Below are 71,365 nucleotides of genomic sequence, written 5' to 3'. Positions count from 1 at the left end.
TATGTCCCAAATCCAACAGCCCCCCGTTAACCCTTTGTCGGCCAACCTGAGCCCATACCCACTCCCTTGGAGATCGACCACAAAAGTCAGCCAAGTCAGCCACTGACTAAGTGCGAATCTGTGGCGCAATCAGTTGACCACAAGTCGGCTCTCTGGCATAGTTTCTGAATTTATTTCACCAGTTTCCGCGGCAAGAGTCTGGCTTTGAGTCCGAGTCCGATTCCTCGGGTCGGAGTCCCGACCCCAAAAGTCGGTTCACGACCACGTCTTTGAGGACCACTGATGCTGATGATGATGATGGCGGTGCCGCCGCTGCCGAAGTTGAAGTTGCAGCTTCAGCAGCCCCAAAAGCCTCGGCTTTTTTTTTACTTTGGCTGCCGTTAAAGAAGGCGAGTAGGTGGATCGTACGTTTGCTTACTAACTGCCGTGGTCAAAATGTTTATCAACTTTAATATTAAATTGTATGCCCCGGCCAAGGCGGGCGAGACCCCGAAAATGCAGGGACGGAACTGGAGTCTAAACTTATAAATGTGTTGAAAGAGAAATTTAACAATATTCAAATTAATTATAATTAATAACATATTAACATATAATTATATGTTATCAATAAAAATTATAAATTTTCAAATTTTATAAACGATCTAAAGAGATCTTACAAAAAACTCTATTACTCAGAAATATTTGTTTTAAAGTGATGAGAATTTTTATCTTATTTTTAAAAATAATTACTTAAGTTTCAAATTGGAAAATAATGTTTTTTCAGGAATTTATTTGCTTTCCTTATTAACTAAAACGTTACAAACGGAGCATAGATAAATCCAGTAATTATTGTAAATATTTAAAAATATAAGTTGGAAATAAAATAAATACAAATTCTTGGCACGAATCCGCTCCTGACCCCTTCATCGCACTCTGACCGGTCATGGGCGACCCGAAAGAGGAGGGGTGTAGTGCGGCGGAGGGTTGGTGGGGATGGATGGGGGTTGTCCCTCCATAAAGCACGCCGCTGCCTACCGAGCAATCAGATGTGTTGTGCCCCAGCCCGTTTGCCATGGCCTGTCCAGCCCTCAGTCGCAGGCCCAACTTCGGAGCAGCTCCGGGTCCAAGTCACAGCCGGTCAGCAGCCGGCCAGCCCCTCCCCTATCCCCTTAAACCTCCCCCCAAGGAACGCCTCCACTCCGCTGAAGAACACTGAAAAAAAATCTGTAATTTATATTTTTATGTTTTACAATAACATGATAATATTAAGGTGGAATATATATGTATATTATATCATAATATATACGATATTTACTGTTCTTAAAAACATATCTAATTATAATATCTAAAGAAGGTGTACTATCTTCATTTCAAATTGCAACTATGGCCGGATCTTTTCCTGTTCCCTAAGTTTAAACTTTCGGCTACAGTACACCCAGAAAAATGATGGACAACATTTTAGGTCATGCATAGCCTAAAACATTTTAAATGGACTAAAAGTTCATTTTTAGGTCATGTACTGCCTAAAAATTTTAATTTTTGGTATATTTGCCCTACTATTTAGGTCCCGTATAGCCTAATATTTTAGGTCATCGTAGGCCTTAAAATTAATGCATTTTACCTAAAAAAATTTGCACGGAACTCTGATACCGTTCTAGCGACGCTATAATTCCCAACCAGTTATAGCGCGGCTTGCATGGTAACCCACTTCGATCGTTGAATAAAACAGCGATTTCACTGCTGAACAGTGAAGCCTCTTCGCTCGTTTTTGTGTGTTGGAATAATGACGACTTCTTGAAGACTAAGCCGACATTGACCCTATTTACTTTATAATATGAAACATTTTTCAGTACAGATTTTTAGGCCAAAGAAAGCCTAAAATTTTGGATAGGGGTTTTCTCATATTTTAAGGCAGCGTATTACCTAAAATCTAGGCCAAAAATTACCCCATTTTAGGCCATTAATGGCCTAACATTTTAGGTCATACAATCCTAAATTTTAGGCCATTCAAGGACTTAGCTCCAGTTTTAGGCCAATTTTACCTTAGTTCTAGGCCATTTTTTGACATTTTAGGTCATTTTTTTTCTGGGTGTACACAATAAATAAATAAATCTTTTCTTCAACATATTCACATATTTTTAAAAATTTTTGTTAATTTATTTTAATGATTTGAAGTAGTAAAATTACAATTTTAAGATTTATTTGGTTAGTGGTACATTTTTCTCACTGTGTATCCAACCACCGAGCCGCTCGAATCGACTGGTTGCTCCGCGTGCAGCTTTCGTGCTTCAGATGGCCGGCGGCTAAATTTGTCGCACGTTGAGTATTTTTAAACCATGAGAAAATCCTTTGGCGCTAATAGCCCGAATTCCTTGTGCTTAACATAAAAATCGCCTCTTGTACCCACTACATCATGCAATATGGTCTTGAAATTAGTTGGGAATTGGCCAGGAGGATTTTCGGGGGAGGGTTGAGAGGGCTAGGAGCAAAAGAGAAAAAGGCAAGGGAATTACGATTTCTGCATATGTAAGTGGAGGGGATTTTATTGGCCTTTGTTGCTATTCCCATAATCATGTGAAAATGGCCGCAACGGTTCTTCTAGCAGCGGGTCGAAATCTATTCAGACAATTCTTTTGCCGCGGGCTTCATTCATATTTATGCAGGAGATCAATGGATTTATATACCATATTTCGCATCGTTGGATCATCATGGGAATTGGGTTTCATTCACATCTAAATAGATTTTCGTTGTTTTATGAATGAAAACTAGATTTTAAGGTTATTCTGTGATAGATTTGTAGTTTAAGCTTTTGTTACAAAAATAACCAATTAAAAAAGAAAAGAACACATTTGTGTTTTGTGGGAAAAAAAAATCCGTAAAATTGTGTAGGTCAATATTATAATACAGAATTATTTAAAAATATAATAAATGTAATGATTTGGTTTTAGAATTAATCACGGCATTCTTAACATTACAAAATGAGTACTTCTATCAACCTTTTCAAATAAAATGTATTTTTCACAAAGTTCAATTGCAATACTAATATATGTTTCAGGTTTACACCTCGAACAACTTTTCCCCTAATAAATCAAAAGATCCCAAAACCACTTAGGACGAAATTTGGCAAATTTTCAACGCTCTTCAATCAATCGGTGGATAATTACCATATCATAATGATCTCGCATCTCAGCCGATTGCGATTGCGACACCGCCCCGCGCATCGCTTATATTGTTGTTAACAAATTAACGTAGAAAGCTCAACGAACCCAATGAACACGCAGCGGGTAAGCGGCACCCACCCAAAATAAAAACAAAAACAGAATAAACCCAGGTCGAAATCCAACTAAAAAAAACACCGACACTGTCGATTGCTCGATGGGATGGATGACGAGGCATCGATGAGGCCTGATGGCTTTGACTTTGATGCCCAGGGACACCCCGGTGAGCCAGGGACTCTCCTCCGCTCGACTCGGCTGGGATGCATCTCATCTCCAGTGGAGTGGATGAGGCCCAGCTGAATCCCAGCCAGAAACAGGGAGATCACACTGGGAAAAAGGATATTTGAAATTTAAAATAGAAGACAAAACAATATTTGGGATCACACTTAATAATAAAATATAAATACAAAACAATATTATTTGTAAAATTTTATTCATTTTATTTCTAATCCAGTTCCATATTTAAGAATTTAAACCATTAGTTATACTTTTTTCTATATTCTTTGATATATGATTAGTTTCAGAAAAGAAAAACTCATTCTATACCAACAAGCTTGCTAAGACTTATACTTTATATGATAAGATAATATGGAATTACATTTTCGACAGGCTGAAGACGTTTTATAATATTAGGTTCCGTATTTATTTAAAAACCTTTCAAAAAATAGCTAACCAATAATATCAGCTTTTAATTAAAACAAGAAAGGAAGCTAGCTTCGGCCAGCCGAAGGTTATATACCCTTGCAGATCATTCCAATTTTCTAATATTTCTCATTAATTTTCCGATCGTTCCTATGGCAGCTATATGATATAGTCGTCCGATTTTGATCAAATTAAAATTGAAATTCGAAAATATTTAAAAAGAGTCATATCCTAGAGTAGAAGATAATACAATAAAAACCAAAGAAGCTAGAATTTATTTCCTATTACTTTTCCATTAATTTTCCGATCGTTCCTATGGCAGCTATATGATATAGTCGTCCGATTTTGATTAAATTAAAATTGAAATTCGGAAATATTTAAAAAGTGTCATATCCTAGAGTAGAAGATAATACAATAAAATCCAAAGAAGCTAGAATTTATTTCCTATTACTTTTCCATTAATTTTCCGATCGTTCCTATGGCAGCTATATGATATAGTAGTCCGATTTTTTAAATAATTAATTCGAAATTCAGATATATTTAAAAAATAACATCCCCAAAAGTAGAAGGTAATATTTCAAAAAACACCGAAGCTAGAATTTTTTAAAGTTTTTTTTTTCCGATTGTTCCTATGGGAGCTATAAGATATAGTTGTCCGATCCGGTCGGCTCCGACATATATACTACCTGCAATAGAAAGAAGACTTTTGGGAAAGTTTCATCCCGGTAGCTCAAAAACTGAGAGACTAGTTTGCGTAGAAACAGACAGACGGACAGACGGACAGACGGACAGACGGACGGACAGACGGACAGACGGACAGACGGACAGACGGACAGACGGACAGACGGACATGGCTAGATCGACTCGTCTTGTGATGCTGATCAAGAATATATATACTTTATGGGGTCGGAAACGTCTCCTTCACTGCGTTGCAAACTTCTGACTGAAATCATAATACCCTCTGCAAGGGTATAAAAACTACATTAAATATTTAATGAAGTTCTATAGCATTCATAACCCTTTTTTCGTTCAGTGCCAGATCCCGCCCTGGAGTGCATGTCAGAGGCATGTAAACGTGTAGAAACATAATTTGTAGGCACGTTCACTGGCAAACGCCAACGCCAATAAGATTCAGGTTGAAGTTCAGGGAGGAGGTGCGGGACATACATATGTAAATGTCGGGGCGTTAAATCGGGGCATAGACGAAGAAGAAGAAGCAGAACCCAAACTATCCCCAAAAACCCCGCAATGCCCACCGAATCGTTTATGAATATGAAATATCGCTTGGTCCAAGACTATTGTTCGGAACTCGGAAGATCTTCTGGCCATGTGAACCCACCGTAGGATGTAGGTGTTCTCCCTCCTGAACAAATCCCGCCGATTTCCAACTCCCTGAAAAGATTCACATTCTTATGATTAATGATCGTAACTGCGACGGCGGCAAGGAATTTCAACATAACTACTTTGTGCTCGGATACAAATCGTTATTACACATTAAATGTTCCCAGTGAGTGGTTAATCAACAGCCAGTGACGGCGGCCGAGGGGGGTGGCTGGTGGAAGGGGGGCTGGTTTCAGGGTCAGGGTTTGTCTGGGTAAGGTTTTTTTTCCCATTTTTTTTATTTTGGTTTTTTTGGTTGCGCGGGTGTACGCTTTTGAACTGCTGAACTGCCAGCGTGTAAATCAATTGAAAATAATTTGTTACTTTTAATAATAAGTGAAAGAAGCTGTGCGCATGCCTGTGACGAGGGGTTAAGCTGAGAGGGGCACCGCCCCAGAGGGTTAAGCGGGGTAGAAACGATCTCCCCGGCGAGCGTGGGCCCGAAGCGAAGCTCACGTATTGAGTACTTGGGAACCTGCCTCGGCTTGTAATTGATCATGTGTTTTGTCCGTTTCCCTTGGCGATCCGATTCCGATCCGTGTTGTTTGCGTGCGAGACCCAAACAAATAAACAAATAAACATTCAGACCTGGCCGAGACTGTTGACTGTTGTGCCATAATCGATGAAATCAATCGATCAACGCTGGGAGCAGATCAACAGGAGCGTAGGCTTGGGGGCTCTGAAAGGGAAACCGTTTTCTGTATTTTCTAGAAATATTGAGAACAATAAACTACAAGTATGGGAAATATTATTATACATATAAATAAAATGTATATTCTTTAAATATAATAATAAAATAAAATTCCATATTTACATAAACATGTACACCTTTTACCTACTTCCATGCCCATACCTTTGTTTTCACTTTTCGCAATCGAATTTGTCTGAGCCACTTGAGAATGAATGATGGGAGGACATAACGAACCGAGAGCTCTATCTAGTTAGGTGGTCCATGACAGTGCTGCCATCACTCAGCTTGAAAAACCGGACAGAAAAGCCAAAAAAAACAGGGAAAAAGAGGACAAAAAAATTTAAAAAAGGTCAAAAAAAGGACAAAAGTAAATGTGCCTCCATTTTTCTGTTTTTACCAATGGGTGATATATTTACTTAATATAAATGGATTTTATATTAAATTCAATTATGTAATGTTCTATTGCGCCCGACTCACAACCTTCTTCGTTTGATCATTTTACCATCAATTTTTGTGCGTATACGTAATAATCTAAAATTATTAAAATAATAAAAGCATTTCAAGTAACTATATTGGTAATACAAAAAAATTCAATGTCTGCGTCAAACCCGAATAAGAGTCGTTCAAATATGAAATTTTTTTCTGACAAAAAGGCTGAGAGTAAAAATTGAGAACTTTTTAAAGTGTTTTCCTCTTTTTTTTGCTACAGAAAAAATCTTACTATAAAGAAAGTCCATCGACTGCATTACATCTCTTTGATAATTTGTAAAAAGAAAATCTTTTAAAAGTGCCGAACTGTAAGAATAATGGTTAAAACGGCGTTTTAGCATATAAAAGCAGGTTTATACACTTTCGACTAGCAAAAAGAACACTCAAAACCTTATCTTTGAAAAAAGGACAGATTTCCGGATAGGGGATGTTTGAATTTTTTTCCGGATAAAGTCGTTAAAAAAAGGACAGATCTGTCCGGAAAGAGGACAAAATGGCAGCACTGGTCCATGAGTCAATCGCCGAGATTCGGTTTAGTCATTTTCCCGGCTCAAATAAATAAGAGCTTTGAGCGCCACATGTCGTCGATTCCTTGTAATCCCGAAATGGGAATGGGAATGCATACATTCCCAGGGCCCGCAGAAGATCCTGCTTGGATGGGGAGCCTCTTATAATGTCTTATTTATATCGGATTATGGCCATCACACCATTGGCCTGTTTGTGTGGCCACCTTTAGAGGTCTCACATCACACAAAGCCAGCGGGCGCATTAAAATGTCAAAGAACGGAGAATGAAATAATAAAAAATAAAACAGACAGCGGACAACAAGTGAAAACGCAGCCATAACAAACAAAAGAGTTGTCAAGACCAAGGAAGATGGTCGCGATGGTCCACTAACTAACTTGATACCGAGGTGTTTCCACTTTTATCTGTGGTTTTTTCCCTGGTAATTCAATTAAGTTCCCATTGGGAGGAGGTGGAGGAGCCCGATCTCTCTATCGAATGGACTTCCAGGGACCTCCCTGCCCGTGAGCTGTCTGTCTATAAAATTGATCGCTCTCTTAGCCCGGCTAACTTTTTTTTCGGGGCTAACAAATTTCCCAAACTGATTTGTGCCCGGCGATAAATTCAGCAACCTAATTGACAGCACAGTCCCCTGTCTCCGGGGTTCTTCTCCGCCTCAAGGGTTCTCCGGTTTCGTTTTTCAGTTCTAGGTGTCAATTAATGCACTGGCTGAAGGAGATTGAGCCAGGTCGATAAGGAGGAAAACTCGGAGCAGAGAAATAGCCGCTGCCTCTGGCGATTAAATTGTAAGAGACAACACACTGGGAAAAAAGTAAATTAAATAAAAAAACCTGTATAATTCTTTAAAATCTAAAAGGTTTGACTAAAGGATTATGATTTACTTAGTTTAAACTGATATTATGTAACAGCATTCCAATAATAATTCTAGAATTGAACACAAGCTAATTTTTAAAGTACAACACCCATTTTTGATTCAGGATATTTCATGAAGATCGATTATAAAATCTTGAAGTATCAGTTGGTTTCTAATGAGTACCTCATTAAATTTTCTCTCAGTGCCATAGCCCAGACAGTTTCCTTTGTTATGGTCAGTTAAGATTTGTTCAGGCCTAAGTAAGTTATATTTAAAACACCTTCTTAGGCAAAACAAAAGTGTCAAAATAGCCGATCGATAGTGGCGACGACCATAAAAACGAACACCCAGTGTGTTCTAAATTGAACTCGACTACTCGAGTGCTCGTCGTTGGTTCTTAGTCGAGTGTCTGGGTATCTCCCCACCAATTTTAGTGTCGTCGCCCGTCTACGGAGTAGAAGTAGGCTTGTCAGCCGAGTTTTTTCCCCTAAGTAACTACGCGTGTAGTGCAATTAGGCTGCGACATTGTGACACATGCGACTACTGTGCGCCACAGTCAACAGAACTATCTGCAACTATCAAGTGTTTTTCTTATATGGCAGAGACATGGCTGAAAGGGGGTTAGAATAATAGGGGCCTTTGAAGAGGGCTGATTGGAGTATGATGTGGAATATTTGTGTCCTATGAAGTGGTTTTGTAGAAGTACTTTTCATGCAAGTACTCATGAAATATTTTGATAAGAAGCGAATGAGTAATGTTTTTTCTTTTAACTCTTAATATTTATTATTCAATTATAATTTCAAAAACATTAGAAAGGGAAATGATTAATGTTCCCCTTGATATCAACATTTATTGAATTTATATTTTTTCAACATTAGCTGTGGGTATTCTCTATTAATATGTGCTATCTGAAGTGGAGAGAGTCTCTGATAAATACAAGTGACATTTTTGTAAGCTATGATTTATCTTTATTATAAGAATATATTATATTTTTTATGGATATTTTTTAAAGGTTAGAGTTCTTTAAATGAAAAGGGAATAGGAAATCGATTATGCCCGTTGAGTTACTATGACTTTTATCTTAAATAAAATACAAACTTAACTTCTAGAAAAAGGCCTATCCTATTCACATCCTCCATATTATTCCCTAAAAGCATTCAAATCGCAGTATATGGTGAAGTGGCAATACGATGTCTATGGCTATGGGCCAAAAGGCGTTGCGATGTCGGCATATCAAAAACCACTTCCAAAGCTGACAATCTAGACAATGTACAATTACGAGAGACAAGTTTGGTTTTGTCTGCGTTTTCTATTTTTCCTATACACACACATAACTATATATAATTTTTGGGCTTGGCTCACTTGACAACTCTTGTATGGTTTCTCAAGTTATGTTACTGCGGTAATGCTGTCATCATCATCTATGAGTGTTTCTGTCAACGGCCATTTTAACCGTGTCCTCGATTCGATTCGATACCAAATTGATTTGCAACGTTTTAATTGAACACCTCAGCAGTTTACCAGCTCACAACTTTATTTCTGGGTTACTGGGTGGTCCCATCCATCCAACAAGGCCAAGTGCGAACGTGTCCTGGACAAAGGGCTGTCAATGTCCCGATCCTGATCCCGATCCCGATCCTTTTCCCCCGGGCAGCTCATTAAAATTGCATGCTCGGTAGGAGCAGAAAAATAGGAGGAGACTGCCCCTGTGGCAGTAAATGGCTCACTTTTGGCAGGCGACTTTCCAGCACGTCCTGCCACTAGAATTTACAATGGCTGGGCATCCACAGGACATCCACAGGATACGAGCTACATGCCACCCTAGTTGCGGAACCGATGCGTTTAATTGTAGCCAAAAAAGAGAGAAAAAGGACACACAACCCCATGCGGACACATATCAATCTGGTCGGGATAACTCGACGTCCCGCTGGGACTTTCACAAAATATTTTGGTTGTACGCAGTGCAATTATGGACAAGGTGTGTCGAAATGCCCGGACACCTAAATTTTCGGGACCCCAGGACTGCCTGCGGCGAAGTGTTGCAAAACACGGAACACAAGTCCTACGGTTGACCACCCGACCAAGTTGCAGAGATAAGACTAAGGTTAGGGTTTGGCCAAAGTCAGCAGGATATGTCCAAGGGGGCGCGCCCAGGATACTTGTCAAGAATAGATGCTGCGCAAAAAAGGGCCTCTATGTAGACATCAATTGGCGAATACGTTTGCACTTTTCGGCCACGAAGACAAAGCAAAATCAAAGCCATGACAATGAGAGGGCCAACATCAATTGTACATGGCCATAAGGCTTCAGAGTATGTCATCAAGGTGGAGAAAATGGTAAATGGAAGATGGTAATGGAAATGAAAATGGAAATCGAGCAGCAAATGAGGCAGATGTAGACCCAGACCCAGACCCTTCATGCGGGCTCGGGTTCTCCAGGGGTGACCAAAACGACCTCAGGCCTCAATTAAAGACAATCCTATGGTCGATTTTGAGACAAAGATCACAATCTAAAATTGACAGTTCCCAGTAAGAAGCGTGCTAGAAGAAATGGAGTTGCCAATAGAAAGAACTGGAAATGAAAACCCCCATTAAAGAAAATCTACCTTACCTTTTGCAAGACATTTGGCACGTTCCCGAATTTCAAAAGAAGCCACAATGAAAACTAAACTAAAACTGAAAACTGAAACACAGGCCATAAATATTTGGACCACACCTTAAAGTTAAACAATAACCATAGCGGCACCGAAATCGAAACCAAGTCAAGACAAAACCATAGCAAAACTGGCATCAAATTCAATTCAATTCGATTTCATAAATTAACTTATGCGACAGTTTGAATATTTTTTTGGTGGCGAGACTTCTGCTTACTTAATCGGCAACCTGAAAATTAATAGAGCTGCTTAAAAATGCACAAATCGGGGATCTGCATAAAAACTGAGTTATATTCCAATGGTTAATAAATTTTGACAGCTGCTGTTTGATAGTTCAACTTATATGGTCTTACGAATCAAGTCAAATGAGTTATGTTCGCAGCATGAGATACAGTCAAAATCAGGAAGGTGTGGGAGTTAGTCTTCAGATAAAGAAGAGGTTTATAGTGATTAAAAGTAGTTCAAAATCAAACAATCTATTTAAGATTTGAACAAAAAAGCATATACAATATTTTACGGAAAAATTACTTAATTAATTTATTTTTGACTATCAAAGTGTTCGAAAGATGTTTCGCTAACGCCAAAATAAAAATCACTTATCACTTTTTTAAGAATTTTTGCTTTTTATACCCCAAGAGTTATTTAATCATTTTTATCTTTTCCATGACAAATCAAGGCAAAAATACCATTATCACTTACCTGAAAACCCAAAATCCCCGCGATAATAAAAAGCATTATAAAATTTTTTTTTGTAATTTACTTTCCGTTTATATTTAAGTATTTTTTGTGATAGCTCCATATCAATGCGAATATTTTGTAGGCATATCTATATACAGACTACAGGTATAGACGATAATGAGATCGTTGTATCTTTGTGCTTAGTCACATTTGCTATAGCGACAATTAAGTTGTTAGGTCTAAACAGTAAGTAATCATGACACTCGTCTGGGTTTAACATTATACAATCGATCGATTGATTTATTCAAGTATTATTTAAATATAATAATTAAAACAGTCTTTCATTAACCAAAGCGGGTTTGAGGTTGTTTGATTGAACTATTGTAACATAACATTTGGTGTACTTTTACTCCATAAGCATTAAAAACTGAATGGGCTACTACGACTATAAGGTACAATAACATATAGTTAGGTTATAATTACAATTATATGGTATTTATTTAAATATATAGTTTACAATTGTGTGTGTGTTTTGGAATTGTTTTGTAGGAGGCTTGTGCTAGCAATACTTTTCATTGGATTTTTCATCAGTTTTCCTCTGCTATTTGACTTTGGCATTTGTTTAATGCAATGTGGGCTTACTATATATTTCCGGGTTATATAGAACCGATTGCAAGGAGGATGACTCTACTTCTGCTCACTGGGTTGCGATTGCGGTTGCGAATTGCTGGCGAGGATTTTCCTTTGGCCAGAATGCGAGCTGGACTCGGTTGACTTTCCATTCCAGGCACTTCCCATGCCTGGCGGCTGTCCAGCTGAATCTGAATCTCTTCTTGAATCTCTCAACAGAAACCAGATGTTGGTTTGGCTTAGCTGTCCCTTGGATCTATCTGCTCATGATCTCATCGATGGTGAAGCCCAGTGTTCGCTTGGGCTTCTCGGAGCTCGTCGATGAGGAGGAGGACAGATCCAGGACGGGCAGATGCTGTACCAAGTTCTCAGGTTGAGGCGAGCTCAATGCCTGGCTTGGCACGGAATGGGAGGCGACTGGTGAGGTAACCACTTCCTTGGTGCTCTGCTCGCTGTGACTCTGGAGGTGACTCTTCAGGTTGGCCCGCTGGTTGAAGCTGCGCTGGCAGATGGGGCACTTGTGCGGACCCTCCTCCAGGTGGGTGACCTTGTGGACGGCAAGGGTGCGAGATTGGCAGAAGCCCTTGCCGCAATCGCCGCACTTGAAGGGCTTGTCCTTGGAGTGGATGTACCGGTGATCCCTCAGATGGTCCTGTCGCCGGAAGGCCTTGCCGCAGATGTCGCAGGAGTAGGGCCTTTCGTCCGTGTGGGTTCGCTCGTGGATGAGGAGGTTGTAGGACTTGGTGAACTGCCGATTGCAGTACTTGCAGATGAACTGCTTCTTGGGCCGGCTGCTGCCGGTCGCTGCTCCAGTAGGTCCACCACTGGCACCACCGGCACCGCCGAGCTTCAGGGTGGGCATGGCTCCGAAGTGACGACCCACAACCGCGGCATGCAGACTGTGGAGGCCAGCGGGATAGGGACGCACATGATGCGGATGTGGGTGCGGGTGGTGCGGATGTCCATGGTGGTGGTGGTGGTGCGGATGCTGATGCTGCTGCTGTTGTTGCTGCTGCTGCTGGTAGATGGCTGCATTGCGGATCCAGTGGTTCATCAACTGCTGATGCACGGCCACGGGATCGGCGGTGGCTCCGGGATAAACTGGATATTGCTGCGGTGCCGGATGCTGCTGCTGCTGTTGCATCTGCAGCCACAAGCGATGTTGCTGCTGCTGCTGTTGCTGGTGTTGCTGCTGCTGCTGGTAGTGGGCCATGTGTCGCATGTGCAGTTGAGTGGCCACGGCCTCTTCGCTTATCGCCGGATGCACTCTCCTCAGAGGCTCCTCGGTGGGCGTGTGCGGGGGAGTCAGCATGGGGGAGAGACTTGTCTCGCGCTCCTCCTTGATCACTATGAAGTCCTCCTCGGCAAAGTCTAAAAAGGAGTAGAGAAGAAATGGATTTCGTTAGTTAAAATTGAAGGTAGATTTTTATTAGGAAATTAAACTATTAAATCTGACTGACTTTAAATGGTAAAAATAATTTAATTTTATTTTATTATATAGTTCATTTTTCAATCCAAGCTAGTTATCCATTTAGCCGTCGGTAAATCTCTATCCTAACTCGTTTTGAACTTGAACCCACCTTGTTCTCTGCTCAAGTTGAGCTCGTCATCCACGGTTATGTTGCTGATGGGCGAGGCCGATGTGGAAGACATTATACTGTCTTTTTGTTGATTTATTTGGCTTTTAGATTTATGTTGTATTTTTGGGAACTGCACGGTTCACTTTGGTTTAGCACTTGTATCTGTATCTCTGCTTTGTTTTCTTTTTTTTTTTGTGTAGCTGGCTGACTGAGCGTTCTTTCAGATGCGACGTGCCACCGACAACGTCTCGACACAAACTGAATTCGTTGGCCGTTCGCCGCTCTCCGACTCAAACGGTTGAAAATCGAAGTGAAACGAAACGAGTGGAGTGTGTGTATGTGTATCGTATCCCCGTCTCTGTTCCGCCTTTTGAGTGACTTGTGTGGTGTTGCTGCTGTGCTGTTGCTGCTGCTGCTGCCGCCTGAGCGATGTTGCTGTTGGGAGTAGCGCTCGTTAATAACTGACTGCAACTGCCGGAGTGGCGACCCGTTTTTGAACCGGCCGAGAAGTGCGGAGGAGGGCGACGAGGGTGACGAGCGGCCCGACCAACGGCAGCTGCCTGTGGCGGGGTTGAAGTTATTTGGAAATGGTAGATAGGTCCACGCCTACCTGCTGCTCTCGGATTGGCCCTTGCCTGGCTCAGTGTTCGGCGTTCGGCATTCAGTATCTGTATCTCATGGATGTGGCTCTGTATCTTTTTTGGCTTTTTCCGTTCGAGCAGTAAACAAGCGGAAACCGTTGGCCTGACGGTCGCAAGCGTGGTATATTGTTGGTGTTGCTGCTGCTGCTGCCGATGTTGCTGCCGTAGTTGCTGCTGCTGTTGCTGCCGCTGCTGCTGTAGCTGCTGCCTGGCATCAGCAGCCATCGCTAAAGTCCATCCCAGCCCGCATCCCGAAACGCATCCCTCCCAGGCGCATGTGCCATCAGAAGCAGCTGCACGAAGGTCCTGAGTCCTGGCGCGTCCTTTTGCCCTCCACCTCGACACTTCCACATCCACTGCCATTCCCCGCCAGCTCTCTCGTCCTCGTGCCTTTTTAATGTCACGCTGTCTGCGCCCCAGGATATTGTAATCTATTGTCCCTGTTTGTGTGCCTGATTCGTTTTCACTTAAATTTTAATTTGCAATACAAATCAGTTTTTTTTCCTCATTCCCCCCACTTTGGTTTACACTTTAATCTGGAATTCAATTAGCCGCTTCAAAGTGATGGCGATAAAACTTTTGAGTGGGTGGAAATGGCCGTTTGTAGCGAAAATTGATTGGTTTTTAAAAGGGTTTCCGGCAGGATATGATGGACATATTTTACAGAAAATTATCATAATATTGGCTTGGTATATGCGAATGTAATTTACGGGTAATTGAAAATATGGTTTGGAATTGTAGCTACATTTATTTAAAAAGGTTTAATAATCATTTAGTTGGGGAAAATATTTGTTTTATTTTGAAATTTTATTTTCTTCTAATTCAGCTGCAGCCTATAAAATAGTTTGATTAAATTCAAAGTAATATATACAACCTTGTGGAGTTTTTGATTATATTATCATTTTAAGGTTATTAAAACTAATTGGTTAAATATTTTAGAAAAATTTATTGATTTAATTATTATCCCTATTTTTTCTTTCATTAAAGTTTCTTTCATTAAATTTATTGTAAAAGGTACCTCGTTATAATATTGTACCGCAGTGAACTTTCACCAGTCACCAGGTGAATGCGGCTCGCGTCTGTCAAATCATCTTTAATGAGTTTCTCATTCGAAATGCTTCATGCTACTCACTTGGATAATTATTTAATAAGCTGTAATTGAATCGAGGCAGGCAGGTGCACCTTATGAACAGTTTTCTAAACTGAATTGAAGTAAACTAAATGGAAATTCGAGAAAAACGAGAAATACTATTTTAATTGCCAACAACTAATTTGCAAAAAATTATCACATGCACGCGGAAAACTATCATTAACTAAGTAGATGAATTTCAAATCATTCACTGGTTTACCTAGAATATCTTTTCAGTATAATTTAAAAATAAATAATATTCATTATCATCGTGTTCTTTTAAAGAGATTCCACTGACTAAAAGATTTTTCTCATTTAAAGAATTTAAGCATTTCACATGTTGTTATTTTGCTTCCGAATTAATCGAAATTTCCTGCTGGTTTTTCCGCTTATTAAAAAATATTTCCCAATTCTTACAAGACAAGGATAATGAATCCTGCTTCCGAAACCCGTACATTCCCATGACTTTGACTTGTCGACTTTGCCGGTGAAGCATTTCCGCCATGGATTTGCTGCTAATCCTTTAACTTGGCAAAACAAGAAACATTCCCATTGATTGGTTTTACCCGGACTCCGCAGGATCCCATGGACCTCGAGACTAAGCCCATTGCGACACACTCCGTCACAAGCGGTCCTTTGGAGGATTGACTTTGGGTGATTAAATTAAGCAATATTTACAAAACATATTTAGTATAAACTTTCCCAAGCGGTGGCGAGCAAAAGATCAAACAGGCTGAATCAATAGGTACGGGTCCTGCAGGATTTTCCCAGAGTGCGTGTGTCTGGCATTCTGTGTTGGCCGGATTTGATTTTCGATCCGTTTAAACATCGGATGTGCCGTCGGTTTTCGGTTTGTCAGTGCCTGACAGCTTTAACCTCGGCGTTTGGCAATTGTCGCCGCTGTTGACAGTTGACAAACAGTCGGCGAACTTTTCCATTTCAAAGTGACTGAGACTGGGACTGACTCCGCCTACCCTTTCAATTCCCTGCCTTTGGTTTGGAGTCGCGAGCGGTAATTAACATCATGTCATAAGTGTACAAAGGCAAATAAATAAATAAATAGATAAACACGGAGTGGATGGAGTGGAGACACATGAAAGACCCAGACCGAATATTTCCCAGCACATGATATATGGCATCGCACTGGCTGACTTCCTGCTATATCCATTTGTTGTTGATACTAATATTGTTACTATTATTGTTGTTGCTCTTGTCAACACATGGCCAAAAGGATTAGCCCTCTCCTCTCCCGGGGGAAACACATGTCGTTAGTGTCCAGTATTTGCATGCAGAAAACGCAAGAGATCCTCCCAAGTCACGGAAACGGAAACCGAAGGAAGATATGGCCATAAAAAAAATGGGAATGGGAAGACCCGAAATTCCGGGCCAAGGACCTGCACCAATAAAGAAGTCATTGGCTCGGCCATAAAGCCATAAAAAACTATAAAACTCTCGGCCTGCTCGACATTAGTAGCCTGCTATTGTTTCCGGAGGTCCTCGCTCAGTGGAAAAAATATCGAAATACAAAAATGTAGAGCGTAAAAAATATAACAACGAGAGCAAAAAATCACAAGATCATCATAAACCGAAAATGACAACTTACTTAGTCGCTTCTTTGGCATCATAAAAACGCCCAAAAGACACTTCGCAGAAGACCTTTGGTTGGCTTGACTCTCAGATCTCCGGACTCTGACCCGGTTTTTAGCAATGTTCTTCTTGTTTTTTGGTTTGCTTTCATTGTCTCATTTTTTTTGGGCCACAGCCATGCATATTTTATGGTATTTTTTCGTGTTTCCACGAATAAAATTAGATTTTTTAGAGCAGAAATGTCAGAGTCGAGGTGGCAGAGTCATGGGCAATAATTGTTAAATGACTTTTTAGTGGGCCATATGCCAGAGGTTTCGCTTTTCCACCAAAATCACTTTTTGTTAGCAGCGGAAATAATTTGGAAAATGCAGAGGCCCATTTTTTGGGACTCTCGATTCGATGACCTTCACTTGTAGGGAAATCTTTTTATTTTTTCCTGCGAATCGAACTTATTTAGGCTACTGAAAGAAGTTATCTGAGATCCTTGTATTCGAGGAAGTCATAATAGTAAAAAAATATTTGAAGTTAGTGTTCTTATATTAAACTAAAAATAAAAATAAATTAACTTTGTTTTTTATTTACATGATCCTACATGGTCCCTAGAATTAAATATTTTAGATTTTACAGATTTTAATACGCCATTTTCCTGTACCATAATAAAAACCATCTGTAGAAACAATTTTTTATAATTTCCCCCAGATGGGAGGGTTAAAATGCAGCACCATTTTCTCAGGCCTCAAGTTAAGATGGCAGAGGGCCAAAAGCCTCAATTCAAGGCTTCGTTCAAAAGCAATTTGCAATTTCATGGCAAAAACAGACCAAGCCGTAGTAACTACGATGAGGTAAAGGAAAAAACAATTTCAGTTATTGGAAATTCTTCCAGCGAAGTGGGCAACAACAACCAACAACGCAACCTCGATTTCCCAAGCAAAACGCCAAAAAGTCGCTAAAATTGTTCCACGGCAGTCCTTGGGATTCGCATGATAATTAGGTAAATATCTATATGGTATATGGTATTGGGATTGGCATCTCGAAGGGATGTGCAGAAGTCAAGGCTGCCGAAAAAGACGGGTGCATGCGGCATTGTTGCGATTTCAATTGCTTGCGAAAAGTATCTAAACACACCATAAACGCGTCACGCCCGCGACTCCGCGAATCGTAAACCCAAGGACATCGTGGCCATAAGTTGTCACGACCAAAACCAAAACTCTCTCGATCTCGGGAAAAAGGGGTGTACCCTTTACTAGCGTAATTAAAGGGGTGTGTACAGGGGTAGGTTCCCAGGTAGCCGATACCATCTTGGGCTTGTACTGCAGGAATAGGGATCGTAAAACCGGGTTCCAGGACCAGGACCAGGAACCCTAACCCTAAACGTTACCCTGAACTGGACTTTGGCTTCGGGGCCATTGTCTTTCGCATTGCGGTGGGCGCGACGCACTTTTACTCCTTCCAAAACGAGGAATATCTTCAGATATATTCCCTCGTCCACGCACGACCATCGTACCTGGAAGATCGCGCGAACAAAAGGAGTAGCCCAAGGATTAGTGAACTTGGGCCGAGTATCCTTCGAAAAGTATTTGCACATTCCGCGTGTGTGTGTGGCCTTGTCCAGTTTTCCTCGGCCGATTTCGAGTGTGGCGAATTCAAAAAGGGTTAGTCCGCCAAAGGGTTGCACTTTATTTGGCAAAATAATTAGATTGATCCTGAGGGCAGTTGACTTCTCTGGTCATATTAGTGCAGAGCAAGGAAACTCCCCCATAACAAACCTGCGATTTCCTGTAGCGAATCCAAAGGGTTTAGGGTTGAGTTCGGTTTTGGGCGAGCAACTCCCCGAAAGGATTGCTCTCTATTTGCCAAAATAATTAGATTAATCCTTTGACGGGACGGTAAACTTGGCAACAGGAAAGGGTTCCGGTGTATGATTGTTGGATGAGTTAATAAGAAGACCAAAGGGTGAACAAATTTTCAAAATACCGAACCAGTGAACATCACATTTGAAGTTTAATCTGCCCTTGCCAACTTTTCTTAAAAGGCTTAAACTACAATATTTTATATTATAATTTAAATGTAGTATATTATGTAATTGGCATCTGATTCTAGTAAATGTAACATTATTAACAAAATGCTTTTAATACTTTTAAATGAGTTAATTTTAAATTAAGTAATTGGTTTAATTCCGTTTTTGAAGTACCTTGGATTATAAAATCTTCTGAAAGTATATTTAAAAAATCTCTTGTTTCTTTTTCAACCAATTTCCACCCAAATGACTCACCTCCCGAAACTCCTCCCCCTTGGCGATATCGATAGCGGCGCTTTGTGGGTTGTCAGCTACCTTAAAGCACCTCGTTCCCCGGGGTGGCTTATCGATCGGGCGTCAGTCACCATCATATCATCGTATCCTATCCCCATCATGATTGCGTCGCTGTTTGCCGTATGGTAATAAACGGAGCCGGAGCCAACCCCGTATTTTGATAAGGGCCTCAAAAATGTCGCAAAAACAGAATGAGTTGGTAGAAATCTAATAATAAAAAAAACGGCACGAGGGGCGACAACACCTTTACGACGATGGCCCACAGTTAGAGCGAGAGAAATGGGGCTAGGGCGGGAGAAAGAGACGGGTGACCAGCCAGCGACTTTGATTTTAGCCGCCGCGCTTGTCATAAACATCGGCCGACTTTCATATTTCGCCGGCTGTTTCCCTCTTTTTTCCATTTATTTTCCTTTTATGCTTTATTTGCGTTTGTGATTTAGCAATATGGCGGACGGTTCGGTGGATATGGTGGTTAACTTATACGGTGGTTCAGTGGTTCGGTGGTTGGGTTCCCATTTCCATGGCCTCTCTGTCGGCAGCCCCCAAAGTAAACCAGCCGCCAATCAAAATGCTTGCCCGGAATTAACCCACTGAGGGATTTTATTGAGTGATTGTACGGCTGGGCCTTACCAATCAATACCAACCCTTGTGAATATTGGGAATGAGACTCGAAATTTTAATATCATTTGATTTCCTTTTAATAACATACAAAGAAAAACCTCTTTTAGTTATTATGAAGATTAAAAAAAAAATCTTAAATTAAGATAATCATAATGAAATGTAAAAACAAATTTTTTTTTATAAATTTATAGAATTGTAGAATTTAAAAATTCCATTTATGAATCTTTTATCCGCCATTTTTATTTCGCCCTTCAGCCCACCAAGGGTTAAGAGTCAGCTCGACTTTGTCTTCCTTTCGAAACGATGCTTTGATTAATTAATAATGGAATTGCTAGAGTTCAGCTGGGGATCAGTTGGGGTGCCAGCACGGAGGACTAATTGAAATGGCATGAATGGGTTTACTTGAGGTTCCTATTCAGCGCGTTCGATCTTTTCAATTAGCCCAAAAAAAAAATCACCTGGGGAGAGTGGTCGCGCTTTCGATTCGAGCCACGTCTAATTACGTGGAGTACTAATGAAGGGCGATCTTTGGTCTTTGATCTGGGGTGATGACCACCCATTGATAGATAATCATGGTGACTGATATAACCCCACATCGCCGGGCGTGAAATCCAAGACAAGTGTGTAATTAATAGTGCTCCAAGGGCCGAGCATCTCGCTTTTCGATGATTTCCAGTGAAGATCTCGATCTCTCGTAAAGTATTCAAATTACGGGGCGACGAAAAGTGTGAAATGCGTTGAGGAATACATGAAAGGTTGCACCCCTGACATTGCGTGATTTATGATGCCAAAACATGTGCGACCCACAAAAAAACAAGGTCCCTGGGCTCCATGCCAGATGGAGATCCTGCGGAATGGTGATCCCGAGATCCTTCAGCGCCACTTGCGGGAGTGTCAAGTGTTTGTTTGCTCCGATTACATGCTATGCTGGTTATTTCGATCCGGCTATTAGGGCTGTGTTTACAGTGCGGCGCTATCCATAAATTACAAAAATATTCCCAATGATCTGTAGCGGAGAAAGCAGATCTCCAGTTCGTGGCCCGTAACCCGATGCGGAATTTCAATTTCTGGAAAATCTCCCCCCATCCCCAGCCCCCAAGTTTGTTTACGTTTTCCCTGAGACTAATTGTCGACATTGTATTCGAAATGGCCGAGACTTTCAGGCACTAAGCCAAAGTGCTTCCATTTCCAACTAAGTATTTGAAATTTATTGGTCAAATCTTTGGGCATTCGTGATGTGTGTGTGGTCCATAATCGCATTACCATTTGCATCTCAAGTGGGGGAGTGTTTTGCCGTTTGCCGGGTTTCGCAGTTGCGTTTTAACGACTACTTAAGGCTAATGCCCGGTTCGGGGAATCTGGAGATTCGAATACGGTAGTAAATAGTTGCACCACTCAAGTGGCTGCCCGTGGAGTTCCAGCTATGCGACTTAACCCACTACCGAACCACACTCCTTAAAAAATTCCAAACCTGCTTATCAGTTCGGTTTTGTTTGGTTTCGTTTTGACAGGCCCCTGCGAAAGGAGCCGTGTTATGCACTCTTGTGGTTGTTACAAAACAACCATGCCAATAAAGTCGAAGCGGGAAGTTTCAGATATCGCGGCCATCGATTCCCGGGAGTGCCATTCGGGATCATAAAAACAAACTTGAGTGTTTGTCTTCCCATTTTCATTATCTATTTATTCAAATTTTATTAGTATTGTGCATCGAAATCTTGCCTAACTAAATTAAAAGTGACTTGGGTGAGTTTCTATAACTTTCTTTACTTAGAATGTTAAATGTTATTAAAAAGAGCGATTTCTTTATGCACTTAGGAATAAGAAAAAATATTATTAGATATGCTTAGGTTCCTGCATTTAATAATAATATTCATAATAATATTCTTAGATCAGAAACATTGAATGCCTTTATTCTTGTAATCAATGTGCCTCAAATTACTTAAAAACCTTGTAACCTCCTACAGAAACGCATTATTTTAATGTCTTAATTTGGCTATTGAGGAACTCCCCTGCTAATACATTAAGTGATTAAACTAATCGAACTTAGTTTCACGGTTAACCCCAGAGTGCCCGCTCCGTCACCTTGGACCACACACACATTCCGCATCCTGCAGATTATATCCAGCAGGTTATCCTTCAGGTCCTGCTGCTAACTAGTTACAAATAATTATCTGTTTGCCAAATACTCGGGGACAACTTTATCCGAAGAATCCATCCATCCAATTGCAATTATATGCCAGTGGCCTTGAGTCGCCGCTGGGGCACCGCCGAGGTTAGCCCAACTATCAGAGTTTTCGGTTTCGGAACTGGCATATCGAATCCCAAGGCATCGAAGAATCGGTCCTCTGAAGTGGAATCTCTGCGACTAATGCTGTGATTAGCATCTGCGTTGACAAACACAGTGAGCGGTCCCAAGGCGAAGAGCCTGGCTGGCAGTTCCTTGAGATTTTCTACACATCTACGGAGCAGGGAACCCTGGAACCCCACCCAAGATGAATAATTATGGGTGATCTTTATGCTAGCACCGGCTCCTCGCTGGGACCGTTAATGCTCAAGTTGAGTCGCGGGGTTCCAGGGGTTTTACGGAGTATGGGTTCCGTTCCGTTCAGTTCGGTTCAGTTCAGTTCCATTCCGTGGCAGGCGGATTACCTGCGGCGTTTCCTCTGGCATTCCTGAAATTTCCTTCCTTCACCTTCAATTGATGCGCTCGAGTCGCGCTTTGTTAGCAGCTATATATTCACGCGTATTCCGCCGAAACTCGCTAATGGTCACAGCAAGTCGTCCGATACGATACGATCCGAGCCGAACTGAGCCGAACCGAAACCATGTTTCACCTTGGTCCCCGCCTGTGTTATTAATGATGGAAATTTGAAAATACAGAAGGTTCAATAATTGCAACATCATTGGGTCTTCGATTTCTCAACCTTCGGCTGACTTTTGTCCCCGGCCGTAAACAAATTGCCAGGCATTTCGCCACACTTTCCGATTCCGATACCGATCCCGGTCTTGAAACAACACACGCGCGTCCCTGAGGATCCGAGAGAGATGTATATATACATATATCCCGAAAACATGGTTTTATGGTCCCACATCTACCTACGATCCTTAGAGATCCGATCGGCAGCACTGCGTTTATATTGCAGCAATTTCGAATCAATTGAATAGTTTCCACGAATGCGCACAAAGATCATAAAACGCGTCGCGTGGTGAGGGCGCGCAGATACAGATACGCAAACTATGAGATATTATAACCGGGAGAAGGACAAACTTCTGCTTTTTCACCAACAGCCTCACCTTCACTTGGCTCCGTTGCCTGTTGGCCGTGTTTGCCTGTTTTATTGGCCTTTTTGTCATCGTAATTCACGTGTAAAACATGCCGATGGCCAAGTTCCCTTTCGGCCATTTCCCCTCTATATACCAAAAACGAAAAACTGGACCCGAAGATTGCGCGTGCGCACCTCTCCATTTGTTTACATTGCGCGCACGCCCTTCCTCGGGGACTCTGGACTTCCTTTTTAGAGGCGTACGCCCGGAATCCGGAATTTAAAATCAAGTAATGAACAAACAAATGCTGGGCGACCCATCCCATTGTCGATTCCCCAGAATTTTCGGCGCACGAATCAAGTTCTTTTAACACTTGCCAAGGCGACAGCGAAATATAAATGGTATGGGAAATGGCCTTGGCAAAGGAGCCTAGAAAATTGGCTAAAGAAAGTTTATACCAACTAAATGTAATACAATAATATCCTAACTAAATTGACTGACTCTTTTATTATTTATTAATTTTTGTTAATACAGTAACGAAAAGGAACTGCAATAAATTAGCAAAATCATTATCTACCAATATTCAATTGATTTCCTCAATTTTTAGTTCAGTGCATACCCCTGATTACAGCCTATTCAAATGATTACTTATCATCGGCAATCGCAGCCCTTGAAAAGTTGTACAAGTTGCAGTTAAGCTCCTGTCTGCATGTTTGTTTCCCGTTAAGCTCCCGACCAGAAGAGCCTCTTCCAGAGCCAAACCAGCCGATAAGCTATCGCCGATTGTCTGTCTGTGGAGCAGCTTATATCAGCTAAAACCCCTTGAGTAGCTTCTACAAGTGGCCGAACGTAGCCAAAAGCCCAAAATCAAAGCCTAAAAACCTAACCCATACCCAATTCAAGTAGCTCGTGCAGTTCACCTTAATGCGCCCCTCGGCATTCGGCATTCAACATTCGGCACTCGACGGGGGACAGGAAACTGCAGCTCCAAGTTACCGCCACTGCAACTGCATTTCGGACTCGAGATTGGCCAGTTATCTGCTGTCAGTCCATGGGCGTCACTCCTCCCCAGTTCCTCAGTGCAGCAGATAGCTACCCGTCATTGTCCGGAGGCACGGGCTCGATTAGTTGCTAGGGAAAGGTGTGCACTGGGAAAAAAATAAATTCTGGAATAAAAATAAAAATAAAAACTTCTTTTCGAATTTCGATGGTTGAAATCTATAGAATTTGTATTCCAAAGTATAGGATCATTTAATATTCAACCTTAAGGGGTTATATACCTTTTTTTTAAAAAAAAAAAAACGAAATTTTTTTTTTGCTGAATCCTAAAGTATATCCCCTAGAGAACATCTTCCCAAATTTTCATACAGATCCGAATAATAGTTCGATAGGAAAACAGCGTTTTGACGCGCTCGACTTCAATAGTCAACGTAAAACTTTGAATGCGTTTATCTCAAAGTCGTGTTTTTCCAAAAGTGCCTTCGCTGTGACCACGATTGCGCAAGAACTATTTGATCGATCTTCTTCAATTTTTTTTTAAATTATTCGTAATGATTGTGCCAAGTTCGTGAACGATTCAGTTTTTATGCGCCAATTTTAATTTCGCAGATCAGAATTTTTTAATAAAATTTTTAGAACTTGAAAAATCAAATTTTTGGAAAAATTGTTACTGTATGCAGAAAAAAGGAAATATTCTTAAAAGTAATCGTTCACGAACTGAAAATAATACTATACTAACTAAAAATTTTTGGTTTTTTGATATCAGTTGACCTGCTGGACTTCCATCGTGGTCACCGCAAGCCGCTATAAAAAAAAAGGGTTCCGAAAGAATTGCCATAACTTCGTAAATTATTTATATTTTTTCAAGAACAAAGGCTTGTTGTTTCGATAAGAACATGTACTATCAATAAATAATAACTTCACTGTCATAAAATAATTGCTACACACCAAAAAAAAAATCCAAAGTTCCCTCAATCGCTCAAAAAAGGTATATAACCCCTTAATAGCACGTTTAAAATAATATTACCACATTTCTTTTTTACTTTTGAAACATTTATTAACGGAATAAAGAATTATTTTAAATTTATATTAAAATTCCAATGTTTGGGATAATTTTCAAAAACTATTTTTCCAGTGTGTTGTTTGCCTTTGACCGGACGTTAATTGGATGACTGCTGGACCCCAGTAGGACCTACTGCCCGGTTCCAATCTTGGCAGCTGTCTGCCGAACGACGCCCGCTGGGCACACATGTCCTGCGATGTGTCCTCCTTTGATTGCCTACTAATCCTGGCCATCGATGCTCAGGCGACAATCGAAGTAAACAGCCAGACAAATGGGCAAACAAATGAGCCGGGGCGTGTGTCCTTAAACGAGCCAAATTGGATCATAACTGCGAAATGCTGAAATCTGTGCAAACAGCGTTCTAATTAAGTCCTGCGGAGAGGGCACACATAAAAAGGACATCGGACCTCGCTCCAAATAACCCAAGCCCAATGGCCATTAAAGCCGGACAATGGGGGCGCGTGTTTTCTGAATTGCGTCACAAGAGCGTTGACTTGGATCGGGAATTAATTATTGGGGGAAAATACATATAAGTCTCAGGGGGAGGTTTTGACGTCAGCTGGTTTTAGTAACCAAAAAATCCAATTTTAATGTAGGAAATTAGTAGAATTTTAGCGATTTTTAAAGGAAATCCGTTTTTTGAGGAATGTTAATCTAATATCCGAATTCAATGGAATACATAAATAGTGCAAAATATCTCTTTAAATTATAATTTATAATCATAATCATAATAATAATAATCATAATTATAATTTATAATAAATTACAAAGAACGAAAAAACGTATGGTTTATTTTTACCAGATTTTAAAACGTGTCGTAAATTTCGTGGAGTAAGCGGATGACGAAATAAATCTATTTATATTACCTTTAATAATAAGTTAGAAAAAAATTCGGCAAAAACCTTAAAGAAATATTTATTTTTAAAAGAAATCGTCACAATTGTAAAACTTCTAAACCAGATAAAATTGAGTGCGCAGAAAAGATTTTAGAAATTTCTTGATGTCGGGACTTTTGGGACTAGAGAAGAAGTGGCCTCGCGTCATAGAGGGCCTTGGGAACCGCGTGATCCACTGAAACCAGGCTCGCGATAAGCCAAGACCAGAAGTGCCCAAAGTGTATGGGGCGTTTCCCATGTGTATTTGACCCCTGATATTACCCAGATTTCAGAACCTATTTCACGACAGAAAAACAGAAACAACTCTTAGGCCGTCGGACGCAATATCGACAATCTGGGTTTATAATGGGGGCGAAACTACCGATCGAAGCCACTCACAGCCACCAGAATCAGCAGAACCGCCAGCACCACACTCCATCCAAATATAATTGGTCCCATGGGGCACCTACTTATCGCCTGGAATGTTCGTTTTTAATTGCCCCATTTTGTTGGAATACAATTTGCCCATGCTGTTGCTTTCGTTGAATTTAACACTCTTTTTATCAAGTAAAACGAAAAGAAGAGGAACACTTACCAAGAAAAAACACTTAGCGTTAACTGGCTGCTATCAAGTGCGAGAGAGTGTTTCGCCCAGAGCCAATCGGCATCGAAAAGGGCCTGGGAAGTGGGTCGGTATAACGCCCACTCCCTTTAGCTGGTGTGGAACACTCTACGCTCTGCACTCTAACTCCAACTCCAACTCCCCAACCACCCACCATTCAAATTCCCCTCGAATTTCCCAACGAGCCATCATCGAATGACTCCAATCCAATTATTGCTAGAAACTGATTGTTCTTCCGTCCTCAAATTTGACACACTTGAAAGATTTATATCCAATATTTTCCACATTTATTGGGTTAGATAATATTTCTATAATTGTACTTATTTTAGAAAAAACAACAATATATTATTAAAAAAAAAATTATTTTAACAACTATTTTAAATGTAGCTCTTTCAAAAATTAGTTTGCATTTTAAAAATTAAAAATTTTTTGCCTTTACAATTTGAAATTTATATTATACATTTCTCTGAGTACATTTCTGGGCAGAGCCAGGCACTTTAAATTACCGCCACTAATCTTGCGGGCATGTCAGCAGAACCCAGTGCACAAACCCAAACCCAAATTCTAGTTTGAATCCAAAAACCAACGACCGACGACCGCAGCTCAAAGTGCAAAGTGCACTTGACAGACAGCCAGCTGCAACAGCTGGAAATGTATCTGAAAATGTATCTGTAACTCTGGGCGGGTATTCTTTGGATCCCTTGCTGCATTTGGAATGGCAATTGCATTATTATCGCTCCACATCGCTTGCGGTTCAATTAACGCTTACTACTGTCCATTATCGCTATGTTTTGAGGGCGTGTTTCCGCATCGCCATCGCAATTCAATTGTCCAGTTGAATATCTTGAGGCCCTTTTGCAATCGAAACTTGAGACAGATGACTCAAGTTAACACTAGACTTGATTTCTTAACGGATAATTGAATTCGAACTATTATTGACAGCATTTGGGTAAATGCCATTACCATAGATTTTTTTAAATATTATTTAAAAGTTGTTATTAATCGCCTATTCTATTGCATTTCACGGATTAATGGCTAAGAGCATTTGTACAAATTTAATTAATTAATACAAAATTATCAACTTTATTCCTTAACTTATAAATTAAAGAATTTTATCTGTTAAGCCCTATATTATATTAACCCATCTGGCAGCAAATCTAGCAAATAATTTGGCAAAGTTTTTCATGACATATAAGAAACAACTTGAGATTCTTGATAAAAACGTACAAAGGGTACCGAATTTAAAGAAAAAAATATATCCTATTCCTAATCCTTATCAGCGTGTTCCTAAAGTTATACACGATTTGTGTATGTATTGTTTAATGGAAACTATAAATATACCCTAAAATTTATTCCTGAATTTTAAATATTTTTTGAAGAATAGTTTTTTTACAAGTGCCTAAGAGTATGCTATAGAAAATCGAGTAAAGGCTCTCTCCTAGTTGATAGGCTATTGTTTGTGCCCAACATATAAGAAGGGTTTGAAGAAAGGATTTATTATTTAATATGCATAAAATAATAATAATAGTTTCACAAATACTAAATATTAAAACATAATTTTAATAAATTTATTTATGTATCCTCACTTTTTAATTTAACTCTTTCGCTACACTATCGATATATTGCTATCGATAGCAGTTCCAGTTGGAACTTTCCATGGGAAGCCGAGCAAGTGCATTTCACAGCAAATGCACTCTCCAATCCGAAACCACAACAAAACACTTTGATTAACTAAAAATAAAGCAATCGCATTTGAATCCCAGTGCACAATGGAAGATAAGGTTATCGGATCGGAGAGTTGGGTAACCGATTCATTCGGTGAAAAACTACGGAACGATGACAACGTGGGTGAGCTGCGGATTGTTAATTGTATCTCTGGGAATTCTGGGGATTCCTCCACCGATTTCTGCTGGTAATGTTCTGGCCGTTTATCCGCACTTTGGTTTTAGCCACTTCAAAGTGGTGATGCCCATACTCAATGAGCTAGCGAATCGCGGACATGACATCACAGTGATCTCATACGTGAAGAATCCCCAAGCCGAGTCCTTTCCCAACTACGAGGAACTGCTGATCTCAGCGCCTGGTGAGGATCAGTCTAGCACCACGATCAATTTGGTGCCCCTGACGGAAAATACACCCACAAGATCCCTGGGAGTACTAATCCGGGAGTATATAGCCCTGCACGATGAGGGTCAGGAGACCTGTGAGCATCTCTTCGCCAGTGGCCACATAGAAAGGGTAATCCAACGACACCAGAACAAACCCTATGACCTACTACTCACGGAATATTTCAACTCCGACTGCCAGCTGGCCCTGGCCAAATTAATGAATCTCCCAATTATAGGCTTGAGTACCTGCGCTCTGATGCCCTACTATTACGATCGCATCGATCTGCCGGATACACCTGCCTTTATACAATCGGAATTTGTGGGTTTTGCCGGCCAACTGAAATGGCACGAGCGCCTGCTCAACTTTGTTCAAGCCAAATTATTAAAGACTCTCTACAAATATCACTCGAATAGGGCCGACAACCAAGTGATACAAAAGTATCTTGGAGTGAATATAGATGTAGATGAAGTAGCTCGCACCCAAACTGCTTTCATTTTCGGAAATCAGCACTACTCGCTGATGGGAAGTCGTCCACAATCCCTACAATTTGTGGAAATCGGAGGAGTGCATATCACTAAGAAGGCAGAACAGGAGTTACCAGAGAATATCAAGAGTTTTCTCAATCAATCTAAGGATGGTGTGATTTTTATCAGCTGGGGTTCCATGGTGCGAGCTTCAAGCATCGATGAAGATAAACTAACAGCTATTTTGGAAGTTCTACAAGACCAGCCCTTAAGAATCATTTGGAAATGGGAGGGCGAAGAGACGCCAAAAACAGATTCATCCAAATTTCTCTTTGTCAAATGGGCTCCTCAATTGGCTCTACTGTGTGAGTGATATCCCTTTAATACTCTATATCCGGATTTTGTTTTTATTAATAGTTTTACAACACAACAATACGAACCAAATTCTAATCATAAGACCAGTTATAGAATGAAAACCGGATTAGGGCCCACAATATTCTCAAATTTAAATACTCACTCTTAATTATATTTCAGGTCACCCCAAAGTAAAGTTGTTTTGGTCTCATGGCGGTTTACTTGGAACCACAGAATCGGTTCATTGTGGCAAACCCTTACTAGTCACTCCGATTTATGGGGATCAATTCCTTAATGCTTTCTCTGTACAAAATCGAGGAATGGGTCAAAAGCTGGACTATGAAGATATCACTATACCAAACTTAAAACAAGCTTTTACGGAACTGAGCAAAAAGAGGTAGGTTTTAAATTCATATTAACAAAACCATTCTCATTAAATCCATATCTTTACTCCAGTTACGCCCAACGTTCTCTTCAGATCTCAAAGATCTTTAATGAACGCCAGAAGACGCCTCTGGAATCAGCCATTTGGTCTGTGGAACATGTCATTCAAAATGGTTTAGTGGCCGCAGAACTACTTCAATCGCCGGGCATAGAGCTCAACAGTTTTATCTACCACTCATTGGATAGTGTGGCTCTTATTTTCATTCCCGTAACACTTTTAATAATAATCCTAAGCTACCTGTGCAGAAGACACCCATCTACAACTGCCAATAAGAAACTTGGCAAGAAGCCAAAGAGATCTTAAAGCCTCACGATTCTACTAAATATTACACATGACAATTTCTGTAACAATAAATATATATTAAGCATAGTTAAAGGAGGATTTCAGTAGCGCAGGCGTTGCATGCAGTCCCTGCGACACTCCTCGAAGGTCAGGAAATTATTCTCAGTGGAGGCGCAGCCCGTGTAGTAGAAGCTTTCGCAATTTCCGGTCTTCTTATTGTAGGCATATCGCAGTTGGCGGCCTCGACACAAGCCAGGTGCCTTGGGTTGTCTGCAAGCTGGGAAAATAGTATAGTTGTTATTTCAAAAAATATAATAAAGTTTAAAAACAAATAGCTCACCTATTATATGTTCTGCTTGGTCGTGCGTCTGATTTTCCAAACTGGGAAGGGCCATCGAGAGGCCCACGACAAGAAGCAACACTAGCCAAAGTTGTCTCCAGCCCAAAATCATTGCCATTTTCATAAATTCATAAATATAACTCTCTTTTCCTCCTGTTAAACTTTCGTTTTTCAACTACAGAGCTTCAGTTTTCCGTTGCGATCTGCACTGACGTCGGACACAGAATGTTCTCAATTAGTTTGTCTAGCATTTTGACTGATTCTTCTCGGCTTTCTCTGTTTACCGATTCTTCTTCCGTTTGTCACGTAGCTGAGTTTTGTTTTTGGCCAACTTCGTTTCCATCTTAGCTTTTCCCCTTTTTATTGCATATTTTCCACTGCACTCTTTAGCAAGTGAAAACGTGTGCAAAGAGAAGCGGCCATATAGGAAGTACCTTGAAGAAGGTCAATGCTAACCGCTTTTACATGATGTAAACACTATGTTTAGTTCTCTTTTCACTTAAATAAATTACATCGTTGTCTTTGAATGTCATAATATTAGGCATACGTATCTATTACAAACAACGAAAACATGTTAAAAGAAATACTATGAACTATCGCATAAATTTGTTTATTCAATTTCTAACTGATTTACTTAAAATAGACAATTAAAAGGGCATATTATTCGTACAAAGAATAGACATGATCGCTAAAACTAATGAAATATAGAAGAGAGGCTTGATAGAATTTTAACAAATGTTTTTTAGGGGGTATGACGGAAGATCTTGGTCAGATGTTGCTTTAAAATGTTCTTACAGACTATAAGGCAACCCGATTTGTATGCATCAACAATGATATATGTATAATAATAATGTTAATAATATTTAATAGATACAGATAGAAAGAATTTATACAATGCACATGGCTAATAGAGCTCTAAAACAGAGTCACAGAGACCTACTTACAATTTACATCAATTCCAAGCGAACTTGACACATATTCTCATTAAAAAATAATAGTTATAAACTCGTTAATAAATTCATTGCGTTGCACATCATGGGGATAACACATCACGGAGACGTATGTATTTCTATATATGTATCTAAAAGAGCTAAAAAACGATGGATGATTGTGTGCGTTTGTGTCGGCCCTTGGCCTTGCGACTGCTACGTTTCTTTGTTTTTTGGGCAGCTTTTCGATGCGAGCTGCTGACTGTTGCTGTTGGCTTTGGCGTACATATGGCGCACTTAAGATCACTTTCTTCTCCTCCCTGGCTTTCATCTCCTCCGGTTTTCTGTAGCAGAAGCGTTTAGAGAGCATCGTCTAGGAAACGGAACCCTAGAAGTCCTTGTCCCATCCAGTGACATCGTCTGGTGGTGGACCCTCTGGATCTGGTGGATAGTCATCGAAGTTTGTCGTATCCACCACGCTCTTCACGGCAGGCTTAATGGGCGGTTCCAGGGTGCAGTTCTGCAGGCCCCACCAGTAGAAGCCATCGAACCATCTGTGCCGGGGGGAACCAATAGATTAGTTTGACTTCGAGATGCTTTTATAGGGAATCTTACTTGTGCTTCTGTATCTCGCTGATTCCCCCACGCTGGTAGCCCAAACGCTCGGCGGGATTGTCGCGACACAGCTTCTTGATCAAGTTGCTGGCATTCCGCGTGATATTCCTGGGGAACTCGATGGCATCGATGCCCTTAAGTATGATGTTGTAGGTACGCATGGGATCCGAGCCAGTGAATGGAGGGGTACCTAGAATAAAATGGTTATATAAATTATTTGTGTTGATTTATTGATCTTATTATTATTATCTTACCCGTTAGCAACTCGAACATGAGCACTCCCAGCGACCAGTAATCCGCACTAATGTCATGACCCCGGTTGAGAATCACCTCGGGAGCCACATACTCCGGGGTGCCGCAGAAAGTCCAAGTCTTCCGGCCCGTCTGAAGCTTCTTGGCGAAGCCAAAGTCCACCAGCTTCACATATCCTCGTTCGTTGAGCAGCAGGTTCTCTGGCTTAAGATCCCGGTAGATGATGTTCCGCGAGTGCAGGTAATCAAAGGCCTCAACCACACACGCCGTGTAGAAGCGGGTGGTGCTGTCATCAAAGTTGCCCTTATCCCGCAGAATCGTCCAGAGCTCTCCGCCCAGGCAACTCTCCATCAGCATATACAGGTACTTCTTGTCCTTGAAGGTCTTGAACAGCTTCACTATGAACTGGCAGTTGGCCTCGCCCATAATCTCCTTTTCGGACATAATATGCTGCTGCTGTCGCGTCTCCACGATCTGTGACTTTTTCATCTGCTTGAGGGCAAAGGATCTGGAGCTATCTCCATTGGTTTGGACCAGCTCAACACGACCAAAGCCACCTACGCCCAGGGTCGCGATAACGCGCAGATCTGTAAGGTTGATATCCCGGAATTCCTCATTGATCCTGGAGAGATTTAAAGTCATTAATAAAAAATTTAATAATATATTTAAAGTTTAAAAAAAAATTCAACACGTAATATTCCTTTAAATAATAGTTATATTGTCGTAAACCCTAGCAAATATTTCAAATTAACTGACATTTTAAATAAATTAATTTGAATAAATTTGTATAAATTTTCCTCTCAAGATTTGTTTAGTAACTACTTGCTAAAGTCAAAACAAATGTGGTGATTACGTATAGCGATTACTTGACTATCAAATAATTATACACTTTAAAATTTAAATAGATTTTTTTGATTTCGAGGTAGTTCGTTGACCTTGTTGTAGGTTGATTCAATTCCTCATGGCTAATCTTGATTTATGTTTCTACTAAATATTAGCTTACTTTCTGCGCTCCATGGCTCCCTCGTCGTCGTAGCGATGCTTGATCTCGTCCAGATTGGAAATGAGCTGATTGAAGGTCTCGCGATCGATGACCAGACAACTGACGCCGTCAGCGGACTCGCAAATAATATTCGCCGTGCGCAGATCATCGCTAAATAAATAAATAAATATTAATTTAATTAGTTTTAAAATATAGTTACGATTTTTCTCATATAAAACTCACCCCTGGAGAGCCTTTTCTCCAAAGAAATCGCCCTTGCCCAGCATGCGAATGAACTTCTCCTCCTGGGTATCCTGCTGCTTGATCGTCACTCGAACCTTGCCCTTTGATATGATGAAGAAGGTATCGCCTCTGGCTCCCTGGCGCACTATGTAGTCGCCTCGCTGGTAGTGCGTCTCCTCCAAGACATCGGAGATCTTGATTAGCGTGTCATCCGCCAGGTCTTTGAAGATGGGCACACTGGCGGAAGATAAGAAAACCAAAAATTGTTAGTTTCATTCGAGAGTTAATCGCCGTTGCAGGCCAAAGAAAGTGGTGTAATTAGTGGTCGAGCCAAGTTCGATCTAGATAAGAGAATTCCACAGTAATGGGAATCTATTGTTGACCTACATCGATCACTGAAAGTCGCACCTGAACTCCTCCCATTGTGTTTTCCCTCTGGCTCTGTGCATCGCATATATCTTTTAACTTACACTCAACAAAAAATATGTTTTTTTTAATATGAAGATGATCTAAACTTGTTTTTAATAAGAAGAAAGCTTTGAAATACTGAAGAGATTTTAACAGCACTTATAAAGTGTAAAAAAAAGAAAAATTATATAAACTTTTTCTATTCAGTATTTTGAAGTGCTTTAAAAAATTCCATATTTTATTTTCTCCAACTGTAGACCAAGATAATCGAACTACTACTCCTCCCATTCTTTTTTTCCCGCTGGCTAGCATTTCTTTAGTGAATGCCCACATGTATCTGGAATCTATAGCTGCAGTTGCAGTTGCAGCTGCAGTATCTGTATCTGAATCTTTCATCATCGTCATCATCAACCCATTGCACTTTCATTTTCTATCCGCTTTTTTCCGCTACTTCTTTGAATCTGGAATAGGCAACGAGTGCATGGTCGAGGTCTCAATTATGGTTTTTAGCAGTTTTTACGGACGACCAATTAAACGCGATTAATTTGCCGGTCACTCTGGGAAGGAGCGACTAGTGGAGGAAGGTGGAAGTGAGACTGGAAGCTGCTCATTGCACAGACTTGGCAAAAAAACTGGTTGCCACGGCTGCCAGTTAAAAAGAAAGAAATTTCTATGCGTTCGTTGGCCGCAGTTTGAAGTTTAGCCGAAGTGAGTTGTGAGTTTTCAGTTTGAGTTTTCAGTTTGAGACATTGCACGTCATATGGACGCCCATGACCATGACGATGACGAGGATGGCCATAATGTTGCATTCGATCTGATGCCGAAGAGATGCCGTCGATGGGAGAAAGTTACCTTACTTTATTCGACAAACCTTGCACGATTTGAAAACACAAATCGACCGGGGCGAAGAAGCAAAAAATCCTTAAGCTAAGCGATTTTTACATTTGCCATTATAAAGTAATGACCATACACGAAGTGCTCTGCGGAATTTATATAATTAAGTGCAAATGAACATTAATTACGCCCAAATTGCAAATAACCAGTCGGCACCATCTCGCCATCGCCATCCCCACAGGCTCCGGGCCTCATTAAAATGCACATTAAATTGCCGATTGGCAATGGGGAAGTTTGTCTGCCTGGTCTTGGACTTGCTCTTCGAGAGGCTGTTGGCCAAAAAGGAAAGTGGCGGCTCGGGCGGAGGGCTACTCACCTCTTGAGGAAGTCACTGTACTCCGCCTGGCGGATGAGGCCCGTTCGCATCATGATGGTCTGGAAGCACTGGCGCTCGATGGCCCACAGGTTGCACTCGGTGATCGCGGTGATGGTGGCCGTCCGCTGGCAATTGTACAGGATCGCCAGTTCGCCAAGGACCTTTGCCCCCGAAAGGGTCGAAAGGTATTTGCCCTCGCGGGAAACCTCAACGCGTCCATCTGGAAAGGAAAATGGTGAAATTAATAGGGTAAATAGATAAGGTTTGGATACACTGCCGAGACTATTTCGTAATTCTATGATTCATTAACAAATATAATACATGATTAATGGTCTAACTAAATAGTTAAGATTTTAAGAGAGTAATAACAGAAATGAAAAATTTCTTAAATTCTATTTAATTATCAAATAATACAAAAGTTAGGTCTTTAAACTTATGGCATAATAAGAGGCCATCTTAAACCCTCAAATATAAGGATTTGGTTATCCCATCATCTAGACCTTACCCTTCTCTGCTTCTTCCTCCTGCCCCGCACTCGACTGCTCCTTGAGATTACCGGTCCTCCGTCGCCTGGCATATGTGTGCACTGGTACAATGAGTCGGGGTCGTGGGATGCAGAATCCTTCCCCGTTGAGATCCTTGGAGCTGCCATTACTGCTGGCAGCGGGCGAGATATGCGGACTCTTCGGCGGACGAACCGCCTTTCCCTCCTCCAGTTTGAGTTCCTTGATGGCCTGCTCCAAGCTGTGACGTCTCACAGAAGCACTGGAATCCCTGGACTTAAGAATACTTCTGCTGAAGGATGTCGACTGGTTGGGCATCCGAATGGTGGCATATCTCTGCACGGAAGTTTGTGATCTACTAAGTGGTTTGGATACCCTTTTGGGTGGCTCCGGCGGTGGTTCTCTGGGCGGCGGAGCCATCAATCTCTGCGGCTGCTGGCAGATCACCACTTGATCCTGCGAGTCCTCTGCAGCGGAGGAGAATGTGGAGTAGGCGGAGGAGGAACTGTTGCTGAGATTTTGCTGCGCTTTGCTGGAGATTTTAGGGGGTGACCTCATGGTGGCATAACTGGGTGGTTGCGACATCGTTTGGGAGCGACGCAGCGAGGGCGGTTTCACCGAGAACTGTTGACGTGGTCGTGGGAATTTGGGTCTCTCCGTGGGATCCAAAACGTAGTGGTTAACTGCCGGAGGTTCCTGGAGGCTGGGCAACTTCTCTTTTCCCTCTTCGATTTCATCCTGATCCTCGGCCACCCAACCGTTGTGCATCTGCTGCTGCTGATGATGCTGCAATGCCGATGGCCTGTAGCCATTGAGTTCCTTGATCGTACTAACTATGCGTTTATCCCGCGATTGCTGTTCCAGCTGGCGGATATTCTCCAGGGTCATTTGGTACTTGCTCAGGGCGGAGATGCCCTCGATGAGGAAACTGCTGCCGGCGGAACTGCTCTGTCGACTCAATTTGGAGCCCGTCGTCGTCGGCGGAGGGGGTTGATTCGCCGTCTGATTCGCCGCCCTTAGCCAGTTTTCCTCGTACAATGCACCCATGGCACTGCTGCCCTCCAGCGAAAGACTCGCATCGACGGCTTTGCCCGGATAATGTTTGATTTTCATTACGAAAGACAAAAAATTTCACTTGACCAGCTGCAGCGACGACGTGCTTTGTTTGTCTTCACTTCTCCGCTTAGTTTATGTTTTTGTTTTTTCCTTTTTTTGTTTTTGTTTTTTTGGAGCTCTTTTGCATAACCCAAGAGTTCGGAAATTTCGCGCACGGAATATTTGAAGAGTCACTGGGAATGGCGATGCCTATATGGTTTTCAGGCCTGATGTTGGTAACAAAATAACAAAATGTATTTGTTATTTATATTGCAAAAGCCACACACGTTTGGTGGCTCTTTCTGTTGCTGTTTCAGTTGCTGTGTTTCTGCCGTTGTTGTCGATGTTGTAAACTTTCCATGTTTTTGCGACTTGCCTCACGTTTGTGCATTGATTTTGTTTATGGCCAGTTGATCTTTGACAAGCTCTTTAACGGTGGTGAGCAGAATAATAGCAATCAATTTAAATTCAAATAGGGCACTTCAGAAAAAGGAAAAAGTGATTTTAACCATTGCTAAATTTGTAGTTTAGTTTTAATAGATTTTATTTTCTATTACTTCAACCACTATATCTACCGGATTTGAGAAATTACGCACCATTTGCAATACAAAAAAGCATTTAGCTCAAGTTGCAAATTAATTTCGGGCAATTTACAAGAGCGTGTGAATGAGTGAGTCTCGTTTATTTTCCCACCTCTTCCATCGAAAGCTTAATCATCGACAAATTAGCCAATGGTGAATGAAAATGGGCGACGCGGTAAAAGGGGAAGTGACAATTGGCGATATTGCCAAAGGTAAACAATAATAAAGGCGTTCGACAATCCAAAGTGACGTATTGCCCGACCTAGAGAAACCAAAAATAAATCAAGTGACCATCGGTGCTGGGCTCGAAAATAAAATGGAGCGTGACTCTGAATTGGAAGGGAGTTATTAGCTGCGAGGGATTTCCAAACGATCGTGGATTCATTTACGCTAATTGATCGGCCAAACTGACGCAAATGATCTTGTGTGTGTTTTATGACTCAGTTTATAAGGGGTGTGTTCGAGATCTGCGGGTGATCTCAGGCAAATACTTATTTAAAGTAGAGTTTAGTTAATATTCAATGAGCATTAGGAGAGGGCATGCATGACTTGAAAAAATGTGCACAGAAAATTAGAAAGTCTGGAATTTTTTTGAATAGGGTGCGTCCCAAATTATTCTATACTAACAAAATGTATAAATATTTTGAACGAAATGAAAGACAGTTGTGTAATAACCTCTCTTTAAACACACATATATTAAATTTATTCTCACATATTATAAATATATATGTATGAGTCAGAAAACTAAGATCACTAGAGCTTTATTTCCCCATAAAAGAATGAATATAAAATAGTACAAAAACGAGACCATGTGTTGTTGTTAAAAATCACGCAAAAAAATTCCACAACATGTGCGATCCCATTGAAAACACTCGATTGTCACGACTACGCACAATCGGAAACGGTGACTAAACAAACACCGGCGACAAGCAACAATTACGAGCGGCGAGCACAAACAGCAAACAATGATCATTTGTAGCACCTTGAACATGATCAATCAAACAGTAAACAAAAGTGTTGTTGAGCTATTCTCCTAACTAATAGCAAATAAATTACCGTGCACGCACACACCGTTATGAAGTTATTTGCGTAAGAGTAGCGGGCGAGATAAATCGAGAGACCCGAGAATTCGTTATCACTACGTGGTTTTCCATGTGAGAACAACTCGTGCCTTGGCTTTTTAAAGTGATAATGGGGTAAACAACACACGGCTGAGATTGCAGGCTAAAAACAAAGTTCCCTGTTTAGGTACTCAAGCTAAAAAATTCCAAACAAACTATTTTTGTAATATTTCCTTTTTTCTGGAGAGATTTTATTTGCCCAAGCTTTAACGTTAATAATGGGCAAGTTTTTCCTACAAAAACTAAGTGTGGAAAGCGCCAGTCCGTCAAGTTTGGGGCTCGACGAGTTCAGTGGGGTCGAGGTTTGCTGGCTTTTTAAAATGCGGAAATCCGTCAGGCCCAGTTGAACACCCCAAAACAGAAAAAACAAAACAAAACATTAAAGGAGAAAAAATGTGTACAAATTGAAACTGCAGACATTTTGCAATTTTGCCCAGAGACTGGCTTCGGGTATTAATGGTTGTTGGATGCCGAGTGTTGGCAAGGTCAGCCAGTGTCTGATTCGCCGATTTGAATACAATCGCACCAGCGGAGGGAAACAAGAATTCGCTTAAAGCAACTTTAGATTTACTTTGCACTGTGGAAAAGCATAATGGCTCACTTATCATTGAATTTAATCGTAGGAAAATATCAATTTTCATTTGAAATCGTATTCACGGGAAGAAATTCCGTTTAATAAAATGATAATTGCAATTGCAAAATTTCACGAAATTGTCGTTTACTGATATTTTTTCTTTAAAAAATAAGAAGCACTTTTTTAAAGCTTAGCAAAAATTGTCGATTAAGAAAACTTGATCAAGTTTGCTTACATTTTTACCTGTGTGTTTTACCACTTGCTATTTATAGAAGTTAACGGATCCCCAGAGCCGGGTTTTGGAAGCCTCGATTAAGGCGAATTTAGTCACAGACATTGGCTTGTGTGCCAAGGGCAGTGTTTTTGGATTCGGATTCAGATTCAGATTCAGATCGAGTCCGAGTCCAAGTCAGTTTCAGTTTTGCATGACAGCTCGTAATTATACACACACAAAACATGGTATATTTTTTTTGGTCCGCCCTTTTGACTGACAATTAAGGCAAGACAAAAACGCCAATGGCTTAGTCACTCTTTTTGGATTATTTCTGCCTTTTGCCAACATGACTGAATTTTGGCACGCACACACATATTGGCTTGTAAATCACCATAATAAATATTTATGGCCATATAGCTCAGCTGACGTCTCTTTTATTTGTCTATGCTAATGAAAGTCGAATGTGAAGAAAGTTATAAAACTGGATAAATGGGAGAGGAAAGATCGGAGGGGCGAAAGATCTTTTGTGTATACAATTTAGATTGTAGTCAAGCAAGATCGAGAGGGAATTGAGATTGAGAATCAGCTAAACGGGCCTGATCGAATTCGCACTCTTTGTTTTGCAAATATAATTAAAACCAGCGATAAAGCTGACAAACGAGATTCTGAAGTGATCTATAAGGTTCTCTGCACTGATTGGCGCTGGAATCCGAGCTTAAGTTTCTGATTAGATTAAAAGATCATTGGGGAATGCCCCGGAGATTCTCAGGCTGGAAGTTTCTTATACACTTGCCAGAAAAAGTATGCGTACAAATATTTTCCGCAACTTTAGAGCTTAAAAAACGTCTTTAAAAAAATTCGTAAAAATGTCATTTTAATTTTAACATTTAGTACACATATTAAGCTTTAATTTGACGTAACTTATTAATTTCTAGCACCTTTACTTTTCCTAATATAAATAAAAATGTACAAATTGGCCGGATTTCGCATCAGAAAAAGTATGCGTACAAATGCATATGGTATTAGAAAAAGCCATATTTTGGGCAAAGTACGTCGAGTTTAGTACGGAGTTTGATACCCTTTATGTTTTATAACTTCAGTCTACATATTCGTCATCGATTGGACCAATGTCCTTGCATCCATCGCCGTTATTTGATTCCATTCCTCGACATTGAGTTTTTTCAGGATATCCTTGGATGCAAGGGTGTGAAGGCGAGTCCTGCCCTCCAGGACATCACAAAAATGCTTTACGGGATTGATATATACTATTTTGATGGCGAATGTAGCTGTTTTACACATAAAAGCTTTGTTTTGTGGGCGCAATGTTTAGGTTCGTTGTCCTCTTGGTACCAAAAGTCCTTTTCGAGTCCCACTTTCAGGACGCTTTAATTTCTTGTCTTAAAGTGCATAAAACAACCAACAAAATGAGGTATCGTTTATTAAAATCGGTCAACAACTTAACGAGAAATGGGTATAAAAACTTTCTTATTTAGATAGAAGGTTAGTTTTTTTTTAAATTCGTATGAAATTCGTGCATTACGCCAAAGCAGTTGTTTGTTTGGTTATATGGCTAGCCATTTCTCGTTAAGTTGTTGACCGATTTTAATAAACGATACCTCATTTTGTTGGTTGTTTTATGCACTTTAAGACAAGAAATTAAAGCGTCCTGAAAGTGGGACTCGAAAAGGACTTTTGGTACCAAGAGGACAACGAACCTAAACATTGCGCCCACAAAACAAAGCTTTTATGTGTAAAACAGCTACATTCGCCATCAAAATAGTATATATCAATCCCGTAAAGCATTTTTGTGATGTCCTGGAGGGCAGGACTCGCCTTCACACCCTTGCATCCAAGGATATCCTGAAAAAACTCAATGTCGAGGAATGGAATCAAATAACGGCGATGGATGCAAGGACATTGGTCCAATCGATGACGAATATGTAGACTGAAGTTATAAAACATAAAGGGTATCAAACTCCGTACTAAACTCGACGTACTTTGCCCAAAATATGGCTTTTTCTAATACCATATGCATTTGTACGCATACTTTTTCTGATGCGAAATCCGGCCAATTTGTACATTTTTATTTATATTAGGAAAAGTAAAGGTGCTAGAAATTAATAAGTTACGTCAAATTAAAGCTTAATATGTGTACTAAATGTTAAAATTAAAATGACATTTTTACGAATTTTTTTAAGACGTTTTTTTAAGCTCTAAAGTTGCGGAAAATATTTGTACGCATACTTTTTCTGGCAAGTGTACGTCTTACTTAAGTGGAAATACACACAGTAGTGAGCTTCCATTACTAAAAGACGTGGAAACTACTTAATGGCCTTGTATCATTAACTTTCGATTAATCAATATTAAATAGCTTTTGGGCATCTATATAATTGGTTAATTTAGCTCATCTCTTTTCTTTTCTTTTAAACGCAAAGAAGTAAAATATTAAAAAACTTTGAATATTTTTAAAATACGAATCGATTTCAGTTTCTTCAATTTTAAGAAATCAGAATTGACCGTAAAGCCATTTTCTAAAGTAGCTACCGAATCGGTTCCACATGTTTGGGATCGTTTAGAAACAGCATTTCTCTATTATGCCAAAAATGAATGAAAACACAAGATTAGCCAGCTACCGAATTCGTTCCACTTGTTTGAGATCAATTAGAAACCGCTTCGGAACACTATAATTTTGACCAATTCAGAGCTAAATTTCCCAATCATCTTGTGATCTACTTCCCGCGAGCGATCATTTTCCACTTTTCGTCTATTACTCAATCTTATTTGAGCGCCCAAGCGAAGCCAGTTCATTTGGCATGTCAAAAGGCGAATGCAAAACTCGTTGGGTTACTTAAAAGTGAGAGTGCCCCTCGGTTCCGAGCCCCCAGTCCCTGAAAGACCCCGGAATCTCCGAGTTCCGACCGGTCTGAGGCTGAGAGTCGGAGGTTCCCCATCAACAGCAGTAACTATCCACCGAGTTAAGTTGGGAAAATGACAAAAGAAGTCAAATGACAGGTGGAGACCCGGTTCCAGGGCATGACATTAGCTTCTGATGCTTCTGCCTCTCCCTCGCGATGATCATTATCATTTTCGTCAGCCTTTCGACTGTGATTTCACACGATTTCTAAATTTTGGCTTTTTGTTTTATCTTTCTAGCAATATTTAATTTAATGTTCCGCATTCTTTCGCATTTCAAGTGAGCTTCTTTTGTTTTTGGGGCCATATCAGATTATATGTTCTCACATTCTTGCACGATCAAATCCGAGTAGTGACATTTGGCATTATACCGTTTGGCCATAAAAAAAACCTTTATAATATCTGTATTTCTACACAATTTTTGCTGATTTTTTTGGTTTTAATTTCGGACCAATGACCGAGACATAATACAAATACAAATCAACGGAGCAGCAACAGCAATAAAAACAACAACAGCTGCAAAGGAAACCCACAAACCGGAATTCTTCAAGTGATCTTTTCGTTCAATTCGAGAAAAAGAGCAAAATCCAAGTCAAGTCCCCGTTTCTGTGTCTCATTCTCTGCACGTTTATCTCTGTTTCTCTCACTATGTGGGCGTTTAAGTTGGTTTTTTCCGTAATAAAAGTATTTAAAAAATTCACTTTCACTTTTAATTCACTTTATTCCAAGAATTTACGAGCAGTTCAAGAAATAAACACGAATCGTTAGCTGATCTCTTTCAGCATAATTACAGACCCGATGGGAAAATTGTGTGGTTTTTGTTTACTTGTTATTTAGAACGGCAACTAGAGCTATTTATGTAAGCATTGTTGGAAATAGCGCAAAGGCATTTGCGAGAGACGCATTGTAAATGTCCGGTATGTGGGTTTTATTATTATTATTTCACTTGGTATTGCCATATGCAAAAAATGAAATGTACCGTTGAACACACACGATCCACAGATCAGAAATCACGACAATATCGACCCGAAGAGACCGCGAAATACGAAGGGGGAGTTTTGCTTTCAGTTATTCTTGTAGGTAAAAATCAAATCCAGGTGCAATTTCTGCAACCGAGCGCGCATGCGCCTCACACGTTTTATCGCTACGCCGCCTGCCGGACGAATGACGGATTGCCCGAAGATCGGGGATTCGAAATACTGGTGTATTACTCATTCCCAGCAGAAAGAGAAGAAAGAGCCGCCGGAGAGGCCAAGTCTCTATAGATTGTGGAACAGACATGAGCCAGCAGCTCAGCTGGCCACGCTTTGTTTTTGTTTGTGGGTGAGAGCCCCAGAGATCGGGGGCTATATGTATGTATATAGACAGGGAGAGAGAATTCGAAATACCCTCACACTATCACAGGTAAAGAGCTGAACAAAAACAAGTGCTGTGCACAGAGAAAAATTTAGCAATAACGTAAAAACTGTTTTTAAAATGTAGGATTACTAAATAGATTCATTTCATTAAAAAGGTTTTTCAAATAAATCTTTTAATATTTTAGAAAAGATTCCTTTACAATTTTGTGTTCAAAAAATTATGACATTACCTTTTATGGCCAAAATGTATTATTTATTTAACACAACATTTGTGTGTACAAATGTAACATGTACATTTTCGATTATTATTGGTGGAATAACTTTTTTCCAGAGAATGTAATTCTAAGATTACCGATAATTTTTCTCAGTGTAGCTATAGAGTGCCAAACCGCTGAACTGGTTTGGTCCTAACTGACTGCCCAATTCGCTACGCAAAACAGACGAAATACAGGCGTTATCATCTGGAAAACGTAACAATTCATAAATGGAACAATGAACGTGCAGAAATATTTATAGATCCCCAAGTACAGTGACCTCACAGATAGCTAATAAAATGACAAGAATCACGCATTTAAGGTTGCCTAATCAAAGCAGAATTATAATCAAATATTATCTACGACTTCGTAATCAGCACCGGATTTTTAAAATATATCAGATTGATAACAGGGTATAATCTTTAAATTTATCATCTTGAAAATATTTGTGTTTTCTTTATTTCCCCTATTTTGAGAGCATTTTCAGGGCATTGCGATAATCAGCAAGGCCGAAACCTTGCAAATCTCTTAAACATCTGCTGTTCGGGACTTTTCAATCGTATGCAATTTCCCTCTCTGAACTTCTCTCTTTAAAGTATCATATGCACGAGACTATATGATATATGGACAGATGCCGTGACATCTGTTCATCGGTTTCGAGTAGCGGACATTGGTGCTTCAGGTTAAGGAAGCGAAAATCCCAGACGATGATGTTGCAAGATTGAGGAAGCATCCTCTCTTTCAATTCATCTTGCCACTTGCGAATACATAATTCGGCTCCTGATTATAATCATTATTATTACTTTTGTGCGAGGCATAATCTTCACCCGTCGGGCTGCAATTAAAATGCTAATGTTAATGTTAGTACGTAAATTAAGTCGGCGACTAAATTAACACGCGAAAGGTATTCAAGCACAGAACTCAGGCGAAACCGAGCCCAGTTCGAGCAAATATTTAAGCCAACAATTAGCCACGAAGCTCGAGTCAAAAGGCCCGGAGCACACCCAGAAATGAAATAAAAATGGTTGCAAGACGCAGAAAAACGTGCAAGAAACTATTAAACAAAATGCTAAGCGAAAATTGAAAGGAAAACCCGCTTCTCGGGCATTGTTCGTTCGAGTCGACAGTCGGCTGCTGACATTTCGCTGCAAGGCGAGACTCTGAACTTCTCTTCTTCTGGTGGCGTGGGTGTGACACAGTCGTCGTCCCCCCTCAGGACCCCCGAAGACCCCTTTGTATTTTTCAGACCGAGCTCCAATCCCAGCCCACAACTTAGGTATTCCGCATCTGGCCAAATAACACACGTGCAGCTTGCCAAACTGAAGGAGTTGGTGCTTATCTGCGGCAACTAGTTGCACGATCTTGGCGGGGCAAGGTGAACGCATATATTAGGTATTTGGAGGGATACAGACAAAATATGGGTAAACAGAGAAAGAGGTGGTCGCGAATCCCTGGAAAACAGTTATCAATAATGTACATTAAATACATAGGCACCTACAGTCAAAAGGGGTTACAAAATAAGGGGACAAAAAACTTAAATTCAAAAAATTGTAATTAAATCTAAAATAAAATAATATTTAGTGATTAATTCCACTCCTGCTATAAATAAATAAGGTAACTTGAGGACATCAAGAATATAAAATACAAATTTTACATGCATCTTACACGATTTTGATTGCAGTTAACAAACTTTTCTTAACATACTTTTCGGCTGAATTTACGATATTTATATCGCATACGAGATGTATAAAAGATATTGTATCTGGAAAGCATCGTTGAACTTGGATGGGAAATACTATGTACTAATAACAATGTTAGGTCTAAACTAATTTATTAGTTTCCTAAATTATACATTTAAACTCTTTTCCGATTAAATTAAAAAATCTCCCTAACTAAATAAAATTGAAGCCTTAAATATTTTAAGTTTCAACTCACCTTCCATGACATAAACAATGCTCCCGACATCGCCCTCCTTGATGATCAGATTCTTGGCTGGATATTTAACCGGGTACATGCAATCGACGATCTCTCGTATTTGCGTCAAATCCAGGTTCTTCATGAAATCATTATCCAGAATGGCAGCCTTGATAAGTTCTCGGGAGCTGCACAAAACGATAGATAAATGCAATTAGTTGTGGATATTAAAAATGGCAAGAGACTGTCAATGAAATGAGCAAAGGCAAGAGTCCAATTAATTTTCCGACCGACACATATAAATCGTTTTATCTGGTTGGCCAGTTTGGCTTACAAGCCGGGCAACAAGTTGTACCACCAAAATTTTGCGGCATTTTAACTATATTTTTTTGAAGCCCAATATCGATGGATGTTGGCATGCGCGCAATCGACCGATATGAAATTAATACAAATTTGAAAATTGTATGCTTCGGCTTTGGGAGTGGGGGTAGATTGGTTACTTTTGGGGGAGTGGGGATCCATATCCATATCCATGGACCATGCCATGCTATGCCATGTCGGCAATGCCTGTAAATGTCAAATGACTTTATCTGTCAGCGAACTTGACAACTGGCCCGGGCCAGAGAAACAGTAATGGGAATAGAAGCAGTGGATCGGATAAAATTGGAAGCCAGAGCTGAACTCTGGTGATTAATTAAAGCCAGTCAGGCAAATGGTAGTGTGGCCAACATTTTGTATGATTTAAAAAAAACTAAAGAATGCCAACATAGCTCTTTTATATGAATTACTAATAATAAATTGGGATTTCATTTATTTCAAAAGATCTTAGAGAATTTTTAAACATTTAAGATGCAGGGAATGACACATATAAATCAAAATATTTTAAAAATATTAAAAAAAAACTTTTTTTTACAAAATTCCAAAAATTCTTTTCAGATCTACTCCGACAAAATGGTCCCACCTATCTGATCTCGGCCCAATGATCAAGTTAATCACGAAGGCGTTGCACATGGCTGTCGTCGATGGGGTTGGGGGCCAATTTGTAAGCCTCGTTTTTGGCAGCAATCTGAGTTGGGAGAAACCTGCAGCTACCTGATTGCCCCGAAATGTGGTGATGAGTTGGCTTGGCTCAGTGGAGTGGGGACTTTTGGTCGAAACGGACAACTGCGCCCAGACTCCGACACCTGTGGCGCCCGTTTGGCGGCTATTCATGTATCTTTGCGGTATTTTCGGGTACACCACATAACACTCACAATTAAAATTTAATAAAAAATAATGAAATGCAGAAAAAAAGAGAAAAAACTCATGTCTAATCGATACCCTGGTCACGACCAAGTGGGTCTAGGAAGCGACAATCTGTAATAACATGGGTAGTTTTTTGGCATGGTAAAGTATTATATTTCAGCGCCCCACAAATCGAAACGAGTTTTCCTAATGGAGTTAAAACTAAAGAAGAAGGAGGCGCACACTTTCCGAAAAATAGAATCTTTGTCGTAAAAAGATATTTAAAACTAATAAATAAAGTCCTTTTTTTTACACGATAAAATGTTAATTAATGACCTTAATATAATTCGTTACACATTTTTCTATAATTATAGAATTATAATCATAACTAATTAAACAAATTATTAATTTTTTTCAAGTGTAGACGAGTGTCCCGAGGTGGTGGGTCGCTCTGTGGTGTTTGCCCCGTGGGGTTTTGCCAGCGGAGCACTTTTTATATGCCTAAATTAACATTTTCTTTGGCTGCAGCACCACGCACATTTGTGGCACAATCACAATGGCGGTGGTGCAAGTGGTGCCAGTGGTGCCACATGCGTGTACGAGCCAAAACAATTAATAGCTTCAATTAGACCTACGGGCCGTATCGCTTGAGCGTTCCAGTTGTCGGAAGCTATAACCATTCATATGGCTATATTTGTGCGTAAATTGAATTTGAAATGTGTGCCAAGGCATAAGGCAAATGAAACGAAATTGGCTGCACCTTAGGAAATACGCAGAGCCTGTCCCCAGAGAGATCTCTTTCAGATCCCCGATCTTCCATCAGTTGCGGGTGCGTTCAATTTGCGACTCGCTGGCAAAACTGGCAAACCGAATTGAAAGTGCAAATACTTAGCGGCTAAGAGCAGTTGACAATAAAAATGAACTGGCGTCTCGGCCAGGGAATTGAAAATGGAAATTGCGTATAGAAGTCAGCGCCAATGGAAGCGACAAACCAACCGCAAAGTGAGCTATTTGGGTGGGGCTTGAGTTTTGGTAGACTCTATATCTATGCCCATGTGTGAGGTGGTTTTCAGCGTCTATAAAATGGCAATCAATGCATGTACGTCGAAGGGGAGGAGATATATCGAGAGTTTGGCCAAGTGAAAAGAAAAATTGAAAGACAATTTGACGTTGTTGAACAAATTAAATAATAGTTAGCAGTTAGCTACTGTTGTAAGTGCATAATAATTGATTGAAGTTTTGGTATACGTGATAAGAATCAATAGGATTTAATCACTTACCTATGTTTATGGTAAACCATTATTGGAATTTAAATAACTAATTGAGAATACTATTCATAAATCATTATTTTGAATTATATCTTAGTAGATAATTAAGTTATGAATTTAAAATACTTTTCAAGACTTATTACCTTGTTTTATATCTATTAGACAATTTGCTGATTTATTTCAAATACCTACCAATCGTAATTTATCATTTTGATTTATATATTCTATTAATATTAATATTAATATAAATCAAAACAAGGGAGAACGCTATAGTCGGGTTGGTGTCCCGACTATCTAATACCCGTCACTCAGCTAAAGGGAGTGCGAACGCTGTACTCGGGTTGGTGTCCCGACTATCTAATATTCGAGCCTCAGCTAAAGGTAGTGCGAGGGAGATAGATATATAAATTTTGATTGCGTATAACTTTTAAATGAATGGTCCGATTTGAAAAATCGATAGGTATAAATATACACAACAAAATTGCATTTATACTTCTCGGAAATCTTTAAAGATGTGGGCGCAGGACACATTTTAAAATCGTTAGTGGGCGATTGTGGGCGTTAGAGGGGGCGTGGCGCTCGGCTAAAATAAACTTGCGCTGCGTAGAAGGCCCAAGAATATGTGTGGAAAATCTTAACCCTCTAGCTTTTGTAGTTTCCGAGATCTCAGCGTTCATACGGACGGACAGACAGACAGACGGACAGACCGACATGGCTAGATCGACTCGGCTAGTGACCCTGATCAAGAATATATATACTTTATGGGGTCGGAAACGCTTCCTTCTAGCTATTACATACTTTTGCACGAATACAATATACCCTTTTACTCTACGAGTAACGGCTAAAAATATAAAAAAAAAATTGTAAATATTATTTTAAAATAGTCAATTTAATTTTGGCAATCTTTCTCTGAACTTAAATTGAACTACAAGAACATTACTATAATTATGCATTTACTGCCTGACCCACAAACTCTTTCATTTTGTCATCTTGACCGTGGACACATGTACGAGTATGTGCAGCATGTCCAGCAAGTTCTGAATAGACCCCCTGCTAGTACACGCCACTGCCCCCGTGACACCACCCCCCTAGAAACTCCACTGAGAAGGCAATTTCGCACAATTTTCTGGCATTATTTATTAGATGGCCCCGTTGAAAGCCAGCAAGCGACAGTTGCGCGGTGTAAATGGCCACAAAAGTACGGAGTACTGACCAACCTCAGTCTCAATCCCGATCCCATAGATTTAACGCATATATATGTATATATATAGCAGAGTTGGAGGCCTACGGCGCTTTTGATTTATGCCATGCAAGTGTCAAAAAATGTCCTGTTGCACACACATGCGTCGCCGTCGGCACAGATTTTGGTCAGAGATAAAATGGACCTCAATTGGCTGGCTCCAAGCTCCAGACTTTATTGCCCCCCTTCTCGCCACTTAATTTTGGCTATATTCGCCGACCATTAAAATGTTTGAATTGCAATTGAATTTTGCGAATTTGCCGGTGATTTTTTGTGATTGTGTCAACAACTTTGGGTCATAAAAATGGCCGATTTAAACAAATTTGCAGCATTACTTAGCGTCCGATTCAGATTAAACTACACCAGCTGTATGAAAAATAAAATAAATATGAAAACTTAACGTATCAATATTTTATGACATCGAGTTCTTTGAGATTACATGTATTATTGCAGCTTTGCTTAATAATTCAGAACCTAAACCCCTTTAATAATAATAAAACTTTTTTTAATTTTCTAAAATTAATGTCTTGTTTACATAAAAAATAAACAACAAAAATCGCACAAAAGTATTGTTATTTTTAGAAGTACCTGAAAATGTTTTCCTAATTTTATCTAAAAGTTTTCCACTTTCTATAAAAAAATATATTCGAAATCGGAAATAGGAATCTGTTTGTTTACGCCAACGGCGATTATAATTTAAATAAATTTTTTTGGCTGATCCTCAACAACAGAAAGAATATCTTGGAATTTTGCCGCATAAAAAATGGGATCTCCCGATATCTTGCAAAACATTATAAAATTAAATTATAACCCACAAAAAAGTAATAAAAATTAGTAGAATATGTGAATCGGCAATTTTTCGACAGCGCGTGTCACCATTTAAATGATCTGTGATCGCACATGCCCCGGCGTATTATTGAAAAGCATTCAGGAAACATCGCCACATAGCCAAAGAATAAATATTTATGTTTGCCTATGTTTTTCAGCAGACAAAGTGGGGAAAGCTGGCCAAGAGCAACGACTTCCAGTGGGCAGCAAAAAGTGTGAAAATCGCAGAGCCGACAGATCCGCCCACGCATTTTCACAGATTTAATTTTACACTCTTTTAATTATTTAGGTATATATTCCATAGAAACTGCAACGAATTTTGCATGAACAAAAAAAGAGTGTCTAAAAAATCCCCCATAGAATGAACCAAATGTGACGCAATGTAGCGTGAGTTGGCTGCCAATTGGCAGCCTCTTTGTGGGCCGCAACTCATATATGTGGCTACTATATTCATACAGATTTTTATATCCGAGTACTGACACTGTCCAAGGCCATTAGGCAGGGTGGTAAGAGGGTGGGGGTGGTGCAGCCACGCCTGTCACCCCAACTCAATTTTAATAAACGCATTTTGTGGCAGGCGACACAAGCAATCGACGACAGGCGACAGGGCGCTGCTCCCAATACTTGATTAAAATCGCCGCAGTGACGCCGATGCCGATCGTTATCGCCTCGACTATATGTACATCCGTATACCCCGGATCGACACATAATGCAGGGCTAATCTGAGCACAGCGATTAGGTTCAACTGATTTTGCTCGGAAAGCCAAACTTTTTTGAATTCTATAACTACAGTCAAACTTCTCTCTTGGAGTAAACAATAATAAAATCAAAATGGGAATAATAATGACCAAAAAATTTATAAATTTTTAAAATCATAATGTAAAAGTTGCAATCCAGACAAATGACAATAAAGATATCTTTTACACAGGGAAAATAAATCATTTGGTGGGCAAAAATAGTAAGAAAGGCTTTTAGAAAAATTATCCTATTATAATCCCACAAAAAATATATTCAAATATTGTTGAAGAATATTCTTTTCAACTCACCGCTCATCCTTGTCGTATTTGGGAAAGCTGACGTGCTCGAGCAGCAGTGAGGACTCGCTCTGAGGTTCCGCGGAGATACCCAGGGCCCTCTGCCTCTGGAAATTCTGACCCGACTTGCGGGTGGCACCTGTGGCGGTGCTGGGTCCACTTGCTCCTCCACTTCCTCCCGCTCCCGATCCCGAACCGGATCCTGTTCCCGCACATCCTGCCGCACTGCTCCGGCTGAAGGGGAAGACACTCTGGAATTTGTCCAAGTGCGATTTGAGCTCTGCTATCTCGTTGTCCTTAAACTGCAGGGCTCTTTGCATTTCCTGTATCTTGAGCTCCTTGGCCTGAATGATCTGAATGAAACGCTCCTCCTGCGGCGACGCAGCCACATAGTTGCTCATTATGAAGTTCGGGTCCACCAGACCCACCGGCGAGGATGTGGCCGATCCACCCGAACCGCCGGGCGGACATCCCGAGATCCTCAGACTCTGCATCTGCTGCTGGAGGTTCAACGTGGTGGGCGGCTGCAGTTGCGTGGGCGAATGGCAGCTGGCTCCGGGTATCGCTACCGGTTGACTCGATCCGGGACTGGGTTGATGGTACAGAACCGGACTTCCTTGGCTGGTGTACAGACCCTGGGTCTGAGCCTGAAGCTGCTGCAACTGCTGATAACGCTGCTGCAATTGCAGCTCCTGTTGGTGCAGTAGACTCCTCGGATCCTGGTGCAATTGCTGGGCCCCCGAGGGCGGCGTTCCGTAGATCAGCGTGTGGGTCAGCACTTCCGAGTGGGTAGGTGGTGCTGGTATCAGCCGCAAACCAGACGCCGTATGCTCCAGACCTATGAGACCACCAGCCGACGGCAAGGTCACAATTCCACCCACCAGATTGTTATTGTTATTATTGTTGCTATTGCTAGATCCACTCGGGTGGGTGTTTGTGTTATTATTATTGACGATGCTCACCAGACCCAAGTCGGTTGGGAACTGATAGTTGGCGTTCGGCTCCTGCTGCATACTGGCTGCTTTTCGTATCGCCTCCGTAGTATTCGAATCGGTTCTCTTCGTGTTCAGATTTCGATCTTCGGCACTGCTATGCCGGCGATAGCGCTGCTGCTGCTGTATCTGTAGCTGTATCTGTGTCTGAGGAGGAGGTATCTCTATCTGTATTTGCTGCTCTACGGGTTCTATGTGCTCTATAATGTCCGGTGGCTTGGCCTCGCTCCTCGTATCTGTATCTCTGTCCCGTTCCCAGTCCCGATCGATTATCGCCGGCTGCAGCTTCTGGTACTCGGCGTAGAACAGATTACTAACTGCTGGCTGCTGTTGCTGTTGTTGTGCTGTCTGTGAAGCAGTGGCTGCATCGACATCCGCTACTGTTGGTGGTGCATCTACTGTGGTGCAATGGGGTGCATTGCTATTGGAGTTTTGGGCTGGCCGCTTGGTTGCGAAGCACAGCCGATCAAAGCAGAAACGCATCCAGGCGGCTTTCCTGATCAACAGCCGCCACGGAAAACTCACTCACCCAATCGTTAGGAGCCCTGGAAAAATAAAAAGCCAAAAAGTTGATAAACAAATAAACAAATAAAATAATAAATATTATAATTATTATAGTAATATTGTAAACATGAATCACTTTGAGTAAGAGTGTCAATCAGGTTGTTATGGAATCTAATCGCAGGCTAATCAGTTGAACTGAACTGATTTACGATCGATGGGTTAACACGATTGCTGAATGAACAATTTATGCAGGGGAATTCTCCACAAAGAAAACAAAGCTTTTACACCAAGAGAAAATTTAACACCACAACAGAAAAAAAATTATTAGAAACTATATTTTTTGTATACAATTCAGATTGAACCATTGTTAGAATAGAGTCTTGAAAATAAAATAATTTCTTCTTAAGCTCATTATAAATAAATTCACAAAAACCATAAATTAAAACTTTTCCCCAAGTGTACATATTCTTTACCGCCAATTCCCATGGCTGGCAACAATTATCACAGTATCAAAATAAAATGCGGTTATCATTTCCCTTGGATACACAACTTGTTGGACAACTTGACAATGTCTTCGCCGTTTTTTTTATTTGGGTGAGCGACGCGCCTTAAGCCCTTCAAGATAACACACGGCACGACAAATTGTCGACGCTTTGTGAAAGAATTTCAAATTCCCAAAAACCAAGCTGGCACATTTTTTTTATATTTACTTTTTTGTGTGTTGGCTTTGCTATTGTTTTCGGACACGTTTAGACAATAATTCAAGTGGAATGAGCGGGGCTAAAAATAAATCCAGCCAAAGTTAAACATGGCCTGGCCAACTTATAAACAAAACACACAGAAACCCTATAAACAAGTGTGGCGGGTTTCGGTTTCCACTAAGTGTGCGAATATAAAGCGGAACATAGAAAAAGCAGCCGAAATTCGCAAGTGGGAAGATCACTTGGGTAAGGAGTGGGGAAATTAAAGATCAGCCACCAAAATTATTTGCGGTTAAACATAACAGGAAATTTTAAAATGCTGTCGAACAAGATCCACTTGTAAAATGACACTATAAAATTGTATTCGAATTTTTGTATCTCTCATAGTACTTTATTTAAATAATAAATATTTAGTATTAACGATCAAGTAAGTATGCATAAAATCCAATCATAAAGATATTTGGTCCGTTAAGATAAGGAACATAATAAAATAATAATCTGGCTATTACTTATGGATTCTTCAAGTCAAGACATTTGACTTATACCTAACGTGAAAACTAACTTTTTGCCCAATTAATTTTATGAAGATATAAACAAATTTTATAGGTATACAAATGATGATCGCTTAATATGTGTGCCAAAAAAAACAGATCCGTTTAAAAACTTGTTTAAATCACGATAGTTCTCCCGAACATCAACGATCATTTGTTCAAGTAGCTCGCCACCTTGATTCTGGGCTCATCCAAGTGGGTTTTGAGAATTCGCAAGACACTTGACTTCGATTACAACGAAAACGATCGTTTTAGACGGGCATTAGCATGTTAATGATCGCACAGCGGATTAATGTGCCATTTGTATTCCGTGATATTTATACACCGTTCCGACACTCCATAAACAATGCGAAATCGACATTGAGGCGGGGGAGCTGAATGGGCTGGAACTTCAGACGGATGCCCTCAAAGTGCGGGCAATTACCGATCTGTAATTACCCGCAAATTTGCCAAATGCAATTCTCGATCCACACCGAAATAGTGAAAACTGACACAACAAATTGAGACAATTGAGGAAGGAATTGTCTGTGGGTACATTTATTTATAGAACACAATTGACGGGCCACTCAAAATCATCTTCGTACTTCCCCACATATTTTTGTGTCTGTCCGTTCCATGGGTTTTCAATGAATTCGCTGCTCGTGATCGGAGGCAGCTTTTGGGCCACTTAAGCGCAATTACGATTGCAATTTGTTTCCATCTCGGGCGCATAAATAAGCAACAGACAGACAAACAGGCGGACGGGGGGTCTCTTCCGAGGCGTATACGTAATATTTCAAACGATTTTATGCTTTTATTGTAATTTAAATGATTCCACTCGCTTTGGTGGCAACTCTGGCCAACAGGTTCTCGTTTAATTTTAATTAGTATTATGAAAACATTTATTAAACGACAGCGCGAAACTCGAAATCTTTCAAATGTCAACTCGGTTTGGGTGGAGGGTATTAACATCGATCGATCGTGAGTTCATTCATGCCTGTGATAACAGGCCAAAGCCGAGTCAAACACATCTGCCTGCAGAGAATATAACTATATAATATGAGTATTTAAATATACATAATGAGTAATTGCAGGGAGGTCTCCTCGTCGTATCGTATTGCTGACCATTTAGGGAAGTTCTGCTGTTCGGCGTGACTGACCATGCAAAATTGCGAGTCTCCAACAACTCACGATGGAAGATAGCGCAATTAGTGTGTCATTATGATCGCAGATAACGATACTGGTTGTGAATACTCAACAATTAAAGCTGTTGGCCAACAAATTTACATAGATCGATATCAACTGATATTTTTTGCAAGAAAAGAGATTGATATCTTGGAGATATTTGACTGCTGTTAAAGTGTTGAGTTAAGTGAGCTCGATTTATCTTGCTGAGAAGTGGAGTAAATGTATATGGTCACCTTCCTTATACAATAAATATATTTTAATGGTGTAAAGTTTCCTAATAAATTAGAGAATGTGGTTTAATAAGGATTATAAGGAAATTTAAAAACATTTATATTGGTCTCTTGAAGTATGCTTCATATATTTCTGTATTAAAAATCCTATGGATTTTTTCAGAGGTATACGATTAATTTTGAAGAATAATATTACTATCACTAAACTACCAGCCTTTCAAAAATATGTACTCCTGAAACCCACTTAATTCCGACAACTTGTATCCTTGAATTCTTCGATCCATCAAAGTCAATTCCAATGATCAACATTTAAATCGCTTTTCTTCAACTTTCAGCTTGCCCCCTTGGCAAATTGTGATCATCGTCGACGATTGCTAATCAAAAGTGACATTTGCGATCATCAGGAGATCCCGAACAAATATTCCGAATGTCCCGGCTGTCAATCAGAGAGAGAGACGGCAGCAGGGCGGGGCAAAAGAGACAGGCATAGAGAGTGACAGGCGGAGACAGCATGTTAAACACCGGCAGCAACAAATAGCAACATCAACTTAATGGGCATGCCAAAAATGCGCCGCATTCGAATCATTTAAACATTTAAACATAATTAAGCGGTTAGTCAGGCCCAATGACGATCCGATCTTTCCCTCGAATTGAGACATCAATTGAGAGTTATGTCAACCGTATTTGGGAACGCCATCTTCTGTATACAGAAATATATGTTCCGAGACTGCTATAATTATAGGTTTCAATTACTGGCGAGTGCCCGGCGCTTCCTCAAAATGCGAACAAACAAACTCACAAGAAGCAGCACCAAATTGAAACAAGAATTCACCGGATTTCTAGTAGACATACAAACATACTTAAATTGATTCTCCGGGGGAATTCATTCCATTTCACTCCATTCGATTCGATTCCATTTACGCCGCTGGCGTGCAATTATTCAAGTTATTTTCAATTTTTTACGTTGCATAAACAATCAATAAAAATGTAATAAAAATTCAACTTGAATCGCGAGTCTAAGTCGTAAATTTCACAAGAAGTTTGTTTTGGGACTGACCTGACCCCCTGCGAACAAATATTATCAATGCAAAGTGATTTAAGTCCCCCGAAAACGAGCCAATGTCGAGGATCGTACATACAGATATATGTAGTCAGTGTAATTTGCGGCTAGTTTTCAGCTCAGTCGTTTTGTTTATCGTTTATTTTTGGCTTACAAATGTTCATTAGTCCAGGCGACACGTCCGTTGATCGATCGCCATGCCGAAGGCAATTGATCGCCTGATAACACTCGAAAGACATTCAGATACGGCCAGACTAGTGGCTCGATTTAGGCGGCTAGTTGGGCATTAAGTGAGCTCTATCTACGGATACGGATACCACATTTCGTATGGCGAAAATTGGCGCAACGCGTACGGATCGTTTGGTATGAAACGCACGTTCAATCAATTAAAACCTTCGCACAGCTGGATTCCACTTGGTTTGGCAAAATTCGGAATTGGTCCCGTTTCGAGGTGACTCACCGAAGGTTGAGGAAGGGTTGCGATTGCGATAACTTGGGTTTTCCTTTGTTGAGGAAATTCTAAATAACGTAATGCTGTTAGTTAAATCGTAACAAACTACTCAGGTTAAAAAAATTCGGGTTAAAAATAGAAAATGAATAACAGAAAAAAATGAGTAAGCAGAAAATTAAAGTTAAATAAAAAATACAAATAAAAAATCGTCAAATGAAAAAATATACATTCTGTTAGTCTAGAAAAGCATTCTGTCATGTTCCAATCGCTCGTAAAATAGTTTGTTTACATATGTGACTGATAATTCCAGTTTCTTTCAAGCATAAGACAATTACAAGCCCATAAAAGTTCTTAACAAAAAAAACCACGCGTAAGAGCCGCGGTCTCTGATCAAACAAATTCTAATCAAACTTTTTTTGCTCATAAGCCACTCAAATTACTTGAGACGTTTGCCAGTCATGCGGTAATCCAATGAAAAATGGATAAATATTGGCAAGAGATCCAAAAGTGTGGAAAAATAAAAATTAATAAATGTAAATTGCTTTGTTTAAGAATTAGACTCATCATGATTATTGGCATAAGGATTAAATACGTTCAATTAAGACAATGATGATCAGTGAGGTCTCCACAATTTTCACCCTTTAAAATTAGCTACAAACCTAATTGAGTCATTAATTAATGATAATAGTTTTTTTACAATTATAATTCCTTTTAATTTATAAACCCACATATTTTTAGTGATTATTACTGAGATTACTTTCCTTCTTAGAATCGTATGAAACTCAACGGAATTATTCTCGATGAATGTAGCAATAACTTCTAACATCTTTATTTATACTCCAAAGACTGCTCTTTAATATAGAGTTGTTAAAGCATTCCGTAATGATCCAAACGATCATCAAACCAGCTAATCAACCGTCACACTTTTTTGTGCGTTGCTCTTATTTTCCTCGGAGGAAACTTACTCCACAACCATGGATAGAATTCTGGATTCTGGACCCCACAACAAGTGCCTGCAATTTCCGTCCCCTTTTCAGACCCCTATACCATCCGTTATGACAGTTGTTGGCTACTGAGTGCACTGCGAGAAAACATTACCCATAGTGATAAATACCGTGGTAATTATTTATATCTTAATGGTATTATAAACAATCACTTATTATTATTTTTTATAAATTGATGTTTTATACTATTTTTAAAGGAAACTCATTTTCTCTGCGTGGTCTTATATATTGGGTGCCTGGTGGTCACTTCTTAAAGACTTGAAGAGCGCCTTGCCTGTCACATGACTGTCTTCAGGAGCAACTCTTCTCGAAGAACTTCTTTTTCCTTATTTCTCTGGCATTAATTAAAACATCGACACACACTCACACAATCTTGGTAAGGAAAATTGCCCGCCTGGGAGCGATGCGATGCAAAAAAAAGAATCGTAAAAGGAAATTGGCTGTTTTACCTTTGAGAGGCTGGCAAAATTCTCGTAAACAATTTGCACTTTTAATGAGCCAAAACAAAGTGTAACACACGCACAAGCACACACGATCGCCGTTAAGATTCCGATCCGCTGTTTAATTAGTTGGAATCGTTGATTCTTACGCGCTTTGTTTTACTTTTCCGTTTCTTTTTTTGTATTTTTTATTTTGTATTTTGTAATTCACAAGTTGAATCAATTTTTGCGTTTAAGCGACAACGACAACATTCGTTGTTGACCGATTGAACGCCGCTCGAGAACTGTGAGCGAGTGTTGGGAAGCAACGATCGTAATTCGTAAGATCGTAAGCCTATCGATAGTGTAGTTGACTGACGTCGAGCCGACGCCGCTCCGTCGGTTATCGAAGTGAACCCCAACCAAACCCCAGAAGCGTTTGCTTGTCGTTTGTCGTTCGTTTGTGGTTGTCGCTTAAATTAAAACTCGGAATTTGGCTGAAACCAGTTGAGTGCACGCACACGACTATATAAACTTTATATAAATTCATATCAATATGTCTACGCCTCGCCTGTGATTCGTGCGTTGGCTTTTGCGGATCGTTTAAATAAAATAATAGTAGTAACGTAGCAGCACACAAACACTGTGACGGAAAAATTGCATTGGCGGCGATCTAATTGCTGGCTGGCATGCTAGAATGAAAAGCGTTTCGGGGCAAAAAATTCACAAATAATAACACCATCTAGTATCGAAAGTATTTACTTCCAGGCACACGCACCATCGACCGGCACTGTCGTTTCATAGATCCCCTACTTGCATATTTATGAACTGCCCTGGGCATTCGGGACAGCTTAGCTTCGCCGATAATTTAAAGGATATCCAATTGACATCTTAATTACTATTGGCACCATTTGCAGGTTGAAATCGGAATGATAGTACATTCATTCAAAATAAAGTTGCACATAATACAAGTTGTTAAATTTTTTTGTTTGATTTGAAAAGAAAAACAAATTTAACATTAGTTTTGATACTATTTAAAGTTAGGTTTTATATTTAAGCTTGTGGTTTAGAATTTTTATTTATGTATTGAGTTACTATATTAAAATTATTTGTATAGAAAAATAATTATTTTGACTAAGAATTAAATTTTAAATGTACAAATATCACGTATACGCCTGGTTCGCTTTTTATAATGTTAGTTACCCAAGAGGAACTTACAAATTTCAATTTTATTTTGTGACTCTTTGCTCTCTTGGCACACTTTTTCAATACATTATGCCATTCTTAATTTGCATGCCTTAAAATATTACGCATACGTCGTGTTGACAGCCCAAGGCAATTTATTTTAAACTATGCTTAAACTTTCGAGGCGGCACTCACTGGATGATTTAGTGCAGATCACCTAATAAATCATGTCCTGTAGCTCATGCCGAATTTCGACATAGCCAAATTGTTCGCTGATTGTTCTCTTTTTTATGTCATAATTACAAAAGCCTGTTGGGTGCTACTTGTGCGAGATTGGTGCGGAAAACGTTTAGGGAAACTGATTTATTTATTACAAACATTAGTACGAGGGAAGTAAACAAAACCGAACTGGAAATATTATAAACTCAACACAGACGGAAAAGGGGGAAAAAGCGTAGACAGGGAAATTGAGTTGAGCATGCAACAATCATTTGGCGTGGGACGTGATTTAAGCAGAAATCAAAACATTATTAAATTGTTTACATGTAAATTCAATTGGAAATCACAACAAAAGTGCTATGAAAGATTTTTAAACACCTAACAAATTCGTGGAGCTTTTCAAATATTCCAGGAATTTTTATTTATTGTTCTTATTTTAAATGTTTAGCTTTAAATAATTAAATAATTTTTTAATATATCTTTAATATTAAAGTATAATAAAGAGTATTATACATATATTTTTATATAAAAAAATTAATTATTTTCGATAATTCACTTTTTAATTCAACGCCTTGTCAATTGAGTTTATTGGCAGACAGTGTCGCGCCGAAAGGGGTATTCCTAGGTCTTGAAGAATACAGTGAACGTTTTTTGGTCCAAAAATGAAGTACTGATATAAAATTAATGTCCCTAAATATTAAACTGTTTCACCCTCCTTACCCCCTCGCATAGCTTCGCCACCCCTTAGGATCCGTTCAGTTTACCTTTATTAGATTGCTCCGATTCAAGTTGTCGTTGTTACTCGATTTTGTTTGTATTTGGCGACATTGACGCTATTGATAAGCATTCATGAGAATTGCCAGTGAGCGTAGGTAATAATTATATATATTTTATTTAATTGCTGCAATCGGAAAGGAAAGGTTATTTGGGCGGTAACAGAGCAGCAACAATTAAGTGGTGACACGACCCGCCCATATTTTGTTTTTTTATTTCTAGCTTAATGCAATTTATTTTCGAGCTGTAAACAAAATCAATACATTTTTTAAATTTATAAAATAAATAAAATATGTATTTTAATTTTTAGAAACTACTTTATAAATTGTATCTACAATATTCTTATATTTCGAATTTCACATTAAACCGTTACATTTTCCGACAGCTTTTTCATGTAAACAAATAGAGAGAGCTTGAAATATTTTTAAAAGCTTATGAATTAAGAGCTTTTTTTGTTGGTGATGACAAAGAAATAAAATATATCGATAGGAAACAATGGGAAGAAATATGAAAATAACCAAAAAAAGGAATTTTCATTGACTTTTAGCAATAATGGATTATTGGAAAAGCTTTCAAGTTCAATGAGAGTCCCATAATTTATTTACAAACATGTCAAGGAAAATCATTAACAGCTGTTCTCAAGATCAGTGTATATGGAAGAGAATTATACATTAAGAGCAAAGAGCAGCATGACAAAATACTCTTAAGTAAGAGCACAAAGTTGCTTCATAAAATCTCTTTGAATAAACAAGTTCCATTGATGAAAAATCAATTTGGTGTTAATTTTTTCGCAAATTGATTGGCGTAGCATTTTTCTTTGTCGTTTTACAGTTCAAAATTTGTCAATTTGACATAAATTGGATATGCAGCTTACTCAAGAATTGGCTTCGCGAAATTCGACCTGAAAGAGGGGCACGTCTTAGAAATAAGAGCCACAAAAATCGTTTAGCGAGTAGAATCGCAATTTGTTTTGGTAGTGGGGATAAAGAATTCGAATAAGCGCTTATATACGAACATTTTACAAACTGTTTATTTTACGTGCTATAAATGGGCGAAATGGTTTTGGCAAATGATTTTTGGATAGGCAAACAAATCGAATACGTTGTTTACTACCAGATTTTCAAAATTATGATTTATGATATTGAAGGTATAATAATAATAAAGATGCAGAAAAAGCAAATACCTTTCAAATTAAAAAAAAAAGTAATAAATATTTTTTAAGGATGATATCTTCATACTTCAAGATATTTGATTTGTATTTGTCAATACAATCCCCTTGTAAAAACAATATCGAAATAGATTTCGAACAACAAAGTTATTTCTTTGCAACTTTGTAATTTTCATGCTCCCCTTTACCAATTCTCTACTTATCATTTAAAGCTATGATAAGAAAATATTACCTTTCAAACCTGGAGTCCAATTTCATTTTGCGACTTAACGTTAAGGAACAGAAACCCTCTAAAGCCAAGCAAAAAAAGTTTGTAATTTATTTCTCCCCCTTCTGACAACTGTGTGCAACTTCTAGAATTTCCTCCGATAAGAAAACCATTTCCTTATAATTAACCAATATATTACTGTGTTTATACGATGCCGAATTCACGCTATCATTTCACGCTTTCGGCCGATTCGTGCTTGTATAAACGCCATTTCGTGAATTCGGCAACACACGAAAGTTGACTATGATTTCAGCCCAAAAGCGTGATTTGATGATATGCAATCTGGTAACTCTGTAAAAAATGATTGACGTTGCCAGATCGCTAGAAATTGAAGGCCTTTTATAGGCCATTTCTCTAATCAGTGGTATTAAAAATTATATATTTTTACCGGTCCGGCATCCCTATCAGCTGAGAGTGAATAAAAGCATGAATTCTCGGCTGTCGTATAAACAGGGGTTATTTCTAGATCGCGCTTTTAAGAAATCGTGATTGCCATCGTATAAACATAGTATATATTTCTACGCTCAAAATCTGCGCAGTTGTAAACCCGAGTCTTTACACCCTCACCCATAAATACAAGCGAAAACAAATCTAAAAACAACCACACATTTTAATAACACAAAGTGTCAGCTATTTTTCACTGTTGCCTGGTTGGTTTGTTTGTTAAACTTTATGACAAAAGCTAAAAATAAACTAGCAAACAAAGCAGAAAAAATGAGCACCAATAACTAAAACAACAACTGAGCTTTGTTCCCAGTGATTTGCTATGAATGTGCAATATAAATCAACACAAAGAAATGTACTTGAGCTGGCAAGGAACTACGAAGAAAGAGAACCCCCTTCTTATCCTTGGAGTGCCCTTGAGAAAGGCTCGATAAGCCATATGTTTTATCAGAATTGACTCAATAGATTTTAAATAATTCAAAAGTTTATAACTTAAGAACATTTTCGCCATAAAAATAAATATAACGGTTATTAGATGATAACCTAAATACTTTTTTATTCGTAAGTTTTGGTATTATAATGTTTTCACAGTTCACTTAATAAAAAAAAAAATTAGTTAAACCATTTAAGTTTTAAGTTTTACATATAGATTTTTAACACTTTTTTTAAGGCATACTGAATTACCCTAATCAAGTCTAAAAAAATGTAAGTTTTATTAAACAGGTTATAATATTAGTATATACAGTTTTATTTATATTTTTTAGTAATAGATATGTATTGATCTAATAATAAATATTCTTGAATATATGTAGAGTATTTCTTTATCTGTTTACATCCCTTTCATAGCCCAGTATTATAAAAGGGTTTAAGACCCTGAGCCTTACTTAATTATTCCAGGCACGGACAAAACAGAGACAGTACCATAGCAGTCGAAAGAGAGGGCTATATAGACTAAACTGACTTAAGGGCGCCTCGCAAAAAAAAGATATTCAAAGGCCGAAACGATTGTGCAATCGCAAATTTCGTAGGCGGCATAAATCCATAAATAAACAATAATAAATAAGCTGTTGTTCAACAAACAGCGGACAGTAATTGCATATTAAAATGGAGCTTACATGTTGGACGAAAAGTGAAGAAATTCCAGAGGCGAATACAAAAGTCCCAGAGAATCGCTCTCTTTTCCTCCTCTTGTTGTTTTTGTGATCAGCCGGCTTTTGCAAAGAAAGTTTCTCGGTTTCCACTTGTTGATTTGATCGCTCGCGCTCTCTTTGGTTTCCTCGTTAATTCACAGGAAGCACAGAATTAAGACCGAAAATTTATATGTATAAATTAAATGCAGGCGGCACACGAAACTTCGTCATCAATTTAGAGACCCTGCACTTTTGTTTTCTCGAGTCTTTTCACTTGCGTTTCGTTTCTATGAAATTGGGCATTAAAATTTAAATGCTATTAGCCGCAGAACACGAAAGATTGGGAAATGAAGGAAAGGCCGAGAAAGTCACTGGGAGAACAGCGATCCAATCTCTCTTTTTCGCTCACTCATCGCTGTTATTGTTATCACCTGAGTCAAGTACAGTGGTACCTCTATTTAAATTACAAATCAAAGAAGAATTAATTGCAAAAACACAGTATATTACCTTGTAGGGGTGAGTGTTAAAAATATTACTCATACGATAAGTATGCCAATTAGAATGGAACTAAAAAAAAACCTTCTACGATTTCTATTTATTTATACTTATTGATTTCATTCAAATAAAAGTTCAGATTTGGGAAAATATAACTAAAAGAGTACACCACCTGGATTACCATTAAATATTTTGGTGAAGACAACAGTACGTATGAGTTATGTGCTGACCCTAAATCGCCTATTGTACATTTCTTTTGAAAATGTATTCTACAATATTAATGATTTTCCCAAGATAGGGAAATCTTTTAACTTTACTTTTGGTCTCTCGATCATTATTTATTCCTACAGAGCTTGAGCCGAGCTCCACTGTACTGTTCACTCTCTTCAACTTTATCGCTTACACTCTTTTATTTTCAACTTGCTCTCCCGCTCCGCATAGTTTGCCGTGTTGTTGTTTCTGCCAGCGTAGCGTAGTTAACTTGAGCGGCAGCAACAACAACAACAGCCATTCTTGTTGCTAAAAATAGAAGCGCGGCGGCGAGACAGAAACAGAAAACAGAAAAACAGCAGCGGCGGAAAAAAATGTGTATAAAAAAAAGCGAAGGCGGCAACGCGCACAAATTGGAAAAAATTGTATATGACGAGCAACAAAAACAAGGAGTAAGTAACATAAAAGAGGAGTAGTTACAACAACAACAAGTGAGCTTCTATTAAAATATATCGAAGAAAAGCCACGAAGAAGAAAAGTGCCAAAGAAGGAAATGCGACGCAAAAATGCAGTCCAAAGAGAGAGAGAAAGAGTGAGCGTGAGTTGGAAAATGCAATGGGAGCTTTGATTGATGCCTTGGAAAGTGTCCAGTTTATGGGAACTTTGCAGAAAAATCGCTTACAAAAGTGCGTCATGCTAGCGTGAAAGAGAGAGAAACAAACAAGTGATTTTCCATGCATCTAATTGCAGGCTAGGCCGCATTTTAATTTATTAATTTTTCACTTGGAAATCACAAACTAAAAGAGAGCCGCTCTCCCACTCTCTTTCTCTTTCCCCTGGCCTTTCTCCCCTTCCCTTCCACTGCCTTCTTTCCATGCATTTCACTTCACTGAAACTGCATTCACGTTCCACATTTTCCCGACATCCAGTCAACTTTAACCATTGCCTTTGCTTTAATTAATTTCTAAGGCAAATAGTTGCACATATGGAAAACGGCTAGTTGGTGTTTTTAGAAGTCAGAATTGAGCACAAACGCTAGATCGTACGACTAGCGCAAAGCAACAACAACTAACCAAGTGGCACGCACACACAAGCACGCGTCGTTCGAAAAACCGCCGATTCGGATCGCGATGTTAAACCCACGAGAGCGAAAAGCAATCTGAGCGCACGGCGCAGCGAGAAAAGTCAGTGGAGCCACAAATCGATGAGAAAGCAGGGAGCCCCACAGTGCGAGAGAGCGCGAGAGAGGCCCCAAACCGTAATCAGCAGCAGGTAGTTCACGATTGTACAGTCGGACCCCTCTAAGTGGAACTGGAAAATAATTAACTTAAAAACAAGAGAGAACGCTATAGTCGGGTTGGTGTCCCGACTATCTAATACCCGTCACTCAGCTAAAGGGCGTGCGAGGGAGATGGATATATAACATTTTTTGATTGCGCATAACTTTTTAATGAATTGTCCGATTTGAAAAATGTCTTCTACATTTTGATAGGTATACATATACACAGCAAAAGTGCATTTATACTTATCGGAAATCTTTGAAGGTGTGGGCGCCAGACACATTTTAAAATCGATAGTAGGCGATTTTGGGCGATTGTGGGCGTTAGAGGGGGCGTGGCGCCTGGCTGAAATAAACTTGCGCTGCGTAGGAAAGCCAAGAATATGTGTGGGAAATCTCAATCTAGCTTCTGTAGTTTCCGAGATCTCAGCGTTCATACAGACGGACAGACGGACAGACGGACAGACAGACAGACGGACAGACGGACAGACGGACAGACGGACATGGCTAGATCGACTCGGCTAGTGACCCTGATCAATAATATATATGGTCGGAAACGCTTCCTTCTAGCTGTTACATACTTTTGCACGACTACAATATACCCTTTTACTCTACGGGTATAAAAATCTTCAGAAAAGCAAAAAATGTCATCTATTATAAAGTGCATACAATGGAATATTGCATTTTCCTGGGACATTGTTGAGGCGCTATTATTACAAATTAAAATATTTTTCAAATTAAACACTTTTCTGGTCCCGGTCCGCATATTGGTGTGTTTCCCAGTTCTTGGTCAAATCATTTTTCTCAGAAAAGTTAAAAAACCACGATTCCATCAATCTTGGCGAATAGTGATAAGATGACTGCATCATCTTAAAAGTCGGTCAAGTGCGGTCTCTTTCAAATTAATCCGGTATTAAGCACTGTCATTAAAGACGGGCAATTTATTAACTTCTTAGTGTTTGTATACAAACATACCTTGCACGCACATTTAAGCTTCCTCAACAGATAGCCTCTTGGAAAGTAAGTTAAAAGTAAAATTAAAAGGTTATCTAGGTACTTATAAATTTAATAATTGAATAAAAATGAATTATCAGTTGTCTTATCAATCGAAAAATTCCCGTATAAAAGCAGGCAGTCGAGGACATAACAGGTCAGTTGCATTCTGAATTCTTACATAATTTTTGAAAAGTATTTAAATCATGTTAAAGCTAGCAATTATTTTATACGTGATAATAACGGGAAATCGATATGGATCTCAAGCAAATAATGCGCCTTCTGTGTGTTTATTACAAGATCCACCGAATCAATGCGGGGAATTCTGCATGACCGCACTAAAACCCCTGATCGATCACATAGCAAATCACCAGGAGCTCTGGAATTCCCGTGATTCTCTCAAGATGAACGAAACCCATGAAGATCTGGCCAGGATCAAGGGTCAACTAGAAACCATACAAGGAACATTAAGGAATATCATCTCGGAGGACCTTAAGGAAAGACTCGGCCAGATCGAAGTCCAGCAAACAGCTTTACTGGACTCCCTTGCAAAAATTCAAATGAAAATCATGCCGCCGAATTTCAAGCGGATCGGCTCAAGATTCTTTGACATCGAAAGCAACACTAAGCTGGATTGGAAAAGTGCAGAAAACTCGTGTCGCCAGGTGGGCGGACATCTTGCGATCATCCAGAGTGAAGAGGAATTCGCGGCCATCAACGCTAATCTCGATAGAAATTCCATCTACTGGCTGGGCATCCACGAACCGAGCAACAGAAGTGAATTTATGTCTTTGGATTCCGGCAAACGAGCTCCTTTCTTGAAATGGGAACCGGGTGAACCCAAATACGTCGATAATTCCAATCATTGCGTGGTCGTCTATAAAGCCCACATGTGGGTGGATCCTTGCACTTACAAGGCACTTTTTATTTGCCAGGCGGATGATAGAGTTTAATAAAAACAAAACTTATTCTGTTTTATATTATAAAAAATACGGTTAATAATTATTTAAAAATGTTAATATGAATAAATCATTGGTAAAAAGGGGGGCGAGAGGGTTTGTAGAACAAAGTGTTGCATACTTTTAAAAAATCATTTTGTGTAACATACTTTTAGCTGCTTTTAAAAGCAAAATATTTTCTGTAGCATACTTTTATCTGCTTTTAAAAACAAAATAATTTTCTGTAGCATACTTTTAGATGCTTTCATAAAACAAGTGCTGCCAAACCCAAATACAGTACTGCCCATAACCGTCGACGTTGCTAGCGAGGACATTTACCAATTACGGTTGCAGACTTTGCTAAATTTCAGATGTAGGAAATATGTAGTAATGTAGATGTAAAAACGCAGATAACTTTTTGAGAATGTCATCGAAATCTAAAAAAATCGATAATAGGCGCGTATTAATCTTTTTTAAAAGTTGGTTGGATATAAAAAATCAAGAATGTGCTAAAAGTCGCTAAGTTGTACCTTATTTTCTTAAACTTAAAATCTTATATTTTTTAATATCATTATTTTTAAGAGCTTGCCCAATTTGCTAAGTTTTTAAATTAATAAATTATTTATAATAATTATTATTATGTCTACATGTAGAGTAAAATAGTATATTGTACTCCCTCGATTTTAAATAATTTTAATTCTCTTATCAGAAAATACCAAGAAAGACAATATTCTTGATAAATTCGATTCTTCGGAAATGTTGATGCATTTTTCTTGCTACCGAGAAACAAGATGACCTAGCTTTTAATAATCGCTTCCTTAGCGAAAGAGATAAGGAGCAGCGCTGGGGTATAAAATGCGATGCAAGCTGAGAAAAACGCATATTCAGGAGATCTACCGAAATGAAGTTGTTGGTGAGTGCATTATAAAAGCAATATATTTAAAAAAATATTTAATATTTTCTGATCCTGCAGGCTGTCCTGTTCGCTGTTCTGGCCGTTGTCCTGATGACCGCCAATCCTGTCTTTGGAAATGTGGTGCAGTGTCCACCCACCGGTGACGCAGCCCAGCAGGGCACCTACCCAATCACTGAATTAATGCGAAACGGAAAAGCCCCTGTTTATAACACTGGAAGAAGGGGCTAACATTCTAACCTTGTTACAAGAGACAATTAAAGACCAAGAAAAAAATTCCCTAAGTAGTGCTTTTTAAGATTTCTGAAAATCATCAGATGCACTCAAAAAAAAATTTTAGAAAATCGCCTATGGATTTGCTTTACTGGCGATTTTTTTCTATATTTCTGGAATATTTCTTGAATTTAATGAATTTTGATTAATTGGAAGAAAATTTTCTTTACCAGTAGAAAATTTTTTTATTTTAAAGAAAAAAATCGCCAGTGAAGCAAATCCATAGGCGATTTTCTAAAATTCAGGGCGATTCATTTTCTGAGTGTGCACAGATGCAAACATTGTATGGTAAAAATAATAATCTAGTTATGGAAAACAAAGAATTAAATAGAAAAACGTCGTGAATAGAAGAATTTCATATTTAAATTACAGTTTAAAATATATTTAAATTAACGACTTTTGTTAAATGTCAACTTTCACATTTGAAACTAATAAAAACCGCAATGGATGAAAAACAAAGCGAAAAATAATTAAATTAAATATGATGTCTTTGGGTTTAATAAGAAGAAAAAGAGCTTTTATTTCAGCTTGCAAGACTTGGTTTCTAAATACCCTTTGAACCTACAGATTACTTTACATGACCTTTGTAAAAGTACTTCAGTTTACGGCTAGTAAACCTGCTGACTATCTCACGGTAGAATAGACAGGCATCGTAATCTAAGCAGAGCGTGTAGAACATCATCTGCACCGCGAGCTGACATGCAAATTAAAAAGCATATGCTTTGACTCCTAATCACAAAGCACTTTCATTCAGTGACTGCTCTGCTCCACCCCGCCTCGTTTCATTTCTGTTTTTTTCTTTGGGCCCAGCTCACTTGATGGGTGGCTCTTTTCTTTCGCCTGTCAGACGTCGCTGCCGTCGCCTTGTCCGCGCCAACATCCGCGCTCACATCCGCGCACACATCCGCGTCCTGCTCCGCCTGACGTTGACATTGATGTTGGCTGTTAGCTGTTGGTTGTTGGCTGTTGCCTGTTTGCCTGTGTGCTGCCCGCTTTTGGGTGGTGTTGCCTGATGCGAGTGGCTGCCATTTGGGCGCGTGATGGATTTCTGCAGCACTCCGAGTCGAAATCCAGCGACTCCGACAGCTCGGCGCACAACTACGCCCCAAATAGCGCAAAAAGCGAAATCCCCCAAAATGATTAATGACTTTTCAAGTGACTTGCAACAAAACCAAGTCACCAGTCACATAACGAGCCTCAGCCAGGATCAAAAAGTTGTGGCTGCACTGGGAAAAATCGTATATGAAATAGGTGCTGAAAAGTATGCTATGAAAAGTATGCTTTTGTTTTTTATGAATTTATTTCGAAACGCCATTTTCTGGTTATAAAATATTTATTAAATTCTTTTTTTTTTAAAACAATTAATTTTTAGGAGCTTGAAATATTTTTACTTAAAGAGGTGTCAAAAAGTATGCTATAAAATGTTGTAAAAAAATATAATTTATGGGGTTTTAAAGTTTGATAAATTAAAATATTTTAAAGAAACTTCTTAGTTTTTTTTCAGATCTGATCTTCAAGTGTAATGGCTCTCATGGTGGGCGTCTCAGAAGAGGGCCACAAATTAGTCTCAGCAAACGAGGACGCGACTCCGACTCGAGATCCGGCTCTGATGATGACTACCCCCTACCCACATCCACTCCCACCTCCACCTCCTCCTCCAGAGACATCCTCCGCTGCTCCGGGCTGCTCGTCTATCTTTGACATCACTCCGGCTGAGTGATGGGGCTGCGTGTGTGTGTGGGGTCCTCGTCATTGGAATTAATGATTTAAATGCGGGGGCGGGGGTTCCCCTGTTGTCGTGTCATTAACCAACACTCTGGCGTGCCATTTTCACCTGCAGCTGTAGTCATTTTTCAACACTGAGCCAGTGGGATGGCATCGTTAATTGCAGGCAAACGTCAAAAGTCGTCTGTCAGCCTCCAAAGCTCCAATGCTCCTAGCTTCAAACATCAAACATCCAGCTGAAGCCTGGCTTCTCGTCCACGTCCACATCCACGTCAGAAGCTGTCAGGCTCACAAAAGTATACATCACGGGCCCGGAACCAAATCCATTCCCTGCCTTTTGGCCAAGAGTCCAGGCCAGGCCAGTCCAGACCTGGCCTGTTCTGTTCTGGTCATGGTCGATAGTTGGCTGTTGCTGTTGCAAAAGATTGATGTGTGCTGTACGACGTCGGCAGGCAAAACGGAAAATAAATGATGTTGGTGATTATTTTTCTTCATTGAGCGGCAGTCGCTGCTGCCTGTTAGCCTCGTCCCCTTCGCTTTGCCGTTGTTTCAACAGCCATTTTGGCCATCAATCTCGGAGAAGCATCAGGCGGACCCAACGGGCGTTTTCGAGGTGGCCATCAACTGGCGAATTGTGTTGGTAACAGCGGGGTTCGTTTGCACTCGCACTCGCTTATTCATTCATTCATTCATACGCAGCACATTTAGACAATCTATCAAGTTAGCCTGGCTGGAACTGGCTCAGATGGGTGGTAAGTGGGCGGTGGACAGAGACTAAGGATCAGTGTTTATTGCAATACACCAAAAATATGAAAAATTATCTGTTATAAAGTAAATTCAATCGCCTAAGGATCAATGTTTATTAGAATGCGTAAAAAATATGAAAATCTATTAGTTGTAAAACATATTTTTTAGACTACGTATCAGTGTTTATAACAATACATCAAAAATATGACAAACAATGAGTTATAATGTAGGCTGTATCAACTAAGGATCAGTGTTTATAAAAATGCACTAAAAATATGGAAAATAATCTGTTACAAAAAAACAAAAAACATGAAAAACGATTACTTAAAAATCCCTTAAAT

General features: G+C 39.6%; 6 protein-coding genes across 9 annotated transcripts; 3 read left to right on the top strand and 3 right to left on the bottom strand.

The window, feature by feature from the left end:
* Positions 1-11,380: 11,380 nt before the first annotated feature.
* odd (odd skipped) lies at positions 11,381-13,632 on the bottom strand. The gene is made up of 2 exons (XM_017147469.3): positions 13,319-13,632; positions 11,381-13,109 (listed from the first exon to the last, which is right to left on the bottom strand). The coding sequence occupies exons 1-2, from the start codon at positions 13,389-13,391 to the stop codon at positions 11,995-11,997; spliced, it is 1,188 nt and encodes a 395-aa protein (XP_017002958.2). The 5' UTR covers positions 13,392-13,632; the 3' UTR covers positions 11,381-11,994.
* Positions 13,633-28,082: 14,450 nt separating this feature from the next.
* Positions 28,083-30,113, top strand: Ugt36A1 (UDP-glycosyltransferase family 36 member A1). The gene is made up of 3 exons (XM_017147373.3): positions 28,083-29,368; positions 29,538-29,754; positions 29,814-30,113. The coding sequence occupies exons 1-3, from the start codon at positions 28,267-28,269 to the stop codon at positions 30,103-30,105; spliced, it is 1,611 nt and encodes a 536-aa protein (XP_017002862.2). The 5' UTR covers positions 28,083-28,266; the 3' UTR covers positions 30,106-30,113.
* Positions 30,114-30,140: 27 nt separating this feature from the next.
* On the bottom strand, positions 30,141-30,707 carry LOC108061282 (mambaquaretin-5). Its single transcript, XM_017147374.3, has 2 exons — positions 30,425-30,707; positions 30,141-30,361 (listed from the first exon to the last, which is right to left on the bottom strand). Exons 1-2 carry the CDS (start codon positions 30,546-30,548, stop codon positions 30,186-30,188), a joined length of 300 nt encoding a protein of 99 aa, XP_017002863.2. The 5' UTR covers positions 30,549-30,707; the 3' UTR covers positions 30,141-30,185.
* A 311-nt stretch (positions 30,708-31,018) lies between these two features.
* On the bottom strand, positions 31,019-65,317 carry for (cGMP-dependent protein kinase for). 4 transcript variants are annotated; one of them, XM_017147369.3, is made up of 10 exons: positions 65,230-65,317; positions 63,437-63,738; positions 51,197-52,721; positions 45,612-45,778; positions 35,064-35,283; positions 33,446-33,682; positions 33,224-33,373; positions 32,223-32,842; positions 31,969-32,158; positions 31,019-31,907 (listed from the first exon to the last, which is right to left on the bottom strand). In XM_017147369.3, the coding sequence occupies exons 3-10, from the start codon at positions 52,657-52,659 to the stop codon at positions 31,742-31,744; spliced, it is 3,213 nt and encodes a 1,070-aa protein (XP_017002858.2). In that variant the 5' UTR covers positions 52,660-52,721; positions 63,437-63,738; positions 65,230-65,317; the 3' UTR covers positions 31,019-31,741. The 4 variants fall into 4 exon arrangements, with proteins under 4 accessions (XP_017002858.2, XP_044251102.1, XP_017002859.2 ...); XM_044395167.2 differs by lacking the exon at positions 65,230-65,317 and having other exon boundaries at positions 63,437-63,740; XM_017147370.3 differs by lacking the exons at positions 63,437-63,738; positions 65,230-65,317 and adding an exon at positions 58,294-58,540.
* On the top strand, positions 64,605-67,381 carry LOC108061209 (accessory gland protein Acp29AB-like). The gene is made up of 2 exons (XM_017147292.3): positions 64,605-64,608; positions 66,729-67,381. Exon 2 carries the CDS (start codon positions 66,758-66,760, stop codon positions 67,379-67,381), a length of 624 nt encoding a protein of 207 aa, XP_017002781.2. The 5' UTR covers positions 64,605-64,608; positions 66,729-66,757.
* An 886-nt stretch (positions 67,382-68,267) lies between these two features.
* LOC123003254 (uncharacterized) lies at positions 68,268-68,510 on the top strand. Its single transcript, XM_044395229.1, has 2 exons — positions 68,268-68,279; positions 68,340-68,510. The coding sequence occupies exons 1-2, from the start codon at positions 68,268-68,270 to the stop codon at positions 68,508-68,510; spliced, it is 183 nt and encodes a 60-aa protein (XP_044251164.1).
* Positions 68,511-71,365: the final 2,855 nt, after the last annotated feature.

The sequence above is a fragment of the Drosophila takahashii genome, chromosome 2L (assembly GCF_030179915.1).
Source record: "Drosophila takahashii strain IR98-3 E-12201 chromosome 2L, DtakHiC1v2, whole genome shotgun sequence".
Classification (NCBI taxonomy): Eukaryota; Metazoa; Arthropoda; class Insecta; order Diptera; family Drosophilidae; genus Drosophila; species Drosophila takahashii.
Note: the sequence above shows the minus strand (reverse complement) of the source record. Positions and strands in the feature narration are given on the sequence as shown.

What these genes read in the sequence shown, in the direction of transcription:
- odd (XM_017147469.3), bottom strand. Translation starts at nt 13,391, where the DNA reads ATGTCTTCCACATCGGCCTCGCCCATCAGCAACATAACCGTGGATGAC. An exon ending in CAACTTGAGCAGAGAACAAG is followed by an intron (nt 13,110 to 13,318) that starts GTGGGTTCAAGT and finishes ACTCCTTTTTAG; the next exon opens with ACTTTGCCGAGGAGGACTTC.
- Ugt36A1 (XM_017147373.3), top strand. Translation starts at nt 28,267, where the DNA reads ATGACAACGTGGGTGAGCTGCGGATTGTTAATTGTATCTCTGGGAATT. An exon ending in TCCTCAATTGGCTCTACTGT is followed by an intron (nt 29,369 to 29,537) that starts GTGAGTGATATC and finishes ATTATATTTCAG; the next exon opens with GTCACCCCAAAGTAAAGTTG. An exon ending in ACGGAACTGAGCAAAAAGAG is followed by an intron (nt 29,755 to 29,813) that starts GTAGGTTTTAAA and finishes TCTTTACTCCAG; the next exon opens with TTACGCCCAACGTTCTCTTC.
- LOC108061282 (XM_017147374.3), bottom strand. Translation starts at nt 30,548, where the DNA reads ATGAAAATGGCAATGATTTTGGGCTGGAGACAACTTTGGCTAGTGTTG. An exon ending in CCAAGCAGAACATATAATAG is followed by an intron (nt 30,362 to 30,424) that starts GTGAGCTATTTG and finishes CTATTTTCCCAG; the next exon opens with CTTGCAGACAACCCAAGGCA.
- for (XM_017147369.3), bottom strand. Translation starts at nt 52,659, where the DNA reads ATGCGTTTCTGCTTTGATCGGCTGTGCTTCGCAACCAAGCGGCCAGCC. An exon ending in AAATACGACAAGGATGAGCG is followed by an intron (nt 45,779 to 51,196) that starts GTGAGTTGAAAA and finishes CGTTTTGTGCAG; the next exon opens with CTCCCGAGAACTTATCAAGG. An exon ending in GGAGCCATGGAGCGCAGAAA is followed by an intron (nt 32,843 to 33,223) that starts GTAAGCTAATAT and finishes AAATCTCTCCAG; the next exon opens with GATCAATGAGGAATTCCGGG.
- LOC108061209 (XM_017147292.3), top strand. Translation starts at nt 66,758, where the DNA reads ATGACCGCACTAAAACCCCTGATCGATCACATAGCAAATCACCAGGAG.